Below are 72089 nucleotides of genomic sequence, written 5' to 3' on the forward strand. Positions count from 1 at the left end.
CGAGACTGCGCTTCGAGTACTGTGTTCAGTTCTGAGTCCCTCACTACAAGAAACACGTTGAGATGCTGGAGAGAGTCCAGAGAAGAGCAATGGAGATGGTGAATGGTCTGGAGCACAAGCCTTATGAAGGTTGACTTATGAGGAAGTTAAGAGTGGTTAGCCCAGAGAAAGGGAGGCTCAGGGGGAAGTTTACCTTTCCCTGGAACCACCTGAAAAGAGATTGTAGTCAGGTGGGTGTCAGTCTCTTCTCCAAGGTAACAAGGGAGAGGAGAAGAGGATATGCCCTCAAATTGCACCAGGGCAGGTTTAGATTGGATATTAGGAAAAATTTCTTCACCAAAATGGCCTCCATGCAACAGGCTGCCCAGGGAAGGTTGAGTCACCACCCCTGGAGGTATTTAAAAAACTTGAAGATGTGGCACTTAGGGACATGGTTTAGTGGTGGACTTGGTAGTGATGGGTTAATGGGTGGCCTTGGTGATCTTAAAGGTCTTTTCTAACCTAAGCAATTCTTTGATTTTTATGCTGGCTTATTGTTTTTATGTTTTGGTGTTTTTCTTTAGGGTTTTTAACTTAAGTTTGAAAATTACATTTCACTGAAAAGTGGTAACTAAGGCAATTATTAAATATTCTTCACGTTGGGGACATGTCCTGAGACACTTGACAAGGCACCATACAAAGCACAAGACAATAAATGATGTAGAGGAGTTTTCATCTACTCTGGGATTCTTCTTTTCCATTCAGATTTAATGTGTTGGTCTCAGCCTCTCTTACATTAGCCTATGTAATTAACAGACATTTTACAAAGAGATGAGAATGGAAGATATTTTCCTTTGACTTCTACCTGTCTCCGTAAGAACTGAAATGTGGAGGGTTTATGGTGACAACCTAAATCTAAAATACACTCAAAAAAAAGGCATCAAACAAAAATGTCGCAAGTTTCCCAATTTCCCCTCAAAACAGCTGAAAACACAATAATTTTAGCCTCACTTCCCAAACAAATGAGGGTAAACAGTCGTATCCTGTGTGCTGCATGTCAGAGAACTGTTTCACCTAGTAAGTACTGACTGCAGTTACCCATGGCAAAAAAAAATTGTTTGGGAAAAAGCCAGAGAGATATTTTATCCTTAAAAATGTAAGAAAACAGGCAGTCATTAAAGTGGTGGTGGTGATATTCAGTGCATCAGTATTAAGACAAACATTATTTTTTTTATGTGAGAATTTACATAACACAAAGAGTGGAAAATTTGCCACTGAGAATCTTCCACAGTAAAACCAGCAGAAAATGTAGTTAGATATGTACATTCATGTCAAACACCAGATTGAACTCAAGAGCAAAAGTAAGTTCTGATGGACACAGCAAGGATGAGACCTGGATCTCCAGCATGCAGGTGGTTAGCTGTATTGCTACTGGATTCAATGGGAACTGGCTTTCAGAAGGCTTCAGTCCTGTGACTTATGGAGTACTTAGTGAGTTTTAAATGAGAGATCAGGAAAGACACTTGTTTAGGAAAATCAGGGTAAAAAAAATAAATAAATAAAAAGAGAAAACAGGTAAACGTTCTTGCCTTAAAAGTATAGAGTATACAGAACCATACTCTACAAATGCAGTTTACCCTAGCTGACAATACCACAATGCTTTTAGACCAGCCTTTCAGTGTTTTCTATAAAATTCACTCAGTTAAGCACTTTTTGCCATTTTCTAGCCAACCAGTAATTTTTAGGATACTCATCTTTCACCTGTGTGATTAAATCCAGTCATTAAGAAAAGTTTTGCCAGAATAAGAAGTGAACAATTACTGATCTGGAGAAAAGTTAACAAAAACATTCCTTAAACAGCTAGAGTAAAGTACAGGGAAATTGTAACTATCAGTCTTCTGAAAAATAAAGATCATAGAATCATAGAATCAATGGGGTTGGAAAAGACCTCTGAGATCAACAAGTCCAACCCTTGATCCAACACCACTGTGGTTACTAGACTATGGCACTCAGTACCACATCCAGCCTCATCTTAAAAACTTCCAGGGATGATGAATCCACCACCTCCCTGGGCAGCCCACTCCAATGTCTGATTACTCTCTCTGTAAAAAATTTCTCCCTAATATCCAACCTAAACCTCCCCTGGCAGAGTTTAAGACCATGCTCTCTTGTCCTACTGCTGATTGCCTGGGAGAAGAGACCGACCCCCACCTGGCTACAACCTCCTTTCAAGGAGTTGTAGAGAGTGATGAGCTCTCTCCTGAGCCTCCTTCTTCTCCAGACTAAACAACCCCGCTCCCTCAGCCTCTCCTCACAGGACTTGTGTTCAAGTCCCTTCACCAGCCTGGTTGCTCTTCTCTGGACCTTCTTGGCCACCTAGGCACACTGCTGGTTCGTGTTCAGCTTCCTGTCAATCCAAACTCCCAGATCCCTTTCTGCCTGGCTGCTCTCCAGCCACGCTGTCCCCAGCCTGTAGTGCTGCAGGCTACAGACAGCAAGATATTCACTCTTGCCGATTTTTAATGGGAGGTCTGAAAGAGTGATACAAAGTTTAAGGTTTTCATCTAGGTTCTTACATTCCCTATGTGCTTTCTTTCCTTCATTTTCCTTCTTTTGGTGCACCTTCTCAGTGTGAGGCTGCTTCCCCCCCCACCCTGCCTCACTGGCTGCAGTGCTGGCACTGCATGAGGGGAACCCTCCACTCTGGCTTCTTCCCAGCCTGATTCCAGCTGTTTCATCTTTCTCTTCCTCTTTGTGTCTCCAAGCATTCATAATACCTCTTACTCCTGGGGCTATCTGCATGTTCTGGTTGCTTGGAAACCGTTCCTGAATGGCTACATAGGATTTAAGAGAACTTGTTTTCGATAATTCTCCCACCTCCTTTCTCATAGTGGAATACTGTTTTAAGTGCTGCAAGTAATTCTTTTTACTTTCATTCTCATTATCTTTAATGTGGTTTTTAGTCTGTTCTCTGTTTTTACGTACACCATGCTTGCTTTTTTTTTCCTTTCCTTTTCTTTCATCTTTATCCTCCAATGTAACTTTTAGTGCCACAATTCTGTAATATCCTTATAATGCAACACAACTGAAAAAGTCATCACAACTAGAGCCCTGAAAGCAGGATTTGTCTAGAGGTTCAATGCAAAATCACAAAGAACATCTACTCCTGAAAATGTAATAGGAGCTGCTGCCTTCATCCATGCTACCTTGATGCTGCTGTCAAATCAGAGGAACTGCAGGGCCCTTCTGGGTTCTTGTGAGACTGGGAAAAGAGAAGTGTGATGAAGTCTTACCTAATTAACACCTGCAGAAAGATCAAAGGCTAAAATAGGTGACAGAGACAAAAAGAGGACAGAAAAAAGGCAAAAAGGTTTTTTGTCTTCACAGTTATTGAAATGGCCAGAGCATAATTCACAAATAGCACTGTAGCTACTCTTTGTTTTTTATGAGCACCATATGTTTTCTGCATATGGATTTTCAGTATTCTGATATGGAATAACCAGTGTTATATGTCTAGTGTGAGACCTTGTAATATACCTTATTACATCATTGGACAAGAGCTAATATTTTCAAAAAGACAATGTTTCTTTCACTTTTTTGGCACTCTTGAATCTATACCCACATTTCCTATAATTCTCTGGGTCAAATATAAGATTCTTAACATTCTTTTTTAGTACTAATAGGTGTCTGAGTCTTACAGATATTCTATCTGATTGTCTAAAAAACTGTATGAAAAAGAACACAATAATTCACTGTTAATGACTGGCTATTTTGATTGAACTAACATGTCCTTGGACCTCAAATAAATTCTTTGATAGTTGAGTAAATAACTGCCCATTTAAAATGGCTGTGGAAAAGTTTCTGTTTAAGACCCAGAACAGTGACTATTCATTTGCCTTCCTTATCATCCTAGCCTGGAGTTTGACCTTTCTCTGCATCCTGGCACAGGTAATTCCCTGGCTTTCTGTAGTTATAAGTATTGAAGGGTTTCCAGACCAACAGATTAGAGTGAAGGTACATGAAAATATCTGCTTGTATTGTGGGCTAGTGCAAGTCAAGGTTAGAACTCTCTTTTTTTAATGAACACCAAGTGAGAGCAATACAGTTAATTAGTTTTCTTAGTGATGTTTTATAGTGTTCCAGAAACAAAACTGCTGTGTCAGCTGTAGCTTCAAGAGCTCAGAAGTCAGTTTTAGATAATTTTAAAAAAATTAGTTTGAAAAATGAAACTATTAGTGTTAAAACCAGAAGTATGTTTGGCACCTCTCAGTGTGCCTACAGAGACCACATCTCTGCCTGGAGGCAGCTGTCGCTTCAAGTGAAGACACAGCATATTAAACAGTCACAAACGGTCTCCCAGACTTCACTTGTGCCACCATGTTTTCCATCCTGCAAGATCTGCTTCCATAACCTACAAGAAAATTAGAGAGAATGTGACTCCTCTGTCCTTCTCCAGGTAAGTCATATATGTCTTTCACTGCAGCAGAAGATCAGGGAACAGACTAGCCCCTGATACAGAAGGAATGCCCTTCTCCCTGCCATCCGAACACAAAAATCTCAGAAGCTCTAAAGAGTCCTTATTTCTACCACTCCTCAGATAATTTTATTGCTACATCATATCCCCATCTTGAAAGTGATGTTTTTAATGTTAAATATATATAATACAGTCAAAGTTTGCTAAGCAGCATAAATCCAGCCTTTTAAATTTGTTCATAAGCACCAGTTTAAAAGTAAAGTAAAACTCTTCAACAGGTCTGGGAAGATTCAATGGCCACTGTGTTGTTTTGGCCTAGTCCTGTGATCCTCTTATTCCTTTCACTTTGTCCACTAACATTTTAAAGAGCAGCCAAATGCTTACATTTGAGTATCCCATATGCTGGTGAAGGAGGGAGAGGGAGGGAAAACCATCTATTTTGCTGCCTTTATTCCCATGAGAACCACTAATCACGTGGGAGTAGAACAACAAGTTCTGCTAGGCACACAGAATCTGCTTATGAGACATCTCTGCATGCTCTCGAGGTTTCATTAGCTTTAAGAGGATTTTTTCCACTCCTCCAGATCATTGTTATTTCAAAACCAAATTTATTCAAACTAGGGAAAGACACATCTCCTCAAGTATGCCAACTTCAAACTCAAACACAAAATGCACTGTATGTATTTTTTAAACAGTTCAATGATTAAAATATGCATCAGTTACAATAATGGGTTTATGGCAAACTCTTACTTTCCTGCTGTAGGGAATGCTAATAATTAATGCGATTTCTGTCATCTTCCTAAGACACTACTGAACCTGAAATTATTATGGAGAAATAATTTTTCTATATGGGCTGTCTTGCAGTAATAACCAGTTTGTTATACCATCATCTAGGGAGAATGCAATTGTAACACAATAGCTACACCCAATGGCAACTTCATTCACTGCTGTTTTTCTAAAGAAAACTGCTAGGATTTTCTTAAAGGGAACTTATCAAACAAGGTCAAACATAAATGCATAGATCAGTTTTAACAGTTGCTTTTTCATGAAGATAAGTTTATTTTTAAATGGCAACACATTGAGTAATCTTTCATAATTCAATATTTTCTTGCAATTTATCTTTTAATGCACAGCAATATTGTATGTTCGACTGGTTTATTATCTTGTGTTGACTAGCATAAAGAATTGAAGCACGTATTCTTCTCTTTACTGAATTCTCAGGTTTGATATTTCTACTCCATTGTGGTGACAAAAGTAGCTTTCAGATTATGAACCACAAGAATTGCTGTCATGTTACATTCTAGGTTTGGAAAGAAAACTGAAGGTGATGCTCTAATATGTATAAAAGTTGTCCCCAGTTCTGTAAACCATCATATTAGCCTCGGAGATGATAGAAGCCAATAAACAAATAGAGAAGAGAGGATATTTTTACCCAGCTTTTGACTTGTGAATTTTAGTAAGGCAATGATTTTTCCTATTGCAAAGTTAGAAAATTTTCATGGTAGTTAAAAATTTCCATTTTGCTTTCATGAGAATGAAAAATATACTACAAAATTGGTCTGTAGATACAGAATTATACTACCTTGAGTAGAAGTACATTTGGGAATTTTGCTACTAATTGAGCTGTAAAAATAAAGTGAATAAAATTTAAAAAAATGAAGAAAATAATATTCTGAAGTTTTAGAGTCAGCAGTATATAGAAAATACTTTTGATATCATTAAATGAATGTCACAGTAAGAACTGAGAAATAAGAAATAAAGCAATATACTTGCAACCAATGCTTCTGGTGAAAAACAGAGACCTCCATACTATGACTTTTTTAAACTTTCTTTTTTCATCATGGCTACTTTAAGTTTCATGGCTCAATTTTTGCTTCAGGAGAAGTGGCAAAGTCTCAATTTTCAGTTAAGTTTCATTACTGACAATTTAGGGGTAATTCCTACAAAATTTAATAGATGAAACATAAGAATTTGCATATTTCCTTACAATACCTGAACTTGTATAGTTTATAGATGTATTTTCCAGTCATATTCTGCACTGGTAGAAAAGAAAAGTGATTCATGAGCTGCATCATGCTTTCAGAGTTACAACGTACCATGAAACTCAATGGATAGTTGATTCCAGTCACCTGCTACCCTAAACAGTTCCATTGCGTGCTACATTGCTTATATATTCACAAAACCAACAATGATGTTCCTTCTAGACACATAACAAGAGCTGATCCTCCTTTGGAACAGTAAAGACTCCATGATATTAAAAAATATAAGGGCAGAGAAGATGCAAGGAGATTTTAGGTATGAGATCAGTGATGGGAGGGAAGAACTCTATGAATAAGAAACATCTGCGTCCATTGAAGTAAACTTCCATCCCCAGCACAAAGTTCAAATCTGGGTATTGCCTTCACTGCATAGCCATCATCCAAAACTCAAAAATCACTGTGCTACCACTTTCAACAGTAGTAGGTGGATAAAAGTATCTACTAAAGCTGGTTTACTTCTTCAGTTCCAGTGCTCTAGGAAGAACCCTGTCAGATGACAAGAAACCCAAAATTACACAGAAAGAATGGGCACAAATCATCACTCAAATACATATTTTACAAGTTTCACCTGGATAGGCTTAAAGAGGCAACAAAGCCTCTGCTAAAAACATGTGGATATTTTCCTTTGAAAATACCTTCACCAGCGTAAAAAAATGACTTCATCATTGGCTATGGAAATGAGACACTCACTGATACCAGGCAGAAAACTTAAGTCCAAAGTTACTTTCTTATTAGCTGAAATGCTCTTAGTGAGAATCTGGTTTATGGTGCTATTCAATCATATGTAAGAGCCACATCACATTCCTCAATTAAAGTTCTGCTAAAATTAGTTATGTTGATTGCAATTTGCTTAAAGGACAGTTAAAAGTTGCTGGAGGATGCCAATGTGTCTATTGCTGAAATATATGCATTAAAAGACCAATGACAGGCAAAATACAACTGAAAGACTCTAAGTATTAAAAGGTGTCACCAGAAACCTCTGCTGGAGCATGGAAATGATAGTGTAAACATGGTTTTTATTTCTCTGCATTCAGCAAACCACTTGTTACACAGAAAGATCCCTGCAAAGGAGGGTTTTCCTTAAGATTGATCACCAGGGTTAGCAGAAACCTTGCCAAGGGTGACTGCTCCTCACGCAACAATGTCCTCATAAGCAAAGGAAGCAATTTGGTTCTGCTAAGCATGTGTGTATTCCCCATGTGGGGAACAGGTCTTCTTCACAGCGTTTGTCATTTATCAAGAAAAATGGGAAGAGTCTCTGATGAGACTGATGACACCTCAATGCCTCTGCGTTAAATGCAGAGCACCCAAGGGTTGCCCTGTCACTGATCTGGCCAGTACAGCTTTGCTTCAGGTTCTTTCAGATTCTAGATACTGGAATTCATGCAGAAATAAAATAAAGAAAAAACATTAATCATCTTTTTGAAGGAGAGGTGGGAGAGTTTTAATTTATGTTCATCCATCTAAGCTGATATTTATCTTCCCCATAAAGATGTTTATGCCTTCACAGCAGAATAACTTCAGCATTCGAAAGAACAGAAAGGACTCTGAGCTCACTCTGTAAAAGTTTCCCAGCCAAGACACCACTGTGGTAAGTCCATGCCATTGTCCTTTTCCTACTATCATGAATTAACTTGCAGAAGCACTGGACTTAAGGAATTAGGTCTGTTAGATCAAAATGCCCTATTCTTGAATTTACTGAAGACTGACACTAACTGAGACAGGAATTCTTTGACTCATCAAGCTTCAATATCAGTTTATATACATAGGTGTAGCATATTACCTGTGACTAGCTTCTTTGTTGACACAAGGAACAAAGTAGCAACATGAGCAAATGGCAGCCCACAGGCATGCCCTGATATTACCTCCTTTTCTGCCTTTACTTACTTGCACACCTTCAGGTTCATCCTAGGAATCAAAGGCACCCTCTTTTAGGTTTTTTACATGCCTGCTTATTCACAGTGTAAAGGTCTTCAGGACCGAGGCCACAGGTTGAGATCAAACACTTTAAGTTGCAGCAATCCATGGGCATGCAGGGTGTTTTACAAGCACCTGAAGTGACAACTCCATACCCTAAATATCTGATGCCTTACAGTGGGCTTCACACAGCGAGGACCACAAAAGGCAAGGGCAGAGTTGGAAAGGGATTACAAGCATTGGATTACAATTCCAAGTGCGGAAGACACTGAGATGGGCTTGGTGTTGTGTGTCTGCTGTGGGAAGGAAGCGTTTGGGAGACCTTGCAGGCACACATATAGGGGATTCCCCCCCCCCCCTCACATATAACATAGGCTGATTTTTGTAGTGCTCCTTAATCAAGAGTAAATTAACCTTTCCTCAGCAAAAACTGTGAAGGGTTCATATTTAGCCACTTAATTCATTCACCTAAAAGGGTAATTAATTCACAGATACCACCACTTCCTTCAGGGAACTTTTTTCCATGACACTAATATTACTGGTACCATCAAATAAGCAAAATAATTTCTCTGAACTATTTTATTTTTAAGGTGGTGGTGGGGAAATTGACAAAGGCCTGAGTCAGCCCCAGAAGTCCCTTCTGGCTGTTAGATCAGCCTCATTTCATTTTTTGTGTTTGTGCCTGGCTGCTGCAGGATGTAACACCTCGCTTTGTCTGGAAAATGAGCAAGCATTCAGAACACATTACTCACAGGCTGCAGCTCCTGGCAAAGTCACCTTCATGCCACATAACTCGCAGGTAGGGAACACTGCATAGGGGCTGCAGCCTAAGAGGGAACTTCCTGAAAGCACTTGCTCCAACTCCTGCAATATCCAGGGGATAACTACAGGGCAAGATCCTACTCAGGCATAAGTGGGTCACGAACAAGCCCTGTTACTTGTTAGGATAAGAAAGACCATTACAGCCTTGTGATTTAATTTTATACCTATCATAGGATATGAAAGTGGCCAACTTTTCCCTTTTGAGACTACTTTTTCCCTGTGCTCCTCCTATGACCAAGGGAGAAGGAGGCTCCTGTACATGGCTGTAAGTACCGATTCTTCCTGTACCTGATTCATTTAGTCTACTCTGATTATAATGAGAGCCCAGTGAGATTAGCCCCACAAAGTTAATAGCTCTTCTAAAGACTTCTTAAGCATGCTTTGTTGTTCATTACTGAGCTCAACAACTCACTCAAGTGAACATCCATTTCAAAAAAGCATCTGTTCTTAAACTAAAGGCACTACTGATAAGATCATCTGATGTCTCTGGATCAGCCAGTCATCCTCACTTCACTTTCTAGTCCTTGTAGGAAAATAGGACATGTACAATTTTTGGAACATTGGAAAAATAGTACCCTGGAGTGCCTTGAACATAAAGGACCATTTTCAGAGGTTCAGATGAGATGAGTCCACCTCAAACAATGATGAATATACCACTGCTTCTCTGCTTTCATCATCCCTTAAATTTTATTTTCTTTTTTTTTTTTACCTGGTTGGAGGGTTTTCCTGATAGCCAGAGAATCACAAACAAGTGAAATACCTTTCAATAAAAGGGAGAGACAGAGAGGTTTCTTGATTGTGTATCTGTGCAGAGATGGTCATAAACATGAAAAGCATGTCCTAGAGTTTCATAAATGTGAAAGTTTAAAATGCCAATACACTTCTAAAATCAATCTCATGATTTGCAGACCTTCCTAATCTTTGAGCAGTTAAGGTTGACAGTACTGTAAACAGCAGCTTCTGGCCCAAAACAAAAAGCAAATTTTAAAATTGAATGCAGAATGACACTAAAAATAAATAAAGATGATCTGAAACTTCTGTCAAAAAGTTTGTAAACAAGATATTCCATTCAGGAGAAATGATGTTTGATATGTCTGCTTACACCATAAAACAGTCTTTCTGGTCGACAAGACAAATTAGGAAAGAGTAGTAATATATTTCCACCATCTGCCCTGGTGGAAGGAAAAGAGAAACACAAGGTTTTGTCAAGAGATCCAGAAGAGACTCCAACCTTGCAGTCTGTACATCAGAATCTGTACAGCTAAAAGACATGAATTTAAATCTGGGTTGAGTCTTCAACAAAGTCATCAAGCCATTATCATAACCAAAACCTCTTGCAGGCAAGTTCTCTTTGCAGCCAATCATTCCCGTTGACAGTCTATTTCCAGACCCACTCCACTTGGAGTTCTAGGCTCTTCTTCTCTCAGCCCAAACATTATCCCTAGCCCAAACCCTAAATGAACCCAGTAGACTGCCCTCTTTCAAACCCACACTTCCACTCGCTATCCAGTTTTTATTATGCCATCTTTGTGCAGATAGGATGCATTGCTTCCATGATGGAGCTGGGAAAGCAAACTGCAGGATGTCCAGGCTCAACGATATGTTTCAATTGCCCCATTATAGTTACTTGTCATTGGCCTGGCCTTGTCTGGCACTGGACTCCTTCCTGGTACTTACACTGCCACCATCAGCAGATCCTATGTGACTCTTTCAGTAGTCTTGTATTGTCTTACCCTCCAAGGTTCAAGCTCCAGGTGTGTAGGATCAGTTCTAGAAGGTCTCTGAAGTACATCCAGGTGCTCAGAGAATTAGGTGCTTCAGTCAAGGTTTTAAGGCAATGGGACTAGCTTAAAGGTTCATTTACATAAATATAAATAGCTCATCCTGAGAAGGTAGGCACAGGGGAAGTGTTTTCAAACCCACACTTTGAAAGTCATTAATTACGTTCGCCAAAAATCTTGCTTTAGAAGAATAAAAGATTTTTTTCTCTTTTGTTTAGCATTGGCTTGTTATTCATTAGCATGTACCTAGACTGCATTTTCAGGACTTTTCCCTGGAATAAGGTAATTAACAGGTATTTATAAATTTAGCAAAGTTCCTAATCACTCTACAAGCCTGAAATTTAACATGGTCATGATATGCACCGGATAAAAACGTGTCTTCCCAAAAAGTGCATGCATTTACCACCGACAATGAAGGATCGGAAATGAATGTGAAGATATTTTCTTCTTATATGCAAAACACTGATCTTGCAGAAGTTTACTTCAGCTGGCAATACCAAACCATGACAATTGAATTTTCTTTTAAATTGGTATACTGGCTCTGTTTGGGATGGGGTTGATTTTCTTCAAAGAAGCCTGTATGGTGCTGTATTCTGGCTCTGTGGTTTAAACAGTGTTTTTGTTATTTCTGAGCAGTGTTTGCACAGCCTCAAGGCTGCCTCTATTTCCCACTTTACTCCACCAGTGAGTAGGTTGAACATCTGACCCAGATTGACCAACATGATATTGCATGGCACATAATGTCATGGTCATAAATAAAAACTGAGGGGTGGATGGTTTAGGGAAGCTAGTCATTGCTTGGAAACTGGCTGGGAATCAATCTTCTTGTGGGAGGCAGTGAGTGACTGCCTTTATACTACTTGTTTGCTTTTTATTTCCTCTTACATTAGCTTATTAAACTGTCTTTATCTCGACTCATGAGTTTTCTCACTTGTTGTCTTCATATTCTCTCCTCTCCCACTGTGAGGCCAAATAAACAAGCAGCTCAGTTTTGCTTAGTTGCTAGCCAAGGTCAAACCACAGTAGGTGGGGTCAATTTGAGTCAGAGATAAACATGGTTCCTCCATAGTCTCCACCTTCATTATGTTTTTGCTTTCAAAATATGTCAGAAATTGTCCAAAAGTAAAAAATTTCTGGTTTCTATCTGTTCATGCTGCTGTTGGATGCAGGAACATGACCTCAACTACTGTGGGAGACAAAGAATTACACACAAAGCATGGACTTGGGCACAACATGAATCCAAAGACAGGAGCAAATGATGTTCACTGTCTGCTGATCACAGGCTGCCGTGGGTACAGAAAGTTGAAGAAAAACTTGTAAAAGATTCCAGTTGTATCACATGGGCCACTGTCTACATGAAGCTGGACAAGAGGGCACTGAGAAACTGCCAGATTGGTGGCTGTGGTCACAGGGAGGTTGGTGAGAGAGGACAGACCCCACAGAGGAGTTGGGGAAGCCATGCCTCGTGAAGCAAACCCTCAGGAGAGCCAACAGAGGTCCAGGGATGTTGGGAATAGGCCCGAGGGCACCAGTCCCTGCAGGGATGCAGCAAAGGCAGGTCCTGCAGGAGGAGACAGAAGCAAGGGCCCTGAGAACTGCAAGGATGATGGGAAAGCTTTTCAGGCTGATGGCTGCCACAGGGTACCATGAGGTTCCCCACTCAGCCAGGGCCAGGCAGTGATCCACACCAGGACAGGAGTGCTGAGAGAGCGGTGAGCCGTTGATGCCTCTCTGTGCCAGAATGGGACTCTGGGGTACCCCTGTCACGCTGTGTCCCCCACCAGGCAGCACTGGCTGAGACACACCAACCCCACAGTGTAACCTGTCTCTGCTTTTGCAAGGATGATTTTATTCTCAGAGTAATGAGAAGAAATTAAATGTAAGTGCACTTCGTCTGTGACTGCAAGTGATCGAGCAGAGCTCGCTGCTCTCCCCTTAATCATGGCCAATGCTTCTTATCAGACAAGCACAGCAAGAGCAACACCTAGTGGTGAGTGAGATGGTGGCTACAGCAGATCACAAAACAACTCCAATTAATGGAGTAAGCCAGGCACAAATGTTCAAAGTTAGAAAGCAGTAACAGAAAACTTTTTCTGTAATAAATTTTATTTCAAAGTTTGATCATGTTTACACACTTATATAATATATAGAAAATATATATCTCAAATATAAACTAGTCTTAACTCTTCCTTTGCTTCACATGACTAACACTGTCATTACTTCACACACAAATTGATTTGATGATCAATATGTTTGTATCCCATTTAGAATGCTTCGATTTTAAACATACAGAAGGGTAACAGCAGAATTTCAAAGGAAATTATACATATAATCATGGTTTTGTTAGGTACTCAGGCAGTGAACAGTATGATGCTTTAGGCATGACAGAATCATTAGATATATAATAAGACACTTAGGATTCCTGCAAGGACAGGATTCTACCTTGTCTTTCCTACATGAGGTTCAAAACAATATTTTTTCCCCTCTCTTTCCCTTTTGGCACTGGTCCTGTGTTTAGTGTGTTGGACATCTGTTTTTCAAGACAGATGATTTTTTAGTTAAAATATGCACTTCAATTATATCTCCACTGTACTGAGTCTAGCTGGGATGGAGTTAAGTAAGCTTCCTCACAGCAGTCCATACAGTGCTCTGGTTTAGATCTGTGACCAAACCAGTGTTGATAACACAGGGATGTTTTATCTATGGCTGAGCAGTACTTGCACACCATCAGAGCCTTCTCTGGTTCACATTTTGACTCTACATCGAGTAGGCTGGATGTGGGCAAGGAGCTGGGAGAGGACATAGATGGTAGAGCTGACCCAAACTGACCATGGGTGTATCCCATACCATGAAACTTCATGCTCAGTGGTAGAAACTATGCGTGGTCTTTCCAAGGCAGCTGCTGCTCAGAGAGTTGTTGTGCATCAGTCTGCTGGTGGGAAGTGGTGAGTGATTGCCTTTGCACCCCTTGGATTTTTTTTTCGTTTGTTTGTTTGTTTGGGCAAGGGTTGTTTGTTTGGGGGTTTTTCCCTGCCTCTTTCTTTCACCTGTTAAACTGTATTTGTCAAGACCCAGAAGGCCTTTCTTGCCTTTCCTCATTCAGTTCTCTCTCTCACACTGCTGGTGGCAAGGAGGGAGCAGGCAGTGGGTCTGTTGCTTGATTGCTGGCCAGAGTCAACTCACCACAACCAAGCATACTTTACTTAATACCCTGTTCTAAATATGTACATTACACGGTGTCCAGAACAACCAAGTGCGATAGTCCATATATTACTGTGATATTGCCGTGAAATTCTATTTTCAGAAGTTAAGCTGTATTCTAAAGGAAATACAACATTTTTCATAGCAGCTTACCCTGGACCTTTCCAGTGTCTAGGCTTCTCCATGAATACTGGACACTGTCTTGCCCTTGAATTGATCACTTGCAACCACAGTTTCCATTCCCCTAAAATTATAATAACAAAATTCAGTCTAGACTTCTTCCTCCAAGTCCATTCCTCATTCATGAGACTCTTTCCATGAAACACATTTTCCACAGATGAGATGATCCACAGCAAAAGGTCACCTTGTGCCTCTGTTCAGTTTCTGTTAAGAGAAAAATTGTCTTCAGAAGCAAGTTTCCTCATGAAGTCTCTTATATATTGGCTGTTCATATCCAGAAATCCAGTGCTTAAATCCAGTGCAGGATATGCAAGGAGTATGTTTACTCTTCTAATAGCAAATCATATTGCTAACCCTGTCCAGGCTTTGTGTAAATGCTGCTCTATACCTTGTACCAATGTATGTCACAGACTGTAACAAAGGAAGGAGAAATATTTCATTTGCTAGGCTGTGGTTTTTTTTGTTTTTTTTTTTAATTTCCTATATCAACAAGTCTGTCCCTTCACTCCTACATTTTAGGACAGAATTACAGGTTCGAAAGTGACTAATCAACAAGGAATTAGAATTTTCTCTGTGCTGCATTAGTCCTTAGGAATTGTGAAGAAACTGGGCACTCACTATATTGAGAAGTTTTTCCAGGAAGTAAATGGAGTACAAATTAAAATTTGTCTTCGTCAAGTACTGTGTTAAACTTGGAAAAAATAGTGGTAAAACCCGAAGCAGAGACTATGAACAGATAAGAAAGTATAAGCTCTTCTTGGCACATTTCTTTCATGGGCAAGTTCTTATGAAGTAGGTGTTAATTTATTTTTCCTGCACTCAGACATACAATCCATATGTGCTCAACAGTCAGTGATTCTATTGACAGTGTATTAGCTTACAAAAAAGTTGACTGCCTTAACTAAAAATCGAGTTGATGGTTTATTTCATTTTCCCATTTATGTATGCAAGACAGAAGAAGAAAGGAGAGAATTATTTCCTTCCTAGAACAGCATCATAGAGTTTTCCAGTCCTCTTGACTTGGATCACTCCAAAGCCACCTGCCTCAAGGAGCTTGCTGTACTCTGCTGCTGTTCTCTCTTTTCCTTCGGTCTGGACCAACTTATTCATCGAATACAGTTGGGTTTCTAAAGGCCCACTTTTATCTTCATTCAGAAGAGATTCAACCAGCAGCACTCCACCACCTGATTGAATGAAGAGCAGTGAAGAACATGCTGAGCTCTGAGAAGCTGAGCTATTTTTGAGCTGTTACTAGGACAGATCCTAACCTTTAGTTTCAGGAAGAAGCAGCCTCTGTGTTGAGTCATATTTCAGCATCACAGAAGACAATGAAAGAACAAAAGCATCGAATCATGTCTCTGCTTGGCTATGTAGGTACTGACATAACAAGGCTGATGGGGATGCTATGGCTGGGATAGAAATTTTCCCCAGCTGAAATCCACAGGACCTTACTGATTTTGCTGAGAATCTGGCTCTGTATGCAGTGCTTTTGATGTAAATGTAATGCTTAATGGGACTTCTACTATGACTTTACACTTCTCTAACAACACAGTGTTATGGTACATATCTGATATTCCTTCTGAGAGCAGTTATTTTAAAATAAAATATCACCAAATATTTAAGTGTTAATCCTTCTGAGAAAATTACCTTTTAAAGAGGTCATATAAAGTAGGTACAAACATTGGTAGAGACATTAGCTAACCACTCTATTGGATTTTATTATCTTGAATAAAAATAAGCTAAGAGAAATGGCAATTGAACCTGCAACACAAAGACACTGCAGGGTCTCTTCCCTTGGAGATGGGAACACCTCTGAACCTCATCCAAGGTGTGCATGGAGCCCTCACAGCCAGACATGCAGACACAGAGTTGATGATAAAAAGAGACAAAGGCTAATGAAAGATAAGTGAACAACATCACCTCCAGCCTAGTGGTAACACTCTTAGAGGCCCCTGGGATCCAAACACTGGGAATTGAATCACAACTGTGGTATTTATAGTGTGAGAGGAGTCACTGCAGACTAGCATTCCTTGTCTTCCTCTTTCCATGGTTAGAAAGATGGGAAACAAGAAGCAGAGCCACTAAACCAGGCGTCGGGAAAGCAGTGATGAAACCCTCAAGGGAGCCATATGACTCTCATGAATCCTGGTAGCACTGGGACAACAGTGTAAGACATTGCTGAGAGTCTCTCAACCTAATGACACTGACTGAAGAGCAGTAGACAAAGTCTGGCACCAGAAAATTCATCAAACAAAGCAGGAAAAATTGCCAAAGCTTCCATGTATGCAAGGGGATAAGCCACTACTCAAAAAAATGAGACTGTAGAGAAAAACACTGCACTTCCCAAAGCTCTCACAACCCTCACATTTCTTTTTAACCCACCCAAGACAGTAAAATTCTCCCTTTATTTCTGACAAGATTATGAGGTATGTCCTGCTTTCCAATGCTGTACCTGTCATATATTATAGGAGTTATTTTTTCTTTTCATAGCTTGTAGAAGACTTTTCAGAGCCTTATTAAGGAAGATCTACTGTCAGTCACATCCCAGGTCACAGATCTACCTGAAAGGGGAAAGATAAAATATAGTAAGAATATGTGTACCACATTTACCCTATACTGACTTCTGGCCAGCCATGAATTTCAGCATTTCTTTTCAGCATTAGTTTAATTTGAAAACATTCACTTTTATATCCTTCTTATATTATAGAGCCCAAAGCTACACACAGTAGTAGAAGTGAGACTGCATCTATGCTGGATATAGTGGGCCAACCCCTTCTTTTAACAGCTTAGTTACACTGTGCTTAATACACCCAATGAGACAGTTGTCCACCTTTGCCACCAGGGCAAATTTTTGGTTCATACAGAGCTTACCATTACCCAAAACCCTCAAGACCCGTTCCTGCAGGGCTGGACTCCAGCCTCTTGTACCCCACTCTACAAGTAATCCAGGATTACACCATCCAAGGTGCAGGATCTGGAATTTGTCCTTCTTAAATTACATATGGTTGGTGATTGCCCAATGCAGTAACCTATCAAGATATCTCTATAAGTCCTCTCTATCCTCAAGGGAATCAATGCTTCCTCCCGATTTAGTATCATCAGCTACCTCATTTAGTACCACTGGCAAATGGCTTGGTAATATCCACGAAAGGGAAGACTCTTTTACCTTCAGTAAGAACGTGGTTGAGATTACTTTTCAAAAACATGACAAGAATGTGAATTTTGAAATTGCTGTAGATTGTTAATGAGGGAAATTAAAATTGAAATTGAATACAGGAATTTTATGCAAATGCACATACACACAGGAAAACAGCATCAGCAAACATTAAGGAAATTGAAACTTCTCCCTGTCTGCCTTAATGATATGCTGTCTGGGAGAGAGTCATTATGAGACACTCTGTATTCACAGTCCCTTCCATCCGAAGGGACATAATATACAAACGTTATCAAACTTAGCTGTCTGCATGGTAAATTAGGAAAGGGAAGAAATAGTTGAAAAATCTTGTTCTTTCCATGGTATAACAAGGGGAAAAAAAAGGCAGTGAAAGTGAGCCCTCTGTTTCTCAAACTTCAGAAATGAAAAGTGGGAAGAAATCCCACCACTGAAGAACCTTCCACATTTGAAGCAGTCAGACAACAAACCCTCAGATATAAACCTCTATGTTTTTAAAACTTCATGAGGAGGCAACATCTACTTGTCCAAGCCTCCAAAGGTCAGAGGGGTCTCAATAAATGTTAGGTACACCCTGAGGGCCAGATCTGCCTTAGTTGTTATTTTTGTTTTATTTTTTTCCCTTAGACTTTTATCATGCTTATTTCAACTCTAAAGTTAGTTTAGTATTAGGTTGCTTTATTATGAACTATTTTGCTTTCAGGGAAGAATGTCCTTGAGCATTTCAGTCTTAGACATCTTTACAAGACTGAGTTATATGTCTTACCTTTAAGACTAAAAATCCACTGCTGTATTGCATAATGATTTGAGGATAGTCAAGGTCTTCTGTGGAACCCATCTTCCTTCTGGACTGAGACACAGATTCCCTGGCCCTCTTAATTCAAATAAGCTTCTTTTCACCAGGCACAAAGCATACCAGCTGATCCACTTAATCTTATTGCTTCTGAGAAACACACTGGCTACAGAATGTGTTAGATGAGTTATATGGCTTTGATGTGCTTTTCTATCAGATTTTTTTCTTCCATCATCAAGTATAAGTCTAAAGAAGCAGTGTGGATTAAAGCTTGTATTGTCAGTTCATCAGTCAGTTAAGATGCTGGTACTTCAGAAGCACTTGAAAGCTTGTAACAAGCAAAACAGGAATCAGTACAGAAGAGCATCAAGAACCTGAACTCAGCACGATGAACCAGAGTCCACAAACCAAAGCGGAGTCTTGCCTGGGACTTGTTCAAAAGCAGCTTCACTCTATTGATCTGGCTTTTGATGCGGGATAGCTTTGCAAAAAAGAAACAGAAGGTAACAAGGGATAGAGCTTAATATAAAGAACGTCTCTATTGATCAGGCATGCAGCTTGGCCAGACAGGTATGCTGAGCAGCAGCATGCAAAACATGATCAGTACATTTTATCTCACCTTTTCTCTATTTCACTGGGATGGTTCTTCCCCTACCCACCTTAATTCCTCCATTTTTCTGCCTTTGGCCCCTTCTCTAAGTATTCAAAGTTCACCACAAGCTCCACAGTAATTTCCACAACTCCACTTTAACTTGACATGATGTTTTCTCTCTCTCTTAAGCCCTTTGATAATTTCATTTCTGCCCTACTTCTCAGTTAAAAATATCTGGCTAAAACCTCTTCAGGGCTTTTTGGGCTTCCTCTAGTGGTCCTCCACAGAGAGGCTGGGGAGTTCTGATATTTTACACTGTGCTTCTCAATGCCTGTTTGCTAGCTTTTGTACCTGGATGCGATTTCTTATTGCTTCTGTTTCTTGACTTTGTCTGTTAGGCTGATTACCTTAACAATTTGTCTTTAAAAAAATGTCCCTACATTATGGACATCTACATATCCTTAACATTCAAAATGTTCTACTGTATACAACTCAGAAACAGTACCTGTTTCCTGGTTTTTAATACCGCAGGGTCTCCTGTGTTACCAGAATACTAGGTCTGAATATGCAAAATTTAGAGCGAACACCAAACTGTACAAAAATGCATGACTCCTCACCCTGGACAACATAGTCCAGAATCCATTCAGCTTGCATTTTACAAGACACCATTACTCTGAAAGAAAGACCTGGAGAACAGGTTTCAAGAACACAGCTACATTCATAATGGACATCTTCTCCTGCTATCCTCACCTCAAGGATAGTGCACAATCTCAGTTTCTAGTGTCTTCCATCTGTATGGAAGTGAAAGCTTGAGAATTTTATTCACTTGCCCAAATCTAGACCAACATTTAATGAACACACTACAGCTTTTTCAGTTCCTCAGATCCATTCCAAAGACAGTTCTATGGAAAAGAATGCTCAAAACACTTTCACTCTGACTTTTACCAATTAAAGTAGGAAGCATGGACATCACTAGCACTTTCTTTTACCAGGCAATTCCCAGGACTACTAGCCTTTATGACAGTGGTCATCCACAAAACTGCAGGGAGGCTTGATCTGAGGGTGAAATATCCATGATTAGGCACTTGGCTGGCAAGTGGAGATTGCTCGCAAGGGTAACTGTGGTGCTACTACACCATTATCCCTTCCCGTTGGACCACAAACAGCCTAGTTCCAAGGACAGCAATGCTGAGCATCCTATCCAGAGCAGGCCGAGTTCACTTTGCAGCTGCCACAGGACATATGTTATTAGCTTAGCTAAAGATAAAAATAGAGTTCCAGGCAGCCTTAGTCCTGAAAAGTTTTAACCTACAGCTATGGCAAGGCATTTGCTTGAGCTAATCTACAAATTCATTGTGTGGCAGCAAGAGATGTATAGAGAGGATAAGGCATGTGAGGGGATACCAGGTCAAATGGATTTCCTTCGCTGTGATTAAAGATAGAATGTTGCATGCAATTTCAAATTAGCCTCAAGAACACAGTACCATACAAAGTACAAAAAAGTAGAGGCACATTTCCTTTTAACAATAATCAAAAATACTCACAGATGTACAAATACAAGGACCAGTGGGTTCCATTCTGCACACCCGGTTCTGAACAAATGCAAGCATTGAACAGTTGGTTCACTGCTACTTTACATTCTCCTTACAGGCATCTCTGCAATGGGATCACCCATGGACAGCTGAACTACGCTGTTACACAAGTCTACACATATCCAAATTCAGCCTTACATTGTTTCTATCCACCTGTTGAAGTTATCTGAAGCGAATCATGTCTGATTGTTTACACTCCTGGGCTCTCTGGTATTCTGGGCCCTCTGGTATTATCCTATACTTGTACTTCAGATGCCTTTGACTGAACTGGAGATGAAGGAGTCAGCAGCATGTAGAATGGGGCTTCCTGAAACCTGATGCAAGCATTAACCTCTGTTCTACAGTTATTGAAGAGTTTACACTCCAAAAAAAATGGTTCTTTCAGCAGGTAGATGGATGGACAGATGCAGAGTTAAAGATTTAGTGACCATTTTCTACCAATATTGATTAATTGGGGCATTATGACTTGCACATCATCAAAATTGCTTTACTGCAATAGAAGATATCGACAGACCTTTCATTTGAGTGGTTGCAATTGTTATCTCAGGAAGAAAGTTGCTTTCTAAGGTACGTAATTTGGATGCAGACTCATGGGACAAGAGTATAATTCTTGAGGAATTACTTGAGTTTGAGGATTTCCTGCACTTTCAAGGACTTCTTTCTGTGTACCCCTGGGGCTGCCCGGTCCCCAGCTGGAACTTGGTCAGCCCATGAACTTGCAAAATCTATTATCATAGACCTCCTCATCCTTTCTGCAGTTGCAGCTAGTAACTCTGGTACCTTGGCTGCTATAGGAGCCATCTGTGGGGTCACAGCACTTAAAGTTGCTGTTGCCCATGCTTTGTGGGTTCTGTTTTGCCACCAGGCCACAATTGAGATTGCCATATACCTTAGGTCACTGCACTCACCTGCAGTAGTTGAACTGAGCTCTCAAGAGGAGGCCACAGTCCTTCTCAAGCTTCCATTAGCCAATGGCTCCGGAGTGGCAAGGACAAATCAGGACCAGTAATCAGAACTTTGGCCTGAACTTTCCCTCTCCCTGATTTATTTTCAATCCATACTTGGAGAGAGGTCTCCCTCTAGGAATCAGCTTGATCTCTTTCCAGATTGAAAGCTTGGTTTGCCCAACATCAATTGACAGTTAAAAACTGATTTTTCCCACCACCATTCAAAACACTGCATGAAAACTGATTAGCAAAACACTGAAATACTGACCCCTAAAAATGAGCTGTCAGAAACAGCATGTCTTAAATTCATTCATATTGGACACACAGAATCACAGGATCTTCAGACACCTCTGAAGGTCCTCTGGTCCAGTCCCCCCTGCTCAAGAAGGTCTACCTAGAGTTGATTGACCAGGACCATGTCCAGATAGCCTTTGAATATCCTTGAAGTGGGAGGTTCTACTACCTCTCTGGTACTAAGTATGCTAGTACTTAATCACTCTCACAGTGAAAAAGTGTTTCCTGATGTACACATGGAACCTTCTGTGTTTCAGTTTGTGTCCAATTAGTGCTCAAGAAAAAACTGCAGAGAATGACTTTCTGTTGCCTTCTCCAAACGTTTCTCACTTCTGTAATCTCTTATTCTGCATCCAAGAACTGGGTGGATAATGGCAGTCTGTGCGTGATCAAATGATTTAAAGAAATAGCAGGAGGCATGCAGTAAGGACTTCCCAAGTGCATAACAGAATGCTGCATCATCCTCCTAGCTGCCCTGTAAAGAGAATCCTGGGGCTTCAAACAGTCACTAAGGTACAAAATTATTTTTCATAAATTAAACCAAAACCTAGAGGAAATAAAATTAATATCATTTTTTCATGCCAAGTTCCCCAACACTTAGACAAGATTTCTCATAGGACTCTGAAAGACTAACCACAAGGAGACATAATTTTGGTCTGGTTTTATTATATCGATTCCTCCAGAATAAAAATTCAGGTAAGAGAGTTCAATACAGGAATCAGTTTTATTTTACAGGAATTCAAGTACAAATTCAGCTCTACTTCTGTCAGATACAGTGTTAAAATAACAGAAAACGATAAAATCTGAAGCAGACACAGTGCACATTTCTTTTGTGGGTTTTCTCTTGTGGAACAGGTATTGATTTCTTTCTCTCCCTTCCAGATCCAAAGGCAAGCCTGGTCAGGCTGCCAGACTTGCAGTACATGCACATTAAAGTTTTGTAATTAGTGATTCTTCTGTCAACATATCAGCTTACAAAAAAGTTGGCTGCCTTAACTAAAAGCTACGTTGATGATTCTCTTCTAAGAGAATAGCACATTTCCCCACTTCTTCTGTCTTGTTAGGTACATAAAAGGTGCACTATTGTTTCCTTCCTAGAACAGCATCATAGAGTTTTCCGGTCCTCTTGACTTGGATCGCTCCAAAGCCACCTGCCTCAAGGAGCTTGCTGTACTCTGCTGCTGTTCTCTCTTTTCCTTCGGTCTGGACCAACATATTCATGGAATACAGTTGGGTTTCTAAAGGCCCACTTTTATCTTCATTCAGAAGTGATTCAACCAGCAGCACTCCACCACCTGATTGAATGAAGAGCAGTGAAGAACATGCTGAGCTCTGAGAAGCTGAGCTATTTTTGAGCTGTTACTAGGACAGATCCTAACCTTTAGTTTCAGGAAGAAGCAGCCTCTGTGTTGAGTCATATTTCAGCATCACAGAAGACAATGAAAGAACAAAAGCATTGAATCATGTGTCTGCTTGGCTATGTAGGTACTGACATAACAAGGCTGATGGGGATGCTATTGCTGGGATAGAAATTTCCCCCAGCTGAAATCCACAGGACCTTACTGATTTTGCTGAGAATCTGGCTCTGTAGGCAGTGCTTTTGAAGCTCTGAGGGTTCAATGTAATGCTTAATAGGACTTTTACTATGATGTATACACCTACCTAAACAATACCCCAAATCCTCAATCCTTACACCCAAATGCCTTGAAAGAGGAGTCCCTGTAGAGAAGGAGACAAAAACTGGAAGCCAGAAAAAGAGATCTTAGATCAGGCCCAATTTTGCTCTGTTTCACATGGATGGCTTAGGAAAGCAAAAGACTAAACCAAGACTAAACCTGCACTGAAGCTCTGCCACCCCAGTTGAGAACTAAGACTGGTGGGTTTCCCATTACTGATAGGCAAGAGTTTCTCTGCTCTTTACAAGCTTACACCTACCAGGTTTGCAAGCTTTGTAGACTTTTGCCAGCAGCTGTTTGCATTTGTCATCATCCCAATCATGCAGTATCTTGGATAAAATATACAGTTCAGCTTCAGGAATTGAATCATTAAAAAAATCTCCTGTAAAGCAAGAACACATAAGCAAATATTTTCAGTTCTGGGCTTGCCATGTCCATCACACATATCAGACAGCAATGGAATTACCAGTTGGAGTGCAATGTTGCACAGCATAGGGTATTTTGCTCTTGTTCAGTCTCAAGATATGAAACATTTAAAAGCAGCAGCTCATCCTGAAACAGCCTTTGAGGCAAAGGAAAGCATTTGAGTTTAGGTTTTCTCCAGTGATATAAATTCAGATTCATAAAGCACTAAGGAACACGTTTTCATGGTTTCTGTCATGAAAAAAAAGGAAAGAATATTCCCTTATCCAAGAAAATTTTTGAAGACCTTCAGTAATCAGAGAATTACGTGATAAATACATAAGTAAGAATACACACCTCTCACCTCCTAGCACTGGCTTCATTATCATGCCTTTTGTTTAGCACCTGGTGTACTGCATTCAGATTTTTCTCTCAGCATTTTACTTTGTCATTTCTTCTCCCATTTTGTTGCATCTTTGTTTTTACACACTCCTTTCTTTCCTCAAGGCTTCTTTTCTCCCTCTGAGCATCAAGCAACAATAAGCCATTCCAACACTTTAAAGGCTTTTGTAAACATTAAAAATAAGATCCCTCTACACTCATTTTCATCACAGATGGTAAAAAGACAATGAAGGATCAATGGAATGGGCAGGAGGAACATGAGTTAGCTCGTTCACTTTTATGGTCTGAAATGTATTAGGGCTTGAAAGTCAATCGTGACCAGACAAGGAAAACCCCCTTGCTTGGAGCAGGCCTGGCATCTCTCACATCTGCCAAAAGGTTTTCACAGGAGGAAAGGGGAGTGCCAGGAAAATTTATAACAAGGCATGGCAGATTTCAAAATCGCAGGATGCTTTTTTTTTTTGTTAATGTACCCTTGTAGTGAAAAATAAATCAAATAGTTATGCTCAGGAATAAAGAGCTTCTGTGTTACTGAACAACTTAGTTGTGTCTCTGACAGCTGCAGATGCTTACCTGGGACAGCTGCAGATCTGGGTTCGGGGGGCTGAGCCTGGGACACTCAACCCCCATAAAGGGCAGCTGGATACACCACCCTCCAGTGTGGTACCTCTGAGCAGAGCTGAGGGGCTTGAGAGCAACAGCTGTGGCAATGCTACCCCACTGTCCACACCCACCTTCATGGAATGCGATCTGATGCTCCTCAGGGGAAACAAATTGCTCTTTGGCCACTTGGACAACTTTTGGTAGATCATAAATTGTGACTGTCGAATTGGGATACAAAGAAACACACTCCCGGGCCAAAGCTCCTCCACCTCCTTTGGGGAAAGCAAAAGAAGGTCAGCGCTGACACAAAACCAACCTGTTCAGCAACACCCCCATGAAACCGTGCAGGAAATGGCGGATTCAGCCTAATGGAACCCGGCAATGCACATTTGCTTCCCATGTGTTGCTGAAAGGGAAGAAGGGGGGGTGGTAGAGGCCACTGTCTCCATTTGTTCTGGGTCAGCCCCACCCCTTAAAGCTTTCCCACACCCTCCCCACCAGACTCAGCTGTGCGTGCTGGAAAGGGAAAAATGAAAAACAACCACTAAACCAGGTGCTGGGGAAGAAGTGATGGAGGTGGATCCTGACCCATCCTGGCAGCACTGAGCAGTGCTTGACAGTGGGGTGCAGCAGGATAACAGGCTCTAGACAGTATCTCAATGACAGTGACTGAAGAGGAGGAGGGAAAGAGTCTGGCGCTGGAAAAACGTATCAAGCAAGGCATGAAAAATTGCCAAAGCTGAAATATACACAAGGGGATGGCTGACTGCTCACATAGCTGAGACTCTGTAGAGAAAAGCATTCAGCTTCCTTTCTCTCATCACTCTCACATTTCTGTTTTCAACCCAACCAAATCAGTAAAATGTTCCTTTTATTGCTGAAATACGTCCTGCTTTCCATTGTTTTGCCCATCATATAACATAGAAGTTATTTTTCTTTTCAAAGCTTGTAAAAGTCAGTTAAGAGGCTAGCTAAAGAAGATCTACAGACACTCACCTCCCAGGTCATAAATCTGCGTGAAAGAAGAAAGGTCAAATGCAGCAAGAACATCTCTGCCACATATACTCCATACTGAGTTCTGGCCAGCCATAAATTTTGATATTTCTTCTTCTGATCTAGTAATACAAAAAGACATAGTACATAGAGAAGGTTACTTACCACATCCTTGGTGATTCCTATCATATAACTTATTACAAGTTTTAGTATAAATATTAATCTCTGCTTTTATTGACACAGAATATGTTATCTTTGCATATAAAGCTTCCTTGAATATTACTGTATCAGGAGAGTACAGCTATGAATTCATGCATTAAAATAGGGAATTAAGAGTAGTGAAATCCAACATTTAACACGTATTTTGCTTCTAATTCTCAGGCTTCCAAGGGATTTTTTTTTTCCTTTAACTACCATTGCCTCTGTCAGAGATCTGGGATATGTTTTTCAGATTAGGAAATTATATACTTCTTTCCAAAATATCAGACAGTGTCTCAGTAACTGATATTGTTGAGAAACAAAAACACTGCATGACAGTTCTGATGAGAGGGATTCCCACATCAATATATTTAATTGTCCTGAGCCATAATTAAAAACATTATTTTTATCTACAATAAGAAAAACAAAATTTCTATAAATATACTAACAGTTACCTGTACATTGCTCCAAAAGGATCTTTAGATGAAATGCCAAAAGTTCTTTCATATTGGTTTCTTCCTTCTCTAAAATAGCAGTCAAAAATGCATGAGAGTATGGATTTTTTTTTCTTTTACCCCAAACACACCTCAGGGCTGCAGTTTCATGTAGAGCATCACTGTGGAAGGTACTCAGCTTTGTACAGAATATATGTAAGTCTGTTTGCACTGACTCTAGAGGCACCCTCACTTGCCACCCCAAAACATGCTGATATATTTCTCAACCTTTCACTAGAATGACTGGCTCTTTTTGAGGTCACCCTGGGATGACACTTTGAACAACCTGATCTAGTGAGTGGTATCCCTGTCCATGGCAGGAAAGTTGGAACGAGATGTTCTTTAGAGTCTTTTCTAACACAAAACATTCTAGGAATCTGTGATTTCTGGGAACACAACTCAGGTAAAGGTACAAGACTGGTGCAATCATCACCATCATACACCCCGTGTCTGGTCATCAGTTGCATGGACTGGAACAAGTAAGACTTTAGACCTATACTAAACCACTCCTATAAACCTTTGCAACAAAAGCATACTTAGCCATCATTACTCATAATTTACTTTGTTGATGCCTCCTCAAGTAAGAACCACTGTAATGATAAAGTATTTTCCTGAAGGTGAAACAGACAGAAATCTGATTTCTAGATTATCTCTATAATCAGAGGGAAAAGGAAAACAAGAACACACACACATATAGAAAATGGGGTGGGGGGTGGTGAAGAACACATATCAGTCATGTCAACAGCTGAAATTACCTGCAGGTTTTAATTTCTAAGAACCAGCCAGCGTCTTCATTGAGCCCTTTCCCAGAAACACACCACTCAGAGCAGCCATGAAGATGCTGCAAAGCAGGCTGCACCACACAGCACACAACACTCCCCTTACCTCACAGCTTCAGTCAGGTGCTGCCAGCACGAGTAGACTGTATTGGAATAATACATCATCATATGATACTGAGACTTTGGGCTTGATTTTGTAAGGTAGATGTTGGAAATTTCTGTGTTTCTGTAGAGGGCTAAAGGGTGAAATAAATACATTTACTAGCATGTATGATATACCACCTCGCCAAGTCTATTGTACAGCATGGTATTTTGTTGGAAGTTCACTGCAAGAAATATATTCTTGGTGGAGAAAAATCTCTGAAGAAAAAGAGAATTGAAGAGAAGACAGCTTTGGAATGCAGCTAAACTACTGGACAACCGATAACTTCCTACCTCAGAGACTGCTTTTCATGTTATAGAAGCATTATGTTTATTTAATTTAGTAACAATGTTAGAAAAAATCCTGCTCTGTATGTAGTATGCAGTTTCAATTATTGTTAGCCCTGTTCCTATCTGCTGACTGTAACCCCTATGCTCATTGGCCCTGTTAATTAAAATTTACAGCTTTTCCCTGTCTTTCTCACCCATATTAGGATGTGTTTAGCTTAATTTCTTCCTATATAGATACCTCCTTGTATGAAACTCCCTAAAATCCTCTTAAATGCCACACATTCTATGCTCTACCCCATATAAGCTAGCTGACTCCCTGAAATAAACACTCTCTCTTGCTCTCTGTCTTGTCCATTCTGTCTCATTGTATGTGATTTCTAGCAGAATGCAACACAGTCTTAATATTTTCAGAGGTGTCACAGCTCTCGCCTCTAATAGTATTTATTGCAAGAGGATGCCTAGAAACAAAGAAAATGCCAAGGACACAACAACATTGCTTCTACAATCAAATCCTTCCACTGCAATGAGCAGTGGGTGAGGGCTGCTGAAATCTGTGTTGCCCCATTCGATCTGAGTATCTCCCTACACTCCACTCCAGAACCAAACACATCTTTCAAGAAGAGCAAAAAGAATGCCTTACGAGTGCCTTTATCTATCTACAGGCTTCTGCACTCAGAGGAAGATTTCAGGGTGCTCCACCTAAATAAGAACTCTTTGCAGAGAAGTCTTTTTCTGATAATCAAAGTCAGCAATTGGGAGACAGGTCCCCAAAACAGCATGCCAGCTACACCTACTTTCTCTCAGTTCACTAGGGCAGGTCCTTCTGCAGACAGAAAAAAGGACTCTCAGAAATCTCCCATTTCCTCCAATGCATCTGCAATGGTATTGCCCATCCACAGGTTTGGCATACCAAAGGAATATAAAAGATAGATTCTGCTCTCCCTGAACTCACTGGGCAACAGCCCTAACAAAGAGCATGACAACACCAGCTAGAAAAGGGGACACAATTTATAACACTGGGTAGTCCTGACCAGCAATCTGGTGGCCAGAGATCCCTGCTGTTCAAGTGGAATCAATGATTCTGATGCAAGAACAAACTTATGTTACCTCTCAGTTTTGATGAAAATAGTTCACACGATGGTAAAAAGCCAAAGAAACCCAAAACCTGTTTTTAAATCATGCTGCTTCCTATACACCCTGGCATTTTGTTTTAAGGTTTAAAATCATGCCCATATCTCAGAGATTTCTTGAGACCAGCTCTGAATAGATCCTGAATATCGCCTCCAAGGTCACTTGAGGCTCTTGCACAAAGAAGTTTAGGGATATAGAGCTCTTCACCTGGATTTTACTTTACACCTGTGATCATGCTGACATTTGCCACTTCTCTTTCAGCTGAAGCATGAATCCCAAGTGATTCCCTCCTTCTTCCAGCTACATTAACTGACCTAATATTAGGTATCACCTTTGCCCACACATCTTATCTCACTTTCAAAACCATCAGACATTTAAGTCTTTTAGTTTATTCCCCTTCCTCTGCCTTTATTACCTCCTTTTTGTGTCACCTCTACTGCCAAGAGCTTCAGTCCCACACAGGCCTCCAGCAGTCTTTCCATCCCGGTGGTGCTGGTATCCAAGCATGCAGCAATGGAATCTGAAGACAGAGGTTCTCCTGATTCCAGCAGAAGATCAAACACCCCCAACTCACAAGCAGTGAACATAACCTGGGGGTAAGGAAAGGTGGGACTGAGGGATCAGGTGAAATCAGCAAAGCCTACTGATTAGGCATGGTACATAATACCATGTTAATTTGGAAAGCATTGGGTGCTCCTCTTTCTTACAAAGTAAAGTAATTTTTCATTATCTGTTTTTCCTCTCTTTACTGTTAGCCCTGTCTTTTAGGAGCATTGAGATGCAATGGTATTTGCACAACTCAAAGAGCATTCCTTCTTTTACTGTGTTGACCACAGGTGCAGCAAGGAACAATAAGAAAAGTAACTAAATAGTAAACTTAGGAAAAAATTGTCCATTTCACTACATGTTATAGATTTATGCCCATGTGCTTACACACAGAGAAAGGCAAATAACGTAAACAATATGGAGAATGGAAGTACTAGTTCTACCTTTGTGCCTTAATAAAATGCTGGTTGGAAAAACAGTCATTATGCCAGACTCTTTCTTTCACTTCTTCCAAAGATTTACATTCAGGACCTAAAGTGAAATCCTTGCATATTTCTGTCTGCATTCTAAGACTGAGTTATATTTCTTACCTTTGAGACTAAAAATCCACTGCTGTATTGCACAATGATTTGAGGATAGTCAAGGTCTTCTGTGGAACCCATCTTCCTTCTGGACTGAGACACAGATTCCCTGGCCCTCTTAATTTAAATAAGCTTCTTTTCACCAGGCACAAAGCATGCCAGCTGATCCACTTAATCCTATTGCTTGTGAGAGACACTGGTTACAAAATGTGTTAGCTGAGTTATTTGGCTTTGATCAGTCTTCCTACCCACTTCAGCTGTTTCTTTGGATCTTCCATCATCAAGTATAAGTTTAAAGAAGTAGCGTGGATTAAAGCTTGTATTATTAGTTCATCAGTCAGTTAAGATGTTGGTATTTCAGAAGCACTTGAAAGCTTGTAACAAGCAAAACAGGAATCAGTACAGAAGAGCATCAAGAACCTGAACTCAGCACGATGCACCAGAGTCCATAAACCAAAGCAGAGTCTTAATTGGGTCTTGAAACTTGCTGTGAAGGGCACAGGTCTAGTGGACCCCGGCGTTGGCAGTAAGGGAGACCCCATCCCTAAGTGCAGAAGCAGCCAGTTCAAAGAGAAGCTGGAAGAGTCTGTTTGCTGCTTTGTTGCTGTGACTAGTTTTCTCTGACAGTGATCACTCAGGTGAAGCCTATGGGGAATTAAATCTACTCTTGTTACTTTTCTGTATTTTCCAGGTCCCTCCCCCCCATTCCAGCTTAGAAATCAATACCTGTTTGATAGCAACACCACAGCAGGAGTGTCCTACTTGTGCTTTGCCACGTTTTGGCAGAGCAGGGTGCTGAGGGATGACAAAATGTTCTACATTTTCCATCTGGCTGCTACAGTCTTCCTCACCTTCTCTGCAAAAGTAACCATGGGCATGCAGAAAGCCCTTGGGAAGAAACTGCCAAGAGCAAGATGTGGCATAGGCAAGATGTGGCATAGGCTTCAACTTCATGCAGGACATATCTCATAGGTATTTCATCAGAAAATGAAACCCCTGGATTACTTTCCTGCCCTGCTGTCCATCTCTCCAGCTTGTAAATGCCTAACACCTTGCCCATCTTGCCTTTTTGGGCAGATGTTGCAACTCTCAGATCAGAAAGGACCCTTTCCATCAAGGAAAAGACTTACAGTTTTTATATCATACATTTAGAGATCCTTCAGGCAACAAAGCTAAATGAGACTTGACTTAGGTAATACAGTTATGGCAAAATGTTACAAACTAGCATTTTTTCAGTGGTAGCTTTCCTCATGCTCCAGTGATTAAGAGGTAAAACTTCAGCAATACAGAGATCAAGATGCTACTCATCATTTTGTATACATCAACTTAATGTACATTTAAAGACTGCACTTCATGACTTTATCCCAACACAACATTTTCATATTATCTTCCTTTCCTAGGAAGTAGGCTTGGGTTTATATACTGAAGCTGAAGGTTAGTCATGTGCTTCACTTTTGAACCTGCCTCATTTGAGAAGAAACAGGCCAGTATAAAGTTGTCACATGTTCTTTCTGACCATTTTGTGGATGCAGTGGAACATTTTCAACTGAAAGATTCCATTGTATAATCCTTCTGTGAATCTGAATTTTCCATTCAGATCCTTGCATTTTAGCCAAAAGAGATTCTATTTCTTTTAGCCAGTAGTGAAGTAACAACTTAAATAAGGAGTTACTTCTTACAGTTAGCCAAAAAGATTTCAGCTTTTTTCCCCTCTGTACACAAACTCAGCAACAGTACCCCTTCCTCCAGCTCTAACACCTCAGGATCTCCTGTGTTCCCAGAGAAGTGGGTCTGAACATACAAGAGTTACAGCAAACACCTATCTATAAAAACATGTAGCTCCTCATCGTGGCCAACACAGCCTATAAATATAGGGCTATTGTCTTGCTAGTGCACCAGACTTCACTGTTCAGTACAGCTTAGACACTAATATTCTGTGTATTTCGTACTGTGGAGGCTGGAGATCACAACACATCTCCCTGCCATAGTGACTGTGAATCTGTGCAACTTACATTCAACAAGACACTGAAGGTTCCAAGAACACAGCTACATTCATAATAAATACCTTCCCCTGCTATCCCTACCTCAAGGAAAGCACATGAGCTCAGTTACTATTTAGGAACTTCCACCTGAATATGCAAAAAACTAATCTGAAGAGTTCATTCACTGGACAAATCTAGACACTCTCTTGGTGAACACGCTACAAATTTTTCAGTGCCTCAGATTGATTCCAAAGACAGTTCTGCAGGAAAAGAAAGTTTAAAAACTTCTCACTAAGTCTCCATCTGTATGGGCAACCAAGTTAACTTATTTCCCTCAACAGCTTTCCATCTCCTCCAATGAAAACAGAGAAATAAGCAGTCTGATTATTCACATATCATTAGCCAAAGATAAACATTGTTAGCCAAAAAGATTAGAAAGTTGTAATAAAATAAAAAAAAAAATATTTCTCTGCCAAAGTCAAATTCTGCCTGCTACTGAGCAACAAAATGCAATACTTGCAATTTCATGTAACCCTGGAGATTTCCCGCTCCTTTGATCGTAACAACTATTCAGCCCCAGGCTATCAGCCACACTGGAAGCAAAAGCTCCCCACACATTTCTCTTCTGTTGAGCTAACCGAAACAAGTCTAAGAAGAGCTAGAGGCTGCTCACCAGCCTACAGAACACTTTCCTCAAATGACTTAGCCACAGACTGGTAACCAGGTATTTCAGTGACATTTAGTACAGCTGCATTAGAGATTCATGAGTACAAAAATGCTCAACCCTTGATTCTTGTAGTTTTGACTAAATAACAGACTGTTATGTTCATTATTGCAGACTAGCACATCTTAACTGGCCATAAACGCATTTCACTTAAGGCAAAGCTAGAGAGTTCAAGAGTCTCCAGTAATAAAATGACCACCCAGTTAACTGAACCCACCTGAAGTTCTTTCTCAGTTATGACTAAATCTGTTTGTTGAGAACACCAGACATAATCGTCTAATGAGATTACTGCTGGTAGCGAGATGTAGGGGTGGAGGGTTGCAAATAACCCACACCAGACTGATGCAAAGCCACATGCAGTGTGTTGCTGTTTCCAAGTAAATTGTCAGTGAGGCTTAAATTTTAAGCTCCTTTTAGGCTACTAATGGATTCATGAAGATGAAATTGTAATGGCTTGCTTTGTCTGAAAACCCCATCAAGGTTTCCCTCATAGGGCTTAGACCATGTGCAGGTTAAAGCCGTTACTTTACCTCCACAGTTCTATTTCGGTGATAAATTTTGCTTTGCCTAACTGACTTAGTACAGACAAATGCTACACAATAAATAAATAAATAAAAAATCATATAATTTTTGCATAACATTTGAAAGTAAGAAATTATCTATGAAAAAAGGACAACTGTGCCTCACTATCATTATTAAGCCTCCAAGTATGGCCAGCTTATAAGAGATGGCCTGGAAATACACTAAGATGATACAGTTTGTGGCCTTTTTTTAACAATCATAAAAAGTCAAGATGCTCAGTATCATACTTTTTATTTTAAATGCAAAGTCCAGTTTTAACAAATGCTCATTTTCTTCTTTGCAACTTCTAATTCTTCTCAGATTTTACAACAGATGTATTTTCATAGTAACATAACTATTTCTTCTATCATGTTTTGACACCAACTTATTTCATTTTTTTTCCTGTTTACATCACATATACTCTTGCAAATATTTGGAGTGAGCAGGAAATCCTGTATTTTAGCTCATTCTCCCTTCTATTCAGTTTTACCTTCAGTAAAAACTCTGGCTGAGAATGTCTTTTAAAGTCCACCTTAAGCGATCCAGAGTTGTTCTTGGTTTAACTTGTGGCCTGCAAATAATCTCTCAACAAACAACTCAACCAGATAGTCACTGAGATCTCTGTCAGAGGTAGGTGGCACTATATAAGAGGCATAGACTTCCTAGGGATAGCAAAGTTCACTAGCAAAAAATGGTAGGTGCTTTAAAGAGAGAGAGAAATGCAAAAAGAAAACTAAGATGGATAGCAACTAAGGTAGGTTCTGATTTCAGAAATTGCTTGTTCTCTGTCAAGTATCACAAAGGAAAACTGTGGACAAGCAATTGTGTTACATAGGCCATTTTAGTGACTCAGCTTTCCTGGAGATGAGCTGAACATCTGCCTGCTCGTGGGAAATGGTGAATGAATTCCTTATTTTGCCTTGTTTGTGTGTGCAGCTTTTGCTTTACTTTAAACTTCCTTTAACTCAACCCATGAATTTTCTGACTTTTACCCTTCCAGTTCTCTCCCCCACCCCACTAAGGGGGTAATGAGTGAGCAGCTGCATGGAGTTGAGTTGCCAGCTGAGGTTAAACCATGGCAGCAAGCCATGGGCAATTGCAGGGAAAATCCAGTCTGAAGGTGATTTATTCTTTTTCAGACACTTTGTTGGCAGTGTCTGGGAGTGACATATTCCTTTATACTGTCCTACAAATAGTCCAATTTCATGGACAGCACCCCTGTACATCCCATCCAGAGCAAGTAGAGCTCACTTTGCAGGTGCCACAGTGCACATGCAGCTAGATTAGGTATCAGTTAGAGAGCAATTCCAATCAGACTTAGCCCTTCAAAAGTTTTATAACATATTAGTATGGCAAAGCATTAGCTCGAGCTACTGTGTGATTTTTTTTTCTTTTTTGGTGAGACAGCAGATGTACTCAGGGTGTGCAGGGGGAATCAGGTTGAATTAATTTTCTGTGCCATCTAATGGCATTAAAGAAAGGATGGTGGTGTGTACCACTTCTAACAAGCCTCAAGAGCCCAGTATTAGATTAAGTTAAAAAAAAAAATTAAAAACAGAGGCACACTTCCTTTTAACAATACTTGTACACGTAGGAGCATAAGTTACTCCATGAATCTGTACTGTGCACCCACTTCTGAAGAATCAACTGCAACTAGATTGCTGCTTTATAGAAACACTAGAGACAACTTGCAAATTTATTGTGAAGCAGAAAAAGACACATTCTGCAAGTAACATGTTCATGAGGCTGGGGAAGGGCCAGATCAACAAAATGCAATGTAAGCTTAATGAAATAGGTGTTGTATCCGGAAAAAACAAACCTCAAAGGCAGGGTACCAGTTCAAAACTCAGAGAATACATATACTTCATCTTTAGTATAATAAAGTATAATAAAGACAAATTTGCTTTGTAGGGTAATACAAGACATCAGTGTCAATTTTGCCCACCCATTTATAAATTAAGGAATTTGCCAAACTACTAGGTTGAATTGCTGTCTTATATAAAATCTAACATCTCTACCTCTGCTGTCAAACACGAGCAACCACAATAGTCTGTTATGTGATACTGTACAAGTTCAAGAACTGCTCTACAGCTGACACTAGTGTGATGACCAGATAGCCCTGATCAGCAATCAATTCTCATTAGTTTGTGTTTATAGCCTTGTGGCAGCGAATCCTGCTCTCACAATTTTGGAAGCAACTGCAAAAATTCCCATTTTGTCTGTCTGTTTTAAGGATGGTGCTTCCAGATAACATATCAAATGTTTTTTATATGCATACCTAATTATGCCCGTGCCCTTATTCTAGGTCACTGAATAGATTACAAAGATAGAACCAATTAGAAAAAGAATATGGATATGGTCACAGTTTTGGTAATAATTTTTTATTAGTATCAATTACTTCCAATAATTTGACTTGAACGTTATGAAAATTACTTTCATAGCAGGCAGTAAGCAGATGGAAAGCATCACAATAATCATATTAAAGGGCTTGGCCGTGCTCTTGTGACAAAGCTCTAGTTTGAATAAGCTGCTTCCTGAGTCACCTAGTGCAGCCTGAGGCCAGGAGAAAAAAAAAAGAAAATTGCAGGCCAAAAGGCTATTAAGTACAGAGGCTCACTGGCCCTCAGATTGATACAGGAGGAGACATTTTCCTTTAAGGACAAGAACAGGAATATGTGGTAACACTGTCCCTAGCAGGAACCTAGATGTCTTAGCCTCTCGAGACTCCTGTTCCTTGCTTCTCAAGGGCTGGAGAAAAACCACTCCTCGTTGCCACTGCCAACAGCCACAGTGAGACAACCATTGTGCAAAAAGTGCATGCACCAGCTCCTGCACAGCACAGGGAGGCTCAGGAGCTTTGGCCCACAAACCTCCTACCCTCCAGCTCAGACCTTATGCAAAGCAGTCTGTGATAAGCAGGGTTCTCCTCTTCAAACAAGAAGAAATCTCATGCTCCCTTGTAATGGCCAGTCTTCGCAAGCGAAGATCCGGGGAAGGTCTTTCCACCTTCCAGCCTGCGCATTGGATTTTTTAGGTGAGACACAGTGTGCGCGGAACTGAGCCCACCCTTTAATCCTAAGGTTCATCTGCCGGGGCCAAGCGAGCTTGGACGGTGGCAGCGAGGTCCTTAGGACGTAGGTGGGTTGCCTTTAAGGGCTAACGAGCTCCACCTGCCCGGGAGTGGCCCTGACCGGGAATCGAACCCGGGTCTCCGCGGTGATAGCGCGGCGCCTTTACCCCCTAGACCACCAGGGGCTCCCTTGTATCATTAGATAATTAATACACTCCAGAACCCTACACAACCTCAAGAGCAAGGAGCTCCTGGCATCTCTGCAAGGACGAAAGGGAGACTTGGTGACAGACATGAAATCTCTCCTGGAGCTGAGTGCAACAAGAGAGGTGCATCCTCACAACTGAGAAAACTCTCCTCCTCTCTCATCGTGTGATTTGGACTCAAGAAAAGAGGCAGAACATTGGAAGAAACCCTGGGCATTTCTTAGGACTCAGTATGTGGAATAGGGCTCAGGTCTCTTTCACAGCTGCCAAGGCTTTCCAGCAGGTGTGAACATACTGCTGGAGTATGAAGTTGCCCAATCCATGGCTTAATGGGATATACACCTTGTATTTATACCACATAGTCATGCTTATTGGGGAAATTTTTCCACTACTGAAGGAAAAAACATAGCAGTTAAGAGTGAACCTGAGCCTTCCCCAGCAACAAAGCCTGATTTTAAAGTAAGCTTAAAGTTGACAGGTATAGGTGCCTGACACAGGGCAAGAAAATTTGGAAGAACCCAAGAACACTGGATTCTATTTGAGTTCTTGGCTTTGCAATGGCATAGGAAGAGCTCCAGATTTTGAAAGCAGGACACAAAAAAAGAAAATGAAGTCAAATGCATGGAATAAGCTTAACACTTTCGGAGGAATGAGAAGTATTGAAGTCTTCCACCACTGTCAAGGATTTGACTACCCTACACCCTTGGGGCTGCCAGGCTTCAACTTTTCAAACAGTAGGGTAATGGAGGAGTAACAAAGACTTACAGTTACAAGAAGAAACACCAACTAATTTTATCTCCTTTTAGACAGGTCCTAAAAGTCAGTCGAGCAAATCCAAGCAATCAGGTAAGATTTATGCAAATAGCATGTGAACATTTTGCGACCCATCCCAGAAAGAAGGGTAACCCAGGTTCTTATTAATAAATCCCTTGGGGTGGATTGGAGTGAAACAACACTGAATAATTGGTGTTTGAAAACATACACATGTAGGGTTTATTTTCAAACAATTTTGTTTCAGAGGTAAATAGGTATGTTGCCATTTTGGGTGTTATCATCTATATCTGTCATCTATAGCAATATGGCAAAAAAATAACCTTTAGGGAAAATGCATAAGGGAGAGAAAGGCAAAAACAGCATAAGGGTAAGGGAGAGTAAGGGAAAGAAAGGATAAAGGCGGAAAAATCTATATAGTCACTGCCCACTGGATCCAGTGAGGGAACTTGGTAGTTGTAGAAGCAATGATCTTGATCTGCTGGGGTTGGGGGAGGGAAGCCCACACCCCCGAAGTTATGAGTTATTATATACTTCCAGAACAACTCGTATCTCCCCAGGGTGGGGACTTTTACCATGGAATAGTGTCACAGGCTGTGCCACAAGCCAACCCACTGGGTGAGCAGCTGCCTCTTCCCAGCTTGCAAAAGTCCCCTGGTGATCCTAGAATGTGTAAATCATTAAGCTTTTAAGTCTCTGACATATCAGTCTTCCAAAGTAGGGGAAAACATCAGTAGCTTTGGTACTTCAGCTTCTAGCATCCATTATAAAACCTGCTGGCATCTTTGGTTCTTTCATTTGAAACACTCAAGACCCTGAGAAGACATTTGGTAGAAATGGATTGACTGAAAATCAATGCAGAACAAAGAGCAATTTTTTGCTATCAGAAACTATATTCTTTAAATTATTGCATCAGAGGTTTTTGTAGTAGTACAAGCACTCATACATACATACCTCATCCACAATAACACCCTGAATAAACTATATCAGGCATGACATAATTTATACTTGTGACCTTATTAAGATCACAGTTTCAACTGTTTCTCAAGGTTCCTTGCCATCATATATGATTATTAATAATTTTTTTTTTTAATGGCCAGTCTTTGCGAGCGAAGATCCAGGGAAGGTCTTTCCACCTTCCAGCCTGCGCATTGGATTTTTTAGGTGAGACACAGTGTGCGCGGAACTGAGCCCACCCTTTAATCCTAAGGTTCATCTGCCGGGGCCAAGCGAGCTTGGACGGTGGCAGCGAGGTCCTCAGGACGTAGGTGGGTTGCCTTTAAGGGCTAACGAGCCCCACCTGCCCGGGAGTGGCCCTGACCGGGAATCGAACCCGGGTCTCCGCGGTGATAGCGCGGCGCCTTTACCCCCTAGACCACCAGGGGCTCCATCATATATGAAGACCACAAGCAAAGTGATGCCCAGAAACGGTCACCTTGGAAAGACAAACCTGCCCCCCTTCCCCCCCCTCCACACCCCGTTATTATTGTTGAGCATGATGATATATGGCAAAGGACATCCCCTGGTCAGCTGGGGTCAGCTGTGTCCCCTCCCAGCCTCAGCCCACCCATTCGGGGAGGGGTGTGTACAAAGACACACAACAAAATATCCATTCTGCACTGAAACAACTCAAATAATGCCTTATTTTGCAAAGCTATCAGTGGTGAACTGAGAAAGGGTGTTATGCTACTTTTGTGTTGAATTATGCTAAAGCCAATCTGACTCATCAACCCAAGTTAAACATCCTGATAGTGAGGTGAAGATGTGGCAGACCTGGTATAAGTATTCTTACCTGAAAATGCTAAGCTGACACAGCTGGCCTGGAGTCATATGACTGACAGTCAATCACTTTATAATATAAAAGTTCAGTCCCACTTGCTAACTTTTTCAAATGCTTCTAACATATCCCTTTCTTGAAATGTGTGTGAGGAGATTCCTCCCTTGGGTCAGGATGCCCCTCAAGGTTACTCCTTTTTTTTACAACTTTTTTTTGTATCAACTAACTATCTGTTGGATTCTTCTGACTCCAACACTTTTTGGTAACTACCACTGCTTTAACTGTTTCCACTCCTTGGTAGCAATACTGCATTCATAGCTTTATGACTTACTGAAAGTAGCACTATAAACTAACACTTCTCTGATTATCTCGCTGACATTATCAAGACCTCCACCCAAGATATCAATCTGGGCAAGCTTGGTGCTGTGCCCATTTCTCCAGGGAGCCTGTTCCAGTGCCTAACCACCCTCCGGGTACAGAACCTTTTCCTAAAATCTAACCTAAACCCTCCCCTGACACAATTTCAGGACATTTCCTTGGGCCTTGTCACTGCTCAACAGAGAGATCAGTGCCTGCCCCTCCAGTTCCTCATGAGGAAGTTGTAGACTGTGATGAGGTTTCCCCTCAGTCTCTTCTCAAGTGACCTCAGCTGCTCCTCATACGGCTTCCTCTCAAGGTCCTTCACCTTCTTCATAGCCTTCCTTTGGATGGTCTTTTTCTTGTACTGTGATGCCCAAAACTGTATGCAGCCCTCAAGGTGAGGCCACACCAGAGCAGAGTAGAGGAGGACAATCACCCCCCTCAACTCAGGAGGTTTCCCTCCATCGGCTGGTGATGCTGTGCCTGATGCCCCCCAGGACAGGGTTGGCTCTCTTAGCTGCCAGGGCACTGCTGACTCATATTCAACTTCACATCAACCACTATCCCCAGATCTCTTTCTGGAGGGCTACTCTCCAGCGTCTCATTCCCCAGTCTGGACATACAACCAAGGTTGCCCAATCCCAGGTGCAGAATCCAGCACTTGTCATTGCTAAACTTCATACAGTTGGTGATTGCCCAGCCCTCTGATTTGTCTAGGCCTCTCTGTCTTCAAGGGACACAACAGCTCCTCACAATTTAATGTCATAAATGTCTACCTTTTCTGTCCACAGCTAGTAATTACAAAGATTTCAGCGGCATGGCCTAGTACAAAACAAATCCCACGTGAGTTCACTGAAAGTTACACAGAAGCTCAGCCAGCAAGGGATCCAGCTGAACTGCAGCACCAGTGTGCTCCTCTGACACTCCAGGAAACGGACACACTTTGATTTCATGCATCACTGTGAGGAAAATGGCATCTGAAGGCTGTAGATATAGAGCACATGTTCTGTTGAATTAACACCTGTAACATAACAGGACCATCAAGAAGAGTGGCTGAACTTCATTACTCAAATGTGTTGAGTGATGTTTTCAACAAACAGGTTCTTATACAGCACTTCTGCAGATTTTAATATACTGACACATGAAAACAGCAACTTCAGTTCACTGGAAAGTTTTCTTTTTAATTTTACCATAAAAATGCAAAATAAACTCTTTCACTGTAATGTTATAGCTTCTAATATTCCTGAGCTGCATTTTAGAAGCAAAAGTATTCTTAAATGGATTTAACAAGAGACACTGCAGCCTTACTTTTAACACCACAAGTAAAAATAATTTAGCAAGAAGGTCCCTTTTTCAAGACAATGTATAGCTCTTTATATACCTGAAAAAATGTTTCAAGTAGCTTTATGCCACCTGAAATAATTACAAAGCCAAATATGTCAACAACATATTGGAACAACTTTCAACAATTTTACCACTGCTTCTTACTTCCTACACCAGTGTGCCTCTCTTACATGGAAAGTATAACTATACAAAGGCATTACATGTCAGAATAATTTGGGCCACAAAGCTTGGCATCATAAAGACATATGAAGGAATCACAGCAATTTAAAAGGATCCTGCATATCTTTATAGTCAGTTTTAAGAAAAATATGAAAGTCCTGCTATCCACCTCAATGAGTAAAAACTCTACTTTGTTAAACATGTTTTCATTTAATAAACCAGAAAACACTTAAAATCAAATCTGTATGTAATAGCTTGTCACCTCTGTAGTTCCTGTAACTGGCATCCACGTTATTTCTCAAGCCAAATTAGGTGATACAGAGATTAAAACTAAACACACTAAAATTAAGGTTTAGAAAACTGAAAGTGAAGAAAACAGACTGGCTTTTAGCACAAGCACAGGTGGTTATACCTACATCGTGGTAGAAACATAGAAAGAGACAACAAAGGTCATAAAAATCAGGCATCTATGTTGTTGATTTCAGGGACTTGATGCAACCTAAGCATTGGTGAAACAAACATGTTTTCTATAGCAGTCACACCGATGAGGTCTGGTTTACAACTTTCTGGCCCTTTTGTCCAACCACAGCCTTCCAAAGGAGTCAAGGCCTCCACTACCCACTCCAAGTGCTCCTTCGCTTACTCCGTGATCACCTCCGGTGCCTTCGTCTCCTGCTCACACTTCTGCGACTACGACTTCTTTCCCTTCTGTCTCGTCTACGTTCCCTACTGCGAGTTCTCCTGTAACGCGAACGCCTGGGGCTTACACTTCTCCGACGAGGACTGCGGCTTCGTCGAGGGCTGTAACTTCTGCTGGAGCGTCGATAATACCTCCTTTCTTTCCTGTGCTTCTCATCCCGGTAACTCACATCTCTTCTGTGTCTGCTGCTCTCTCGCTTACCCTTACTCTCATCACTATTTATGCTACTACACGAACGGCTCTTTCTTCTCCTTGGCTCTGTGCTACGTTTGTCCTGCTCACAGTGAGAGCCCTTCCTGTGTGTGTTCTGGTCACCGCCAGAGAGGCTCTTCTGGTCCTGGGTATTGGTGGGAACACATGACAGTACCCCTGAACCTCTTTTCTCAGAACACCTCTCAGAGTTTGTAGTTTGAAAATTCTGACCTTCTTTGATGTGAACTTTGTCATGAATGTTGCCATTTAAGTACTTGCATTGAGTGTTTACACCTTCAGGGGATGCTACTTCTACTTGAGAGCCAGGAGCCAGTTTGCCAGAAACGGCCTGTCCTGAGGTAGAAGTGATGCAGCTGGATGACACAGTGTGTGAAATACCACTAGGGTTTTTCAGCATGTCAGACTGAGGTGCTTCAGGTTCTTCCTTGTTTTGATTAACCGCATCCATTTTCTTGCTCAGAAGATTATTCAGTAGTTTCTCCCTCAGTTCCTTTTCTCTTCTCTGCAACCCCAGTGCTCTCTCTTTTTCCTCTTCCACACGTTTAAGCTCAGCCTCCTGGAGCCTTCGTCTCTCCTCTAGCTGCTGAAGACAAATCTTTTCTTCATTCTGTTCTTGCTCCAAAAGCTTTACTGTCTGAAAGACAGTCAAAGGGAAGATAAGAATAAACAAAAGAACATCTATATACCTGCTCAGGCTTCCAAGTTGTACCATAACAGAAAAGCAGCAATATGGTAGGAAAATAAAATCTAACAAACAGAACTTAACAACTTTTTAAGGTGAAACATTATTGGTTCATGATTCTTGAGTGTTAATTGCTCCTAGCTGTTTCACACAGCAAAAACAAAGCTTGGTCTGTATGCTTCCTTAATATAACAATAGTAACAAGAGCTAGAACAACATGTGAAATCTGCAATATTGAAATACATTTATAAGGGTCAACATTTGAAGGTTTTAGTCAAATTTAAAGTTAAAAAAAAAATCAGTCAAACGTTTTAAATTTCACTGAGAAGAATTTCTCTTAATGATTGCAATCTGTAGTTTGTAGATGACTTTACAATGAATTCATAAAAAACAGCAATTAAACAGACAAATATTACATAGAAACTGATTCCCATTTTGTCAACCAGTTTAGAAACTCACAATACTGAAAAAGACTCTTTAAACATCTGTTTTCTACTGACTCAATCAAACGGCTTAGTGTAGACCTTAGAATTCTCCAAGTGACAGAAACACACTCCCTGTTTCATCAGGCAACCTTTCTATTCCGCAGCAACAAAGTTTAAAAGCCTGCAAAAACCCTTTCTACCTTCTTCTAGTATATAATTGGCCTGTACACAGCACTGTATGAGTTCAAAAACACTCCTGAGGCATACTGGTATCAAGGAAAAAAAATGTGCTTTGCCACACAGTTTTCATTTCTGCAGAAAATACTTATCATACATTATACCCTAATATGACTTTATCCAAGTCTTAAGCTTCACTGTTTCAGTGAAAAAATAACAATGTTAGAGAGACAGGACCTAACATTTAAATCCTTTGCTGACAGTTCTTTTTCTACAAAAAAATAATTCTTCACATTTTCAAATATTGACTAATGAAAGTTTTAGTTCACTTTATCATGCTCATTCATGTCCCATTCATTTATGGGACTTAAGAGTAAGCCTGCCAACTAATATACAGGTAAAAAATGCTATTCAGAACTACAGGTTCAAGTTCACTCTTCCATTCACTTATACGTGCATAATTTGCCAAGGAAGAACTACTGTTTCACTGTGCCTTTTTGATTTTTTGGTCTAAGGAATAGCATCCAGAGAGGTAGTAAACCTGCTGTTTAATGAACAGTGCTCCCCACCCCTCTCCAGTCAGGCTTTGTTGTGCTGCTTTCTTCATTAGCTTCTGAAATAAATATTGAAGTTACCTTTACTCTGCTTAGCAGTTCTGCAATTAATCTAATGGACTGAAGATTTCTCTGAGCTAGCAGGAGCTTCCTTTCCTCCAGCTTTATCTTCTCTTGCAGTTTTTTCTGTTCTTCAGCTTGAAGCTTTTCAAGCTGCTTTTTGTTTCGTCGAACCTCACGATCTTTCTGTTTCTGTTCTCTCTTGCGCAACTTCTCTTCTCTTTTTCTCTCTCTCTCATACTCTTCAAGTTCTCTCTGCTTCCTAAAAAGAGATTAATATTTTTACCTTATCTGGGCCAGCTACAACTTTGAATTTCTATGCAAAAATACCTTTCATACTTTAAGTAAATTTCTTTTTAAGTAACTTGTATTGATTACTGAAGAACAAAAGCAGAAAACTGAACATCTTAACCATTATTTGTGAGAGCAAGCAGTCATCAGCCTGCCATTTTTTAAAAACAAAGACAAAACATGGCTACAAACCTATTCAACCAGAGACAATAACAAGGCATCAGGCAAGGGGACAGAGAACGATCATGGTGAGAAGCAAAATACCAAGCCAATTAATGTGTGCAGGGTTGGTGGTTTTTATTTCAGTCATTAGGACAAAATGGTAGCTTATGCTAAAGGCCAAGGGTTTCTGAGATCAGGTGTCTAACCGCACAATTTTTGGGAAATCGAGTATTTTGCAGGTTTAGAGTTTTGAAATGAACATAAGCATAGGTTATAACCTAAGTAACCTCATTCAGCATTAAGTGCTTCACTTTAGCTACAGGAAACTTATGTTTCATTATTTTCTGTCTTTTGACACTGATATGAAGGAGTAAAAATAGTTTTGATATGCCTGATAGTTAAAAATATAACTAAGCAAGAAGCAATAAATACCTTTCTTCCTCCTTTTGTTTTTCCTCAGCTTCTTTCTCTTTACGCTTTTGTTCTTCCCTCTGTTTTTCAAGCTCTTGAAGCTTTTGCCTTTCAAGCTGACGTTTCTTAATTGATGCATCACTGAGGTGTTTTGTTGAGTCAAAAGAAACCTTTACAGGATACAATTGAAAACAAAGAGACAGAATTAAAAATCCCTGACAACCTACACAATTTTAACCTAGACCTCAGTATCAGCACAGTCAGAAATACAAAACCTTTTTTAAAAGAAAGAGAACTTCTCCACTACCCAGAGCAAGCACCAGCTACTGTAACGAGGTAACTGGGTACTCAGTGAATGCACACTAGCAAAATCAGGTATCACTTTACACTTCTGGGTCTCACAACCAAAAATAAACCCCAGCTGGGGTTTAGGCTGTGGCTGCCCAGTGCTTTCAACATGTCAGAATAGGCACACACAGAGATCTTAATTTATGCATGCTGTTAGGGACTGTAGAGCACTAGGCAGAAATTGGCCTAAACACAGGCCCATTTCTGTTTAAAGCTGTGATTCTTAAATTTCGCAAATGAAACAGCTCTACAGCATTTAGCGCCTGGTTTAAGCAAGTGCCCTGTCACCAGTTCCAACACCAAGATTCCCAAACTGAGGTACATCGGGCTGAAGATCCAAAGTTATGAGAACAGAACAGAAAAGGAAGATACACACATCTGAGCAATGAGACCTCAAAAACACCCACTAAACTTCCAGGACACATGAACACACCTTGGCCATGTCCAGCTGCATGTTGGAACAGGACACCAGGAGACATCACAGCCCTGGTGTCCTTATCTCTCATTCTGAGTGGAGCCAGGTGTCTATAAAACATTCCTGGTCATGAACCAGGGGGAAGAGAACAAGGGGCAGATGCTCTGCCGTTTAATTTACCCAGGCTCTATGTAAAATGACGTTTCACTAACAGGCTGGAGGGACAGATAGGTAGAAACACACAAGGTGTTGTGACCTTGTATGACAGAGATCTGCCCTGACAGGGCAGCTGCCAGGAAGACAGGCTTCCTCTTGCACAGCCAAACTAAATTTGGGAACCCTGATCCTCTGTGTGCAAGTGACAGTTTGAATTTCACTGGGTCAAAGCACAGTTTTTATGCTGCAACAAGATAAAAAATTACAGCATTTTACTTACACTGACTAAACTTGCATAAATATTTGCATGTTCCTACATTATGCAAAGAAATACTCTACTTTTTTTTTTTCCTGAAATGCAGTTTCTGGTTTGATGAATGACTATCGAGCATACTGAAATATACTGGAAAACAGTCAACCAACATGTAAATGCTCAAACCACCTCCAGAGTAAGTTTTCTTGCAGCCATGTTTTCATAGATACTACATCTGAACTGTCTTGATCTCTCCTGTCATAGTGGTAATTTCTAAGACAAACAGGTTACAGAAAAATAGTTATAACCTAAAGTTATAACACAGTACATAAAACAGAGTACATAAATATTAGAAATATTAATTATATTAATATTATAAATCAAGCATAGTGCATTCACATGGAACTGTGCTAGAGATCACCACTCCCATTTAAATTTTTCTGGGATCCTTCTGTATGTGAGGTACCCTAATGATTAACTGTGTATTCCCCAGGCCATATAAGCCATTAAACTTCAGTTTTGACACTTATCTGGTAGACCTCATTATCAATACAGGGACAAAATACAGAAGCTGTGAAATTTCCACCCCCCTCCAAGTTCCAATTTGTACTGAACACAAGAAAGAGCAATGCACTTTAAAGTCAATCTTTCGGTGAAATATGTCTGGACTTGTTCAGAATTAGAATTCTAAGTGAAATCACAGTATTTATAAACACAGATTACTTTCTAAACTTATTTAGAAAGTGATGTTTGTAAACTTGATCCTTCCATCATCAGTTCTCATTTCTGGAACTCTCTTGTTAAGGAAAAAGCAAAACTACACCCACTTTGCTCACACAGTCTAACAACACATTTTTCTGCCAACATTTTCCATCACAAATTGTATTAGGGCTGTTCCATGAAGCTACATCAGTGCTGTCAATGTCACCTGTTGTCATCACTACAGCACACAGAGGTAGGTTTCAAGCACTATGGAAATAACATTTATTTGTATTTGGTCTCTCATATGGGTTCCCATTAAAAAAAAAAAAAAAAAGCCTGCAGTTTCTCACCTTGATATTGCAAGCCACTGCTTTGCCATCATCGCCTTTGTACATGAGCTTCATCCCTCGCAGGGCGTTCATGGCCTCGATGAAACCCGCGTACTCCCGGTACTGGACATAAGCTTCGAAGTTTAAATGGCCTCCAAAACTGAAAGTGTGGAAATTTCTGCCAGTCATTTCTTCCCTGTAAGGGTCCAGCATGGGTATGTCCACGTTACGGATTTCTCCGAACTTCTGGAAAACTTTTATCAGGACTTCTTCGCTTGGCTTTTCCGAGCCAGTCTCCTTTGCCGCGAACCACTTGCAAGGCAAGCCCTCCAAGTGAATGGTGTCCGGCCTTTCCCCCGGCAAAGTTTCGTTCATGTCCTTCGCATCGCGGAAAAACGAGTCCCAGTCGTGTCTGGTAGGAAAGTCAATCTTATACTCTGCAGCACGCACTTTCAAAATGTCAGAGAAGCCACTCAGCTTTATTGTCTTGCCATCAAGGCACGCCAGGAAAGATTTAACCAAACTTTTGTTCTCAACCTCTCCTTCAAACCGGATGAAATCCATCGTGCTTTTAGAAATCCGCAGAGTGGAAAACTGGTGAGTTTGCACCATCCCCTTCAATCTTTCCATCACTTCCCAGTTCGAAATGGATTTTCCCGGTTGCTTCAGCTGAGGAAGTGCCACACTGATGGTCATTTTTGTAATGGGCTTAAGGTATAACCCACAGGGAGCACAGAGCTCTACAGCTTCTGATGTATCATGAACTATTGTTGCAGCAGCCATAACAAAGAAAAAGCATAGGATAAAAAAATAAAAGATGCAAGTTTAAGTTGCAGGCCAACAGTAGTCAAATAAAATAGCCCTTATCCATAAATAATTTAATTCTTTGGCGATTTAACCATTCCCAAGTTAAAACGATGTCTCTTAATACAGGAGTGAATTAGACAATTAAAACCGAGTAGTACAAACATCTTAAAATTACTTTATAATCGCTAGAGCCTTTAAGTAATTAAACCTCTGTAAGGCCTCAGAACAGAAAGCAAGAAGCTGATGACAATCTTAGGAATACATGAGGTTGGTATGTGATGGCTCAGAAAGCAGCTACCCTTTCTCAGGAGGGAGGGAAGGGACTGGCGGCGCGATGATGCCACACCGCTCCCAAGTCTACTTAACAACCAGTGAACCCCAGCAGGCTGGCGCCGAGGCAGATCTCACGTTCTCCGGAAGGAAGACCTGGGAAGTGTCTGCAACGAGAGAAGAGCGCTCCTTTGACTTAAGAGCCCGACGCCGCGCCGCCCCGTCCCCGCCGGCAGCGCTGAGCGGCCCCCGCGGGACAGGGCGGGGAGTGCCGCCAGTCCCTCCGCACGGCCCGCCGGCACCTGCCCCGGGGCGCCCCGCGGGAAGGCCGCAGCCGGTCCCAGGGTCACCCGCACCCCCCGCCGCCGGCTCCCCGGCACGCTCCGCTCCCCAGCAGTGGATCCCAGCGCCCCCTCCCTGTCCCCGTGCCCCCGTCCCTGTCCCGCTCCCGGACGGGACGCCCCTCCCGCCTCACCCGCGGCTGCCGGGACAGCATCGCTTCCGCTTCCGCCTCCTGGCGGCGCGGGCGGGCCGCGCTCTATGGTAGCGTCCCGGCAGGGAGGGAGCGCCGCCCGGCGGCGGGGAGGGACGGCGGCGGGGCAGGGGGGAGATGTTTGCTCCCTGTGTGGGTGAGAGCCCGGCCCGCGGTTCATGCTGGGCCACAGGGACACACACTGTGGACAGCTGTGTTTCCCAGTACGGCAGTTTTCCCCTTTTCACAGATTCACAGGTGGGAATTAGGTGGGAAACCACTGAGTCCAGCCCATGGCCGAACACCACCACCATGTCAGCTAGACCATGGCACTAAGTGCCACGTCCAGTCGTTCCTTAAACAGTTCCAAGGACGGCGACTTCCTGGGCAGTCCACTCCCATATCTAATCGCTGGTTTTGTGAATAAATTCTTCCTAATGTCCAGCCTAAACCTCCCCTGGCACAGCTTGCGAGTATGTCCTCTTGTCTGAACTGCTTGGGAGAAGAGGCTGAGCCCCTCCTGGCTACAACCTCCTCTCAGGTAGTTGTAGAGTCATGAGGTCTCCCCTGAGCCTCCTCCTCTCCAGGCAAAACAGCCCCTCAGCCGCTCCTCACAGGACATGCACTCCATAGGACACGCTTTCCCTCTGCCAGCCCAGGACACCAAGGGCACAGCCACCCTGCCCAAGGCCACCTAGTCCTGGAGCGCAGAGCAGGGGGGACTGGGGTCACTGGCGACTGAGGGAGATAGGCTCTGCCTTGCTACTTACCACGTCTTTCCAACACTTTGTGCTGTGCTTAAAAACAAAGCCAGACCTTGTATTTTTTAAAAAAGAACAAAAATCGACAAGACATAATGTAGTTCAATAGCAGGAGTAACTAGTGCTGTTTGAGGTACTGTCAGATGTCCAAGATATCCGTACAAGGGTCTGGAAAATATGCCATGTGACCCACAAGGAGACTTGACTATTCTGTCATCTGGAAATTGTGCTGACTAACGTACAGCATCCCCAGTGGCAGGGAGCATGTGAGTTAGAAAACTGAATTGAGCCTCCTTGGTCATCTTAGGGGCATGACGTCTAGGTCCTACTGGGCTTTCAGCTGCCACGTTAGCAGGTGTGAGTCTTCTCAAATCCTGGGTTGAACCTACTGCACCTCGGCTGCCATCTCCAATTTTCTAGAGCATCTCTCCGGACTCCTACAGCAGGAAGCTGAATCCTGGTTACACACTGGCAGCAAACTTGAGACTTCTACACAACCACTTGTTTGGCATCAAAGCGTACCTTTTTTTTCCTGCAGATTTTATGCAGCGTTAAGGTCTGAAAAGGAATTTCTATGAAAATAGCAAAGCAATATGTTGATCCTCAAGTACAGTTTTTAAATGATCTTATACTATTTTGCAGTTAACTCATCAGACCTCACTGCAGCTTTATCATCATCAGATTCCTCATACTTGGGCTTACAGCAAGTGAAAGATGCAGAAGTTGCCACATACGTACAGGTGATGGCCTGGCTCCATTACCTCCAGATATGTGTTCCCATGTTCTCAGACAATCCAAGTTTCAACACTGTGACTGTAGTTGCATGCCCCCACATACTTCTTTCCATTTCCTGCTGCTTATCCCTTCCCCCTTGGGCTGTTCCTGTTGCTGCTGCCAGCCTCCTACCCTCATCCAGCAGCTCAACCACTACAGCGCCTTGCTGCCCCTGCTCCAGCATTTTAAAACAGCCACCAGGTTCCACCTGAGATAAACTCCCACCCCGTGAGAAACTGTGACAGCAGTAACCTTCAGCAGCAGGCTGGGTGGAAATAATGACTTTAGAGTCATTGATCTCAGTGCAGGAGGTCCATCAATCCAGAAGCTGCAGTGCGGCCACAGCTGTTGTGCAGAAATGCTATTTCACATCGCACATGCTGGTAACTGCTGGCCCTACTCTGTCTCTTTTATGGTTAAGCAGTAGTGTAAACACAAAATTAGGAACTGCAGCTACCGTACAACTGTTAGAAACAGTGTGTGGGTTATGGTCTGAGAGCCCCTGCGTAGTGTGTTGCCTTCTGCTACAAGCTTGCAATTGCAAGCGCACAAAGCTGACCTGAGTACGTTCTGGAGGGTTTCAGCAGCAGCACAGCGAGACACTGCATGTGGCAACGGTTTTGAATACTGTGTATGATAGCCCTACCCCCTGAGACTCTGCCAGAAATCAATATTCTGTATTTTAAATTCAGAGACTAGGACAATGCCCTGAAAAGTTACAAAATACCAGAATTGAGGTTATCTGTGACACGACATCAGCCCCAACCTTGAGAGCTATCAAAGGCTATTTTTTCCAATGTGCTGGAAAGAACTTTATTAATATTCCAATATGCTGGAAAGAACAAGCTTTACATTTAATGATATTGTAAAATAAGAAGAGGTGGTGATAATGTGCATAACTTTTAAAAGATGTAGTCAAGCATCAATACTGCAGTGCAGCAACTGTAAACAGTGTATCTGCTGAAATGAAGTCCTTTGCCTTGGGCAGGTGTGTTGTTGGTATTATTATTTTTTCACTGTAGTGAGATAACTAAATGAGTAAATGAAATGTGTCCCTCTGGCTTTCAGAGTTTGAAGTAAACATTGGTAAAAAAAGCATATCACACCTACAGGGAAGAAAGATGAACCAGAAATGTAAACATCAGCATCCGAATGCAACTGTGTATGTAAATCTGTTTTTTTAATGTAAGACATTGACTCTCCCCAACTCTCTCAAATACATTGTGCTAATGACCTAAAAAAAACTTCTAGTATGTCTAAAAGCTTGTACCTTTTTTCTGACTTCAGTCTTGCAGATCTCACTTCTACCTAAAAACTTTCTCATCTGTACCATCAGTAGTTAAAACACCAAATCCCAGAAAATCTCACTAGAGGGAGTGCTTGTTATTTATTTTATGTAACAGATCTAGCCATAAACACAATTAAAATAAGCTATAAACAGCAGATACTAGGTTTTGTATTCATGTCATAATACTGATCATTCTTCCTGGCTTAGAAGAGGATATCATTCTCCCAACAATGCATATTTCTATCTGTGTACTTGTTCTGCTCTTCCTGAAATGCACCATTTTCTCGACCTTAATGGTCATTGTACACAGGTAATGTAATGGTAATGTACACAGGATGTTATGTGGGTGTTTACATAAAATAAAACAACAACCCAGTGTAGTTCCATTTTCCTTCCTTTCATCTTCTTCCCTCTCCAAAACACACCAAAGAAGATGAAAAACCTACTTCTCGTTTAAAACTTAGCTGTATCTGTTGGAGAATGATTTGTCTCCCATGCCCATCCAAATCTTTTCTACTATATAAGATCCAGAAATACCCCTGGTACATATCTTAGAAACAGTGTGTGTGGCACCCTGTGGTTTCTTTGGATGGGATTTTTGTTTTCTGCTGTCACTGAACAGGGGACATCTCTTTATTCTCTCCCACACTGAGGGAAAATTAAATGATTCACTGCGCAGTTGAACAGTTTATGAATGGTATTTGGAAATGGAGGTAGCAGCACAGAAAAATCTCTCAGATTAAGAGGTTGTGTAACTGTTGAAGAGACATTGCAATGTTGGTTTCAGACTCTAAATAGCCTCTTCCCACAAAGCAAAAGTAATCCCTGAAGTGGGTAGGAACAGAGGAATGAGCCTAAAATGCATTGGTTTATTTCCCATGATAAGAAATGGCTCCACAAATAATTCAATTTCCTTTTATTAGTTCTACTCTTTATTGTTTGGGGGGTTATTTTTGTTGTTTTGTTTTGTTTGTTTGTTTGTTTTTATTTTTAATCTAACTGATTTCTGTGTGTCTTTGAAGTGTGTGGGTGTGACAGATTTTCTGCTTTGGAAAGAATATATAACGTTGGACGTAATACATATGTTGATGTGGGGCAATTTCAATTAACTAGAATTAATCATCACCTTCTGTGGCTGGTTCTCATTAGGTCTAATTATTGTATTCTGTTTAAAGCAAAAATTAGGACAATATACAGAGAGTTTTACTCTAACTTACTCAGCCTTATGGCAGAGAATTACTCTTGTTTGCACAGAATAGGAGCACACAGTGCAGAGCAGATAAACTTCTAATAATTTACCTCTGTGAACAGGCTCACTGCCATCTATCTTACACTGAACAGAAATGGCAAAATTTCTGCATTTTGCTTTCACTGAGGCAGAATTAGCATCTGTTGTGGTACTGGTTTATGAACTGTCTGGTCAAATAGTCTGTTGTAGCCTATAAAACAAACAAACAAAAATAGATTTAATTGAAAAACACATTGTACTATGCTCATTAGCTAGATGTGTGTTTTAAATAGCTTTAGTATCATGCTGTCAGATGCATTACTGATAATTTCACTTTTTATAAGGGCAACCATGAGATGCTTTCACTTTAGAGACAGATTTCAATAGTTATCACTTAAAGTAAGTCAAAGTCTAAAAGATCTGGAGTTTTTTCTACTTCTTTTTTTTCCCATTACCTGTTTAGGGGAAATATTTGAATGTGATTCAAACTAACACTTGAAAATTAAGTATTTTCTCCATAGTATTACACATTAGAGATTGATACCAATCATAAAATCATCTCCTGTTTTAATGGACACTTTTTTAATCCAAAAATTTTCTTAGTAATTTATGGAGTGAAAAGCAAGAGTTGATGTCTTTTCTGAAGCAGAAAAGAGCAATGAGTTAGTACCACTAACCTTCCTCAATAGTATATTTCTCTCTACAAATTACACAAGATTAAGTATGAGTGCAACTGTTGACACCCCAAAGACTCTTTTTAAAAGAGGTGAAACTGAATTATTGCCACTATAGAACTATACATTCCTGAAGAAGACAAGATCTTTTAGGACCAAGATCACCTCAGTAGGTTCAATCTCTTCTCCTCACTTATGTTTCATTTAAACCAAAGACCAGAGACATTTTGGTAGATCTGGCATAAGTGGCTATGGCATCAATTCCATGTTTCAGTAGCAATGTCTGTAGCCCAGAAGCCTTGCTTCCCAACACACTCAGCAGACATGCCAGGGGAATCTGTGGTAGAATGCTCTGCTGAGTTTTTGCTATTTTTCCTTTTTGCTCCTGGCAATCCTTCTTCCTCATTTCCCAGGGTCTGATTGTGAAACCTGATAAGCTAGACAAAAGAAGGATGACCAAGCCTGGTCACATTTGATTTGCTCATAACTCTGCTCTTTTCATGCATATAGGTACTGCCAATATGTCTCAGAATGTGCTGCCAGGGCTCATTCATTTTAAGCTTTACATATTAAAAAATGTCTTCTAGTCATTTCTATTACCAGATAGTGGGTTTATACTAAGATGCAGATTAAGGCAGTTGAAATAATCACCAGATCACCCAAATCACTGGCAAAGTTGTACCAAGGTTTGTTTCTGGACCACAATATACATATACTTCTATATCTTTCATTATATATCAATCTATTTAAGTAAACACACATACACGTATATATACAACAAACTGATTTCCCCCTAAGCTCTTTCTGCAGCTGACACAGACACTCAGGTTTGTGTTGGGAAAGTCCTCAGGTGGTCTGCTGATTCTGTGCTAGAGAATGACAAATCACACTAGCATTAGTTCGTAAATACTCCCCTCCCTTCTCTTCTCAGATATATCAGTAGGTAAAGAGACAGTTTAGATTTGAAAAAAAGCTTTGGTAGTCAGAATGGAATTCTAAAGTCATGTAGGTACCACATATTGGACAGCAATCAACTTCCAGCCAGAGTGAAAGCCTACAAAAAGGTTAAGTTTTTGAACTTACTACAAATGAGCAGATATTCAGGTACTGTTACCTGATGTATTATCAGGAAGTGGTAGAAAATGTAAAAGTAGGAGAAATAAGGCTAATAACTCCAGTTTAGTAACATCAACTTCAGTTGTAGAGTGGTTTCTTTTGAGCTGCACCACAATAAAGTTTGACAAATCATCTGTGTAGGATTTACTTATTCTGTCAATGTCTAGACACTCACATAAATTCTGGGAGTTTCCAGTATTCTGGCTGCAAGACCCACAACAGTACCAACCCACTGCAGGTGAGCTATTTTTCCTAACAGTGCATTGGAATAATTTTTTTTTCATTAGTTTTCTATTTAACCTGCACTTTCCTCTTCTATTTGCAGTAATATTATTGTCATGATAGGAAGAGGAGACAGAAGGAGAAGGAAGGTTACCATGTATTTCATATCTTTGGGCAGGAATTATCTTTAATATAATGACAGTCCTGTTTTAAGGATAAAGTGACAGTTTTCTGCAAGTGGGGATAGAATGCAATAATTCTTGTCAAGTAAATTTATTTATAAAAAAATTAATTATAACTTAAAAATGTATTTTCAGCTACTTACACTATAGCTTAATTGTTGTCTTACTTTTAATGAAATAACCACATGAAGCAAGCTTTGGACCAAAGAGAAACATTATTTAGGTTAGTGCAAGGGGACCTAACTGTGAGTCATAGGGTTTCATTTAGAAAGGGAAAATGTCATGACTACAAGATCCTTTGACCTATATGAAGGGGAAGGCCTCATAACAGTCAGATTGTTTTGTTTGAGAGACTGTGTGGGAACTAAATTTGTCTGGGCAAAGCTGCAAAGCCAAAAACCTTTTTGTCTTTAGCTTCAACTGCCCACTTTACCCTTTGCTGGTAAAATAGGTGGTACAAAGAATGAGTATCTCCACTAGATTTCAGTGATATTTCTCTGTCTTCACAGGCTTGCTGGTGTTCCAGAGCACTTGCTAATTCTTTTAGAAAGCCTTTGCTTATTGAGTTAAGGGATGGAATTTTTTAATGTTTCTTTCCTTCTGACCTTGCACCTGGGTCGGAGCAATTCCAAGCACAAATACAGGCTGAGAATTGTGCAGAGAATTGACTGAGAGTAGTCCTGAGAAGACAGACTTGAGGGTGTAAGTGTATGAAAAGCTGAACCTGACCTGTCAATCTGCACTTGCATCCCAGAAAGCCAGTTGTATCCTGGGCTGCATCAAGAACAGCGTGGACCGCAGGTCAAGGGAGGGGATTCCGCTCGTCTACTTGGCTCTCATAGCACCCCACCCAGAGTACTGCACCCAGTTCTGGAGCTCTCAGCACAGGAAAGACATGAACCTATTGGAATGGATGATCAGAGGGCTGGAGCACCTCTCTTATGAAGACAGGCTGAGAGAGTTGGGGTTGTTCAGCCTGGAGAAGAGAAGGCTCTGGGGAGACCTTGTAGCACCTTCCAGTACCTAAGGGTGCCTACAAGAAAACTGTAGAGGGACTTTTTACAAGAGCATGTAGTGATAGGACAAGGGGGGATGGTTTTAAAGTGAAAGAGAATATGTTTAGATTAGATATAAGGAAGAAATTCTTCACTATAAGGATAGTGAGGCACTAGACCAGATTGCCCAGAGAAGTTGTGGTGCCCCATCCCTGGGAATGTTCAAGGCCAAGCTGGATGGGGCTTTGAGCAACCTAGTGTAGTGGAAGATGTCCCTGTCCATGGCATCACATTGGAAGTAGACGGTCTTTAAAGTGCCTTCCAATCCAAGCCATTCTGTGATTCCACAATGTGTTTAAATATTTTATATATATATGGCACAATGGTCACAATATTGTATATTGTGGATTATGATTTTGTAAGAGGATTTGAAGATTTTAAATTCTACAACAGGGATTTTCTACAACTTTATCACCCTTCCCTACAGAGCTGGACTACCCCAATTTTCTTCACAAAGATGGATGTCATTCCTGTGATCTCAACCAGTTTTTTAGGGACCATGACTCTTTTTAAGCAAGTTCTTCTGATCATGAAATTGCATGGAAGTATAGTTTTAGGCAAACATTTGAAGTTGCCCTGACTCTCCTCTCAGCAGTCTTTCACTGACATTCTGGCCTGTTCTTACAAAAATAGCCAGTGTAGGGAGATGGCACATGAGTTTGAAAGTAAAGCAGCATCTTTGTAAGGATAAACTCTGAAGGCCTGCTAAGACTAAGTTCATGACAACTGATAATAACATTACCCAGTATGCAGAAGAAAGCAATTTGATTGTTGATCTGCTTGTCCAACAGACTGAAGTTGAATTTCCTTCCCTGTTAAAACTTCTCTGTAAAGACTTTCCAGCTAAAGGAATTACACACAGTGATACTTAAAATTTAAGTGTGAAGCTACTGCTTCATATGGGCATACCTGCGCACAGTGGATGGAGGGAGTCAAACAGCTTAGGTGAGGCTCTAAACAGCCAGAGAAAAGTGCTGAATCTCTCTCTCCCAAGGATCAAACAGTTGACTGTTTGTCCTTAGAATCCTTTTCAGTAGGAGGATTACAGTATCTTCATGATTCATAGGCTTCTTCAGGTGAGGTGGGAAGCCTAAGTTTATTTCCTATCTCATCCCAGAGGGAAACAAACCCACAACCAAAATTGTCAGGGCACATTTTTACAACATAGTCAAAACAGAATGTTTTTAACACAAAAGCACCTGTTCATTGTTTTGAACCTGAGGTATTTGGTTTCTAGCAAGATCTACCTTTCAGTCCAGACTCTGGGCACCAGAAATGTGGTAATGTTTATTAACTGATGAGTTTAAAAGATAAAGGAAATTTGGTTTAGCATCTAAATTGCCCAGAATGCAAAATTTGTTGTGATGCCTTTCTCAAATGTCTGTTGTTCAGCCAGTAGTTACTGACCTCAGGGCATGAATCAGTGGGTGATATTCTACAGCCTGTATGATGCTGAGGTCTAAACCCACGTGATGTTACTTGTAAGGAGTACTTTGGGAGATTTTCATTTGCATACACAGTGTTTTTCAATTGTTTTCACATTGGCTTAAACTGTTATTTAGGTATTTTATTTTAGGCTGTATCCAGGCACCCTCTGCTGAGCTCCTACGCTGGTCAAAGACAACTGTGTCTGATGATCTGTCAGTGAAGCACGTCCTGTGAGCTCTTTTACATGCAGAAGACAAATGCCAGTCAGCCAGCTCCAGCCTAGCTGACCTAATTGATTTTTTCTGTGGTAATGGGGGGGTCTTGTCCTTCCCCCAGCCAGAGTCAGGCAAAAGTTACTACCTCAGGTTTAGGTGTTATTAGCTGTACCAATCTATTTGGCCTCTCTGCTGGAGATTAAATACCACAAGCAGAGTCAGGAAAAATCAGTATTTGTTTACACCTCTGCTGCCCTCATGCACAGCCCAGCTTCTGTAACAACATAGTTAAAGGAGCTTGGGCACATGCCACATTTTAGTCTGCTGCAGCCACCACTTGCAACTCTTGACCCAGTGCCCTGGTGTATATATTGAGCAATTGAGGTCAATGCTTCTGTATGTGACTGGGTTCTGCACTGCTGCTAGATTCAAAATCACATTAGTTAAGTTGAGCACTAATTTAAAGTAGATCTGAGAAACAGCAGAAAGACAAAACTTTCATGGTTCTTTCTCCATCTCCCCCTCACCACTTCTCTTTGCAGAAAACTGGATGCAAACTTTGACCAAAGTTTCATCAAAGCAAAGAAAATTTCCTGTATAGAGCACTGGTTTTTAGGAAGGCAGTTCTGTACACAGAGTGTGTTGCTCTCTTTGTTGACTTCCGTCTATAATCTAAAAACCACAAGAGTTCAAGTAGTATTGCTTGAGTAACTGGGCTCTCACAGCAACAGATGAAAAGAGCTGTATTTGACTTATGATCAAACAAGAATCATAGAATCATAGAACATCCTTAGTTGGAAGGGACCCACAAGGATCATCAGAGTCCAAATCCTCCACAGGCCCCAGGAATCACACCACGTGCCTCAGTATTGTCCAAAGGCTTCATGAACTCTGGCAGGCTTGGTGCTGTGATCACTTCCCTGGGAAACCTGTTCTACTGCCCCACTGAAGAGTAATGGAAAACAGACAATACACAAAGAACTCATAGATAACTGTAGTATAAAATTTAGCTTATACATGTAATGGCTAAGCAAGAAGACAAATATTAATATTCAAAGCTGAAGTTTCACCTTGAAGATCACTAACAGGAAAACAGCCTAACAGCAGAAAAATTGAATGCAACTTCAGCTGAGTGACCAAACCTCAGAGGGGTGAGGAGTGCTACGCATGAGTGCTGTAACATAAACTCTAGCCCAGTGAAAGAGAGAGGGAAGAATCTGCAAGCAAAACACTTCTTTTACTAATTCAGAACTGTATTAGTAAGGGCAAATTATTACCAGAACTATTTTTACCAAGTATTTCTAATCGTTATCAAAAGTAACACACCTAAAACTAGCAATGAATTCTTGATTCTATATTAAGAACTCTGAATATCTACTGACTTTAATCATCAGCCTTTCTGACTTCTGCTTCTTGGAAAGCCCCAGCTTACTTCTCATTTCTCAATATTTTCACCTCTGATGCTTTCAGGTTGTTGCATTTCTTATAAGAATGAACAAAGACAAGCTGGACATGTGTAATTTTTATTCATTTTCACTAATGCTAAGAAAGCTACTCTGTATATCAGTACCCCAATCTATTTTGCTGCTATCTTCTACTATTTAATATATGAAGTTTTCTTAGAGGAGCCCATGTTAAATGATCAATCTGCTAAGGAGCAAATGAATAGCTGAGCTAATAACTTCTTTCAGCATCCCTGCTAGATCTTGACATTTGCACTAGTCAGGAAGGATTTTTACCTGATCTGATTATCACAGGGCATTGCTGTGAGTGCAAACAAGTTCTCTGGCTTAAAGAAAGAGGAAAACAAATGCAAAAGCTATAACTTAGGAAGAAGCCTTAACATAGAATGGATTTTACAGGCACAACAGAGGTCTACGAAGAATCCTATAGCCATCCTTGGCATTACCTAATATGATGTCTTTGTCAGTTGTCTCTGAAACAGGGTGCTTGTACCTCAAGGAGTGTGTAAGACAATTCATTGGAGTGCAGAAAGAAAAGACATTTTTGTACCATTAGCAAATAAAATTAAAATATGAGTTTTTAAACTAGTGTTTATTTTATCTTTATCGCATCCTTTTTAATTTCTATTTTTGTAGGTTTTATAATGTACATAATATATTAGTTCAATAGTACACCGGTATAACCTTTTCTATAAATAAACATAAATATATTGAGGGGTTGTGCTCAAAGATTTTTTACTTGGGGTGCATGATCAAAGAAGTTTGGAGGCCTGTGTGATATTGGAGCCATCTTCCACTGGACGTTGTCTGATCAGCTGAAGAGTATGAGTGTCAGTACAGTTTAGGACTCATCATGTGGCTAACCTCAAGTAGCACTATTGAAACAGGTTACCTGTTTTCTCCACTATGGAAAATGACTCTTGTGGGTGAATGACAGTGACAGATCATGCTGCTAATATGTGGACAACATATTGCCTCCCTCATACTTATATTCATCTTCTACTTGGATAGCATTTAATATTTTTAAAAATTCTTTGCAGCTTCCCTTTCTGTAAAGAGAAGGTGGTTATACATTGGAATTTCAGCATTGCAAATCATAAATCAATTCTGGAAAAATACCTCTGTTGGTAACTCCAGCATATGTGATGTAAGGTGAGTAAAAAACTACTACACTCCATGAGTAATGGGTTCGTCATGCAAAAAAAGTTTTTGAATTGGGGAAAAAATATGTATCCTTTTAGGAAATATTCTAAAATAGCTCTGTCAGTGATTAAAAGAAATGAAAAGAGGAAGTAGGTGCAGCAGTTTAACATGTTTGTATTGGTATCCTACAGCAGAAATGCATTCAGTGAGAAAAGACTGAAGAAATCCAAATGTATGTTAAATTACCAGGTAAGAAAATAATTTACTTATTTAGTATTTATAAAGTCCTTAGGAGCAGAAGTAACTCTTTCCACAGTCTGTTTGACTGACAGGGGCATTTGATTTGTGGTTGTATTTGATCAGTCTTTCTAGTTTGAAAAGACTGAGTTTGTTTAGCCTTAAAGAAGAAAAATGTTTGGAGGGCTTATGTAGGAGGGAGCTCATTCTCTATGAGCTGTGTTCAGGGTGGGTAAGACAGGAGTCCTCAGGCTCCAGACTGAGTAAAAAAGAGTCACATCTAGAAGATTTTTTTCTTATTTATAGCTGGCACTTGAACATATGCCTGAAAAAATTATTCTCTCTATCACTTTTTCTAAAAAGAACATACATTTATTGTTAGAAATTTAACTGAGTCTGCCATAGGGAAAGGATGTGAACAAATAAGACTCCTTTCAGTCCTATTTGTTTTGTGAAACTATGGCTGCTATTCCTTACATTGGTTTTTGAGGTATATGAGGCTAAATCTGGGTTTTCATCTTTCAGTGAGACAAATTCCAGAAGAGTAAACCTCCCAGACAAATATTTGATTTATAAATTGCCCAAAGTCCCATGGATTATGAGTTATGTGGTTTTATTTTGCTATATTGCTCTTATAATTATGTAAAATTATGTTGAACTGAGTACTGTAACAAGCATATTTTCTTGAAACATGTCTGTATGGAATTCAGGTTTGGCCATGGTTAAAAAAAAGGTGTGAAAGATTTCTCTGTTTAAGGCAACAGCTCTTTTCTGAAAACAGGATATCAGTGTTATAATTAGCAATCTAGTTAATTTATTTAGCTAATTGAGCTCTTGTAATTTAAGAGCCCAAGTCAGATTTTGCCTTCTGAAGTCACTTAGGCTTCATAAAGAAACATTTTCCTCAGCATCTCTTTCCAAACATCTGCTAGTGTGAAAAGTGAGCAAGGTGCTCACAACAGTAGAATTGAGTAGGATGAGGACTGTGTGACAACAAAACCCAAAAGTCAGAGAGCTGTTCCGTTTATTTTGCTTGTGCTTCGTGGGTTTGCTGCAGGGAAAAAGGGCTGTCCTTGTCCATCCACTCAACAAGCTGCAGAGAGAGGAAGTAAAACTGGGGTGGTGAGAGAGAGGGAAGGTGGGTGAGTTGTGGATGTGAGTTGTAGGAACAGTGGAGTAGAGGCAAGGGATGTGTACTGGTGTTGACACATCATGGCCAGTTGGTTAATGTGGGGAGAAAATGGACTTTTCTGTGGAAAGCTTTCACTGTTCTGGACAGACATCTGTGACTTTAGACATTGTGAAGAAGCATCTGCACATTTGTGCAAAGCTGGAAAAGTCATTATTGAATTCACACTCACTGCATTCAAGAACTTATGAATACTTAGGTTGAAAATATACAGAGATTTTCAAGTATTTCAGACAAAGAAATCAATTATAATTAGGCAAAAGGTTCTTTCCACTGAGAAAGTCTAGTACAGAAGTGACTTTTTTGTAGCTGTTTCTCTTGTGGAATGGTTAGTGTGAAAAAGTCTGGATTTTGTCTTCACTGTTTTCCTAACAGGGCAATTACTTGACAGATTAAGATAAACCCCAGGGAGCCACTGAAAAAGTCCAGTGTTTTTCACTGGGTTTTGTATGAGTTTTTTGAGAAGAATAACATTTTATGTAAGGAAATTGATACCATCTGAAAAAACCTACCATTAAAGGATTAAAGCAAAGCCTGAAGTCTTTTACATTTTCCTCGCCACTTCTGTTTGATATGGTGCCATAGCCGATGAGTTCATGTCATAGCCTGATACTCCTACCTCTCTGCTGAAAGGATAAGTCCTAATGAGAAATGTCAAAAACACTTCCGTTTTTCTGTTCAGCTGTACTCTTTGGCTCAAGTGCTTGTATCTTCACACATACACAGAGTAGCTGTATTCCATTTTTTTTTTTTTCTCAGATTTGTGCTCTGCCTTTTATTTAGAAAATTTCTTGAACCTGTAAAACCAGGTATGTACAGAAATGTCAGTAGCTGAGAAGTGAGCAGGAGAATGCCCTTTCTCCTTTCACTTTCCTGTAAGGATGTCACAGGGGCTGTGAGGGTGGGCTGCCCCACCAGAACCAAGCCAGGAGCCAAGAGTGGGCATGAGGCTGATGGCGCTATCTATGCCCTCCCCTATGAGGGTCAATGCATCAGCACCTAGCAAGGGAGACAGGGTTGGTGATCATGGCTAGCCCAGAGCCCTGCAACCATCTGGCAAAGCCACAATGATGGGGCAGGTGCAAATTCCAATGGGTGCAGTAGGTGATGGTCAGCAGGTACAGACTGGGCACAGACTGTGGTGTAGCTCAGGCAAGGGCCACAGCTGAGGATCTGGTCACAAATGCATTTCCCAAGAAAAAGGGTGACATAAAGCCACTCCAGTGATAATCTTGGTTCTTTCTGCCCTGACGCTTTCCCAGCCATGTGAACCTGGGCTGCAGAGCCAGGAGCAACACTTGCAGTCTAGGAGAATGGGGGCTCAGCAGCAGAGCTGGACTGATTTATTTCTGTGAGTATCACTGAGAAATGCTGTTGTTTTACCTAAAGTGTTTTCTTGGAAGCATATTGCATTATCAGCAAAGCCTCTGGGTTCCAAATGGGGCTCCTGGGGTCCTGGAGCAGGGGGCGAGCAGTGTGAAAAGGCTTTAGGGTCTATCAGGGGCCAGCATGACCATGACTTGAGGAGACTGTACTGGGAGTGGAGGCTTCAAGGTGCTGGTCTGTGCAGCAGGCAATAAGCAGCAGCTCAGTAAAACTCAGTGGCTCATTAAAAATCTTGAGGGTTCGCTAGACCAAATAAACATGAACCTTTTAGAAACATCAACCTCCTGGAACAAGAGCAGCACCAAGATATGTTTCATCTGTGGAAACTTCATGATTTCTTGAAATACTTGGTTTGTGAGAAATTAAGAAAAACAAATATCTCTGTGTGCATATGGTTTTGTTCTGACTCAGACAAAACCCAAGTTTTAACAGTGCCTGAACTTCCCAGAAACCTCAGAACTCCTTCTCATAATCTCTGCAAGGAGGCTTGCTCTGCCACTCACCATTTTTTTCCTTAGAATAAAAAATTTGATTTCTACACACATCCTTTTTTAGGAAGCACATTGTTCTTTTGTGGCTGTGGCTGAACTTTTCAGAACAAAATGTAAAACAAAAAAAGACTTCCATAGTAGAGAAGAGAGAATAGTCTAAAGCTGTAATGAGGCAGCATAGATAGGAGCAGGTAAAAGACTTGAATGTTGAGAACATCTCCCTTATTTGCATTTACTTCATAGAGCCACAAAGATAATGACTTTTTGCATTGTGGTATGGACTTCCTGCTCCCAGGAGAGGATAAAGGCAGACAGTTTTAAAATATCTCTCTCCAGACAGTGGTTAGACCAAGAGGACAGGCAGGCACTGATCTCCTCTCTGTGTTGAACAGTGACAGGACCCAAGGGAATGGCCTGAAGTTGTGTCAGGGGAGGTTTAGGTTGGATATTAGAAAAAGTTTCTTCACACAGAGGGTGCTTGGCCATTGGAACAGGCTCCCCAGGGAAGTGGTCACAGCACCAAGCCTTGACCGAGTTCAAGAAGTGTTTAGACAATGTTCTCAGGCAGAGGATGTTTCAGGTGCTTTATTACTGTCACTAGAACAGTAATGTGGGAATGAGCCTTCAGTTAGAACCCTCTGCTTGGGAGTCAGAAAGCCCCCTATATCAAAGCTATGGCATTATGTCCTTCCTGCCCTGTCTTGGGAGCAATTCCCTGGAAATAAGCAACAGGATTTTCAGCAGGTGCCACTTCCTCAGCCTCAGGAATCCAAAACTGACTCAGCAGCATCTCTTGCTATGACCCTGCTCAACCTGAGTAGCTGAGATGGGGGCACTTGCCCCTCCATCCTCAAGTCTCAGGCACCTTCATCCAAGGATCTCCTCTGATGTGAAGCCAAGCCATCTGCACCGAGCCCTGGGCCTGGTACTGTGTCCCTGGAGCTCTGAGGTAGGTATAAGTGTTTTACTTTCAACATCTGGAAACTCTGTCACCCTTTAGCTGGAAATTAAGGATTCTACTTCACAAAGGCTATATTCATGTTATCCCAATGACTTGCATGAGTGCTGACCTCTTGCAGCATTTGTAAATTAGACTGGCTCCCTTTGAAGTTGTTCATTGGACAGTACTGAACTTTGAGAGCTTTATTGTGGGCCATTTCTTCTCGGGGTTTAAGACTTTTCACATTTTTTTTTTAAAGCTTTTTGAGTTATACTTCAGGGCTATCTGGGTGAAACTATAGGGATTCAGCCATTTTTTTCCTAATTCACTTCCTCTCATTTGCATCAAATCTCCAAAGAGCCCAAAGAGCCCCCCAGAGGTGACATGTATTGAGAATCCCTTCTCAACTTCTGCCTCTACTTCGCTATTTATCTCCTGCCTCCAGAACTGCCAGATTTTCCTGCTGCTTGTGGCACCTCAGCCCTAAGGATCAGCTGTGTCCAGAAAGGGAAATCAGACACAGTGGATACCTTAGGAAGAATGAGTCAAATGGAAAAGGGGCAAAAGGAAGTCAAATGCTTGGTATAGATGAGTAAACTGTCCTCCTTGGGATGTTCAGAAGGGAGATGGAAGACCAAGGATTGAAGATTACCTTTTGGTTTCTAAAAATGATTGCTAAGATGGGGGAGCGGGAAGGAGCGGAAGAAGGGCAGGGCATGGCAGTAAAAATAACTGTGAGGACAAGTGGAAGAAAGAGAGAGTATTACTGGATGTCAGAGGTCACTTCCCATTCTGGGACAGCAGTTATACATTTCCATCCCAAGCTGTGTTCTGTCAGTCTTGGTATCTGCTGACCAAACCCCAAAATTTTTCATTATTGTAACAGCAGTTTTTCTGTGCATGGCTGATAAGCATAAGCTTTTCAACTCTGAAACATCAACTGAAACTTTTATCTCAGAACTGAATACATGTCTCTTTAATGCTGAGAGAAAGAAAAGTACGTAGAGATAGTGTCAAAAAATTATTAATCATATCAATAATGTCTTTCATTTTTTTTCTTTGTGTTTATTTTATATTGTTTCTTGAATAATAAATTAAAGCTCTAAAGAGCAGGGTAGAAACGGAGTTGCAGAGTTGCAAGAATTATTTCTTAGGCTGATTTCTGCTAAAGAAGGCTTATCTGTGAATAACTCACATTTCTACAGAGTTTGGAGGAGCTCGAGGTCCTGGCTAGAAGTACCACAGTAAACCAGTGATAGTAATTCTTATGTTTCCATGGCACCACCTGGTGGGTAGCTGCTCATCACTGCATGTTTCAAGCCCTACACGTGTGATGGCGGTTCTGGGGCAAGTGTTTTGCATTTTGGCTACAACTGGACTTGCACTCAAGCCCAGATGCGCCCACACACCAATCCATGGTCAGCCACAGGTGTAGCTCAGTCTCCAAACCTATCCCAGGGTCCCTCCCTTCTCCAGGTTTCAGAAGGCTGGGGCACAGGTGAGGTCAAGTTGTACCCCAGGCTTGTCCCCTTGCAAATGTTTGAGTCTGTTTATCCACAGATACAGAGCCAGAGCAGTGCCTAGTTTTGTGTGCAGGTACGAAAGGAATTGTGTTGTAGGGCTGGGAGTGCATAAATGCAGCTCCTACTTCAATGAGTATTATCAAAAAAACTTGATTTTATAGCATGTATGATTGGCATTAGAAGTCCTTTACATGCATACAAGCAAGTAGAGCTGAGGTAGCCTAGAAATACCACCCTCTGACTGAGGCAGATAGAGGAGGGGAAAGGGGAATATGGTTCTATATTTAAAAAGCAAACTTCCTCACCGTGTTTGTGCAGGGGGAGAGTGGTTTTCATGCTATTACCTCCTAGTTTCCACAGTTTTACATTCCAAACTACTTTTTAAAATGTCATTTTATGTTTAATGAATGTTCAGTTTCCTCTGGTTTTTTTTCTGGAAATATTTAGCTATCAGCCTACATCTTCATGCTGCAGCTGCAACAATGTCCTTCAGAGAAGGATTCACCTTCATCTTGTTCAAGCAGCATGATTTGCCAGTTTAGCTGCCTGAGATTCTTCCACCTGGTCATACTCAAAATAGTTGATGATGCTGGATTTTTTTTTTTCCCTGGGGGGAATTTTTTTGTGGTTAAATGAAGCTGGTTTTCATACAATTCCAGGTCTCCTTAGATCCTTTTTTTCATAGTATTAATCGTTTCCTTTTAACTAGAACTTGAACTTTCTTCTTCACCTTTTCTTACTCTTAAGAGAAAGCTTTTTATCCCCATAGTAGCAAAAAAAGATTTGAAGATATTCTCTAATTCTCCCACATTTAATTTGAAAGATCTGTATGCATAGCTATCAATATTCTAGTTTACAGTTTGAGCTCTGCCAGGGGAGGTTAAGTTGAATATTAGGAAGAAATTTTTTACAGAGAGAGTGATCAGACATTGGAATGGGCTGCCCAGGGAGGTGGTGGATTCACCGTCCCTGGAGGATTTTAAGATGAGACTGGAGGTGGAACTGAATGCCATGGTCTAGTAACAACAGCAGTGATGGATGAAGGGTTGGACTTGATGATCTCAGAGGTCTTTTCCAATTCAGTTGGTTCTATGATTCTGTGGTTCTAGACTTAATCTGCTAGAGCATCAGTTGCACCAGTTGATACTAACTCAGACTCATGTTTCAATTGTTCTAACCTGTACACCCATAACAATGTCATAGTTATATCACTTTATGAGAAATGGGGGGAGGGGGAAATAATCACTTCGTTCCTCATCTGTTATCAGATTTTATCTAAGCTTGACTCTAAAATAGTTTATTTTCATATACTAAGTAAACCAAGCCCTGTTTTGGGAAGCTACATGTTGGATATATGCTCAGGAACGGCAGCAATGCATTTAACTCATTAAAATACCTATGATTTAAAACTTGCCTTTCTGGAGTAAGTCACAGAGATGGGATTCATCTCATGTAAATTAAACAGTCTAAAATGTGTCTGGGTTAATCTTGACAACTGGGGAGTGATAGGCACTTCTTGTAAAGAGATTTAATTTTTTGCCAAGGGGCGTCAGGTCCCAGCTGATGATCAAAGTTTTCTAGTTTCTATTGCATAAGACAGTCAAAGCAGGGCAGGGACAGGTCCTTGAAGACCTCTCAGGCTCCCCAGGTTGCAGTCTCAGCTGCCCTGAGAGAGGCACACTTCAGTTTGGCATTGGTCCAGGGGTCAGTGTGTTCCCTTTAGCAGTTTGAAAATGTATTTCAAGGGACAGAGCCCCACATTGCATCCAGTTAGAGCCTGCTGAAGGGAAGGAAGCTTGTGAGAGCAGGATAAAAAGCAAAAACTTTGAAGTAATCTTATTTGATTTTCCTGAATCTGAACAACAACAAAGGAGCACTGGAATAGTGTCCGGGTTGGCTGTACCTCCTGCCGTGTCTCTTCCCTTTCCTTGGGTTGTAATTGTTTGCTTCTGCCTTGTTCTAGCAGGAGCAGGAGGATGTTTGTGGTACCAGCTGTTGCTGTAGGGAAAAGACAACAGAGCTCTTCTCAAGAGTGGAAAGCCAGGGAGTTCTTCAGGGAAGGAGGATCTTGGTGCAGCTAGGAGCAGGGTTTCAGGGTTTCATGCTCCTGAATGGTACATGTTTTCATATGAGGAAGGAAGGTGGTGTCAATCAAGTCTTATACATTTGTGATAAAGAAAATTAATCTACCAAACAATTAAATTTATTTTTGTTCAGTGTAGCTCAGTGAGCAGCAATTAGCGATGTACTGACTTTATTTTTTTATCCTCTTTGCTCATATTCTTTCTCCTTTTTAAGTTCTAATGCTTTCTCATTAGGGAATGCAAACTAAATGTGTCATAAAATTGCTGATTTCAAAAACACATTTCATTTTTCTCCATTGTTACAAAAAACAACAGATGGAGCTGAAACCTGCAGGAAGTATTCGTTATCATCCACAGCCATGGGCTCATTAAAGACTCAGACTCTCACATTTGCAGCTAAGTTTCTAGAATCAGAGATTAAAACCAGATCACTACATATTAATAAAAGCTGATGCAGCCCCTCATCTCTGTATGTGGAAGTTGAGAAGAAGGTGAATAACATTCCCCCAGTATCTGAGGTGGAGCAAGAGGAATCTGCAGGATAGAGAATCCAGTATAAACTAGTTTATCCTGTGGGAACTGGGGAAAAAAAATATTTTGGTCTTCTGGAAGCTTACATATGCTCAGAGACTTGAAAATCTACCTGCTGTCTAGCATCCACTGTAAGTTCAAAAACCAAAATTCTTGAATTTCTCATCAAGGTCTTAAATTAAGATTAAAGATACTTCAACATTGAATGTGGAAAAAAAAATCAAACCCAGAGAAAAGTTTGCTTCAGGTCCTTGAAGAGCTCTTTTCTTTTCACAAAGCCATAGTGCCCGACTACATAGGAAACAAAGAATTCCTGGAAAATAATATTAATTTTTCACCCTTTTTCTTATTTGGCTTCTACCTGCTTCTTTGGAGTTTGTTCAGTTCTGAATAGGTCATCGAGGACCAAGGCAAATGCTGCTGCAGATGCTTTTGGACTAAATTTTTGCTCGCAATCAGCGAAACAGGCTTGTTTCTCTGCCACTGGATCCAGCTTCCCCAAAGAAGTCCTTGCCATGTAGGAGAAGCAGCAGCTCATAGGGGGGCAGCAGGTTGGCTGCCTTAATTGGGATAGCTGTTGCTGCTTTCCATATCTCCATTAGAGCTACAAAAAATATGCTGGGGCCTTCCTGCAAGGGTCAGCAGAATAATTTCCTCACCCAAAGTGTATTTTACTGCAGCTATAGTAAAAGCCCCCACACTTGCTGCTGTCAAGGAGCTGTCAGTCCCACTCAGTGAGTTGCTTCCTCACCTTCAGTCTGGTATTTAGCTGCTGCCATCAGGCCAGTAATGTTTGCCTGTGATAGCACATGGCCTGCAGGAGAATTTTCGTGCCCATCAAATCATAGAATCACAGTATCACAGAATATCCTGAATTGGAAAGGACCCACAAGAATCACTAAAGTCCAACTCCTGGCCTTGCACAGCGCAGGCCCTGGAATCACACCACGTGCCTGAGAGCATTGTCGAAACACTTCTTGAGATCTGCCAGGTTTCATGCTGTGACCACTTCTCTGGGGAGCCCGTTTCAGTGCCCAACCACCCTCTGGGTGCAGAACCTTTTCCTAATATCTAACATAATCTCTCCTGACACAGCTTCATGCAGTTCCCTTGGGTCCTATCACTGGTCACCAGCGAGAAGAGATCAGTGCCTGCCCCTCCACTGTCCCTCACGAGAAAGTTGTAGACTGAATGATGTCTCTCCAGAGTCTCCTATTCTCCAGACTGAACAAGCCAAGTGACCTCAGCTACTCCTCATGCAGCTTCCCATCTGGACCCTTCATTGTCTTCAAAGCTGGATGCTTTATAATGGCTTTATGTCTTTCTTGTTCTGTGGTGACCACTAGTTAGTTGAGGACACCTGCGTGAATGGCTTCAGGAGCTCAGAATCATGGCAGAAGTCACCAGGAAGCACTGTTACCTGTCTTCTCTCATGCTGGCCCAAGATTTACTGCGCATCTCACTAACTCTGCAGCAGCAGGAGCCGTGGCAGGTGAAAATTAGAATTTCTGAGGTGGAGCGTGGGTCCTCTTTGGAGGATGGATGAAAGAACTGAAACCCCACATAACGCACAGGGAGGATGGAGGGACCTTCACTGCATTACACAGGGATGGTAATTTTTCAACCTCCAAATTCCTCTCACCTCTCTGCTCCAGTTGCTGTTGTAGCAAACTGTGAGGTAAGGAGCAGCAAGTGAGCCCTGCGCACTTTCATGGTGATAGGAATCACAGGAAATGAGCGGCTGAGTGATGTAAAAGCAGAGGTTGTCTTTAGGCTGATTGCCCATCTCTAATCTTGAGAAGATTAGAGTAACAATTGTAGCACAGAACAAGGCAGACGCTGCAAAAAGTGTTCCCAGAACCTGTGTTGGTGCTTCCCCACCAGAGAGTGCAATAATATTTGAATGGGGGTAAAAACATTAATGGAAACATTTATTTTTTGCAACATCTAGTCAGAGTGACTAAGACCCCTTCATGATTCATTATATACAAATATCTAAATTGCTATTACAACTAAGAGACATAATAAATACTGTAGAAAATAACTTTAAAAAAATATTTATGGATGCAAATGCATAGTATTTTCTGAGATGAAAATATAGACGTTAAAAAGCTTCTGATCTGCAAGAGAACTTGCTTCTTAAAAATAAATATTATATAAATTTCAAAAAGAAATAAAATGGGTTTATTCTTTACTCATTTGACCTTCTTTCATATAAGAAAGAGGGCTTCTATTCTTACCTAGAAAAGCAGTTTGAGTATAGATCACTAAATCCCTCCTACCACTGTGGTAGCATTGCTTATCAAGACAGGAGAGATGCCCAAGAGCAAAAGCCACACACTGCCCTGGCAGCCCTCTGCTTGCTCATTCCCCTGTCAGCCCAGGATTCTGACAGGTCCCCTGTAGCTGCTGGATACCTTGGGTTCCCTCTGTGAAACTCCCCCTTAAAAAGACCAGCAGCCCTTCACTGCATGCTGCCTGCTGTTCCCAGCAAAGAGCCGGCACCTTGGCCCCTCTCTTTGTCGCCATGTGGGTGTTGCCTTCTGCAGAAGGAGGTGATATTCCAGCTCAGACCACACACAGCAGCATTAGGCTCTGCCCAGGAACTGGTAATCTGATGTTACAATCATTTGATATGTTCAGAACTGCTCCTCTGATGTGTGTTTTCTTCAACCCTTTTCTTTCATTTAGGAAGACACATTGCACTTTTCAGTGCAGCAATGACAGACAGAAGCTCACTTTGATGTATCTGTTAACCTGAACTATGTTTTTCTTGAGAAACAGTGCTTATGTTAGAGATGCTGCTTTAGCTCACAGGTCTCTGGTCTCTCTCCCAGCTCACTAGCAATGGCATCACAATTATTCAAAAACTTCAGGTCCAGAGAAGAGCAACCAGGCTGGTGAAGGGACTAGAACACAAGTCCTATGAGGACAGGCTGAGGGAGCTGGGGTTGTTTAGCCTGGAGAAGGCTCAGGGGAGACCTCATCACTCTCTACAGCTACCTGAAAGGAGGTTGTAGCCAGTTGGGGGTTGGTCTTTTTTCCCAGGCAGCTATCAGTAAGACAAGAGGGCATGGTATTAAGCTCTGCCAGGGAGGTTTAGGTTGGATATTAGGAAGAAATTCTTTACAGAGAGGGTAATCAGGCACTGGAATGGGCTACCCAGGGAAGTGGTGGATTCTCTGTACCTGGAGTTTTATAAGCTGAAACTGGATATGGCACTTAGTGCCATGGTCTAGTAATCACAGTGGCAGTGGATCAAGGGTTGGACTTGATGATCTCAGAGGTCTTTTCCATCCCGGCTGATTCTATGATTCTATGATTTTTACTGAAAACTTTTCACTTCTCCCTGTACACAATTTGGGAAACCAAAAAGAGCATTGGTGCTTTCAACTTTGTTTTGTGTAAGATTTTTATGATGTGCTATATGACTGAAACGGTGATAACAGTAATCTAGTTAGCCTACATTGCCAAACTGAAGAGTTTGTTTGGGGTTATATAAGCTTTTGCTGGTATTAAACAGTTTCTGCTTTGATACCATTGTTCTTATTATTGTGCTGCAAAGAGTTTCAACAAAAGGCACAAATGAAGATCTGCAGATACATTCCTGAGACATGCAATGGAAATGAAGGTATGCCAAGAACTTCCTGAGAGAAGAACTGCAGAACTGAAAATATATTTAATCTGGAATAGATACATATTACAGTTTTATCTGGGAGCTGAAAAGACTGCTATTTTAGAACTCAGATTTCAAAAAC

General features: G+C 41.0%; 2 protein-coding genes across 4 annotated transcripts; both read right to left on the minus strand.

Annotated features, from left to right (window-relative positions):
• Positions 1-22493: 22493 nt before the first annotated feature.
• On the minus strand, positions 22494-30106 carry ASMT (acetylserotonin O-methyltransferase). The gene is made up of 8 exons (XM_050332628.1): positions 30030-30106; positions 29309-29483; positions 27437-27566; positions 26513-26581; positions 25863-25981; positions 24998-25138; positions 23719-23841; positions 22494-23078 (listed from the first exon to the last, which is right to left on the minus strand). The coding sequence occupies exons 1-8, from the start codon at positions 30099-30101 to the stop codon at positions 22864-22866; spliced, it is 1044 nt and encodes a 347-aa protein (XP_050188585.1). The 5' UTR covers positions 30102-30106; the 3' UTR covers positions 22494-22863.
• Positions 30107-40626: 10520 nt separating this feature from the next.
• AKAP17A (A-kinase anchoring protein 17A) lies at positions 40627-48422 on the minus strand. 3 transcript variants are annotated; one of them, XM_050333536.1, is made up of 5 exons: positions 48405-48422; positions 46874-48096; positions 44671-44819; positions 43807-44047; positions 40627-42521 (listed from the first exon to the last, which is right to left on the minus strand). In XM_050333536.1, the coding sequence occupies exons 2-5, from the start codon at positions 47633-47635 to the stop codon at positions 41625-41627; spliced, it is 2049 nt and encodes a 682-aa protein (XP_050189493.1). In that variant the 5' UTR covers positions 47636-48096; positions 48405-48422; the 3' UTR covers positions 40627-41624. The 3 variants fall into 3 exon arrangements, with proteins under 3 accessions (XP_050189493.1, XP_050189494.1, XP_050189492.1); XM_050333537.1 differs by lacking the exon at positions 48405-48422 and having other exon boundaries at positions 46874-47616; positions 47958-48228; XM_050333535.1 differs by lacking the exon at positions 48405-48422 and having other exon boundaries at positions 46874-48229.
• Between the last annotated feature and the right edge of the window lie 23667 nt (positions 48423-72089).

Source organism: Myiozetetes cayanensis, unplaced genomic scaffold, assembly GCF_022539395.1.
Source record: "Myiozetetes cayanensis isolate MyiCay16 unplaced genomic scaffold, myiCay2020 scf5-8, whole genome shotgun sequence".
NCBI classification, from domain to species: domain Eukaryota; kingdom Metazoa; phylum Chordata; class Aves; order Passeriformes; family Tyrannidae; genus Myiozetetes; species Myiozetetes cayanensis.

Bases quoted from the DNA above. Each gene is read 5' to 3' on its own strand.
- ASMT (XM_050332628.1), bottom strand. From the start codon at position 30,101: ATGGGTTCCACAGAAGACCTTGACTATCCTCAAATCATTGTGCAATAC. The intron at 27,567-29,308 runs GTAATAAAGGCA...TTCACCCTTTAG, and splicing joins AGAGGTGACACAAAAAGGAG to CCCTCTACAGAAACACAGAA. The intron at 23,842-24,997 runs GTGGGTGTGGAC...CTTGCTTTACAG, and splicing joins TCAGATCGCATTCCATGAAG to GAGATTTTTTTAATGATTCA.
- AKAP17A (XM_050333536.1), bottom strand. From the start codon at position 47,635: ATGGCTGCTGCAACAATAGTTCATGATACATCAGAAGCTGTAGAGCTC. The intron at 44,820-46,873 runs GTGAGAAACTGC...TATCCTGTAAAG, and splicing joins CAGTGGCTTGCAATATCAAG to GTTTCTTTTGACTCAACAAA. The intron at 42,522-43,806 runs GTAACTTCAATA...ACTGTCTTTCAG, and splicing joins AACTGCTAAGCAGAGTAAAG to ACAGTAAAGCTTTTGGAGCA.